This window comes from Electrona antarctica, assembly GCF_951216825.1.
Source record: "Electrona antarctica genome assembly, chromosome: 9".
Classification (NCBI taxonomy): domain Eukaryota; kingdom Metazoa; phylum Chordata; class Actinopteri; order Myctophiformes; family Myctophidae; genus Electrona; species Electrona antarctica.
In genome coordinates, this window is record NC_136790.1 from 52,776,718 (window position 1) to 52,848,806 (window position 72,089).

General features: G+C 43.6%; 1 protein-coding gene across 2 annotated transcripts; it reads left to right on the plus strand.

Moving 5' to 3' along the window:
- The first annotated feature begins 5,570 nt into the window (after window positions 1-5,570).
- LOC306930334 (natural resistance-associated macrophage protein 2-like) lies at window positions 5,571-55,776 on the plus strand. Of its 2 annotated transcripts, none has more exons than XM_079511254.1 (17): window positions 5,571-5,769; window positions 13,911-14,039; window positions 17,524-17,663; window positions 18,703-18,822; window positions 20,062-20,181; window positions 22,066-22,172; window positions 23,030-23,100; window positions 24,885-24,952; window positions 27,846-28,001; window positions 28,917-29,075; window positions 30,209-30,295; window positions 30,930-31,049; window positions 34,194-34,343; window positions 41,822-41,895; window positions 44,339-44,492; window positions 45,355-45,408; window positions 53,835-55,776. In XM_079511254.1, the coding sequence occupies exons 2-17, from the start codon at window positions 14,003-14,005 to the stop codon at window positions 53,910-53,912; spliced, it is 1,695 nt and encodes a 564-aa protein (XP_079367380.1). In that variant the 5' UTR covers window positions 5,571-5,769; window positions 13,911-14,002; the 3' UTR covers window positions 53,913-55,776. The 2 variants fall into 2 exon arrangements, with proteins under 2 accessions (XP_079367380.1, XP_079367381.1); XM_079511255.1 differs by having other exon boundaries at window positions 13,915-14,039.
- The last annotated feature ends 16,313 nt before the right edge of the window (window positions 55,777-72,089 follow it).

Consider the following 72,089-nt stretch of genomic DNA (forward strand, 5'->3'; position numbering starts at 1 on the left):
TTTATTTTTTTTATTTAACATATATTTAAAACAATCCCTTAGTACATGATTGATTGATTACAGTACATTTTAAGCACGTAACTCAATGCAAAAACTGTTAGGCCTAACTGAGTGGACGACCCAATAAAGCATTACGCATTACACATGTCAAAGTAATATTAATAATGACAATAATAAACAAAATCAACATAATATTACATATGTAACAAAACAAAAACAGACAAACAGAGCACTGCCATATTGTGCACTTCTTTCACCTTATATATTCATATGTTTGACCTTTGTTTTCACCTATCCTTTTAGGTAGTCTGTGAAGGGAGTCCATATTTGTATGAATGTTGTGGAATCTGGAAATCATAATTCTATCCATAATGTGTGCTACTGTGCTCATAGCATATGGTGATCTGTTTAGTTGGTCAGACTAGCTGGCTGGCTTAATTGGGGTCTGTCTTTGATATTCAAGGACCACCTGGGGACAGGGGTTGTTTTTACTGTGCCTTTTGTTTGAGTCCTGAGATCCTGATTCACACCTAGGGCAACCAAATGCTAAACATGGGTTCAAAATGGCCACTCAACAAATGGCTGATCAATGCGTAAGCTGGGGTTGACTTCAGGGGAACAGTGAACACGCCTCTATTCTCACCTCTTGTAAACTGTACTTAATGTCATGCAATTGAATGTAACCAGTTCAGTCAGTTGGCCAGTCACTACCTGGTGGCTGGTCAAGGCCAGCCAGGCCTATGCTATGCTATGCTGTGTTGTCGAAATAAACATCAAGGAACATCTCAATCTGTCTGCCGTGTCTCACACAATTATCTCAATGCTCTCCCAGTGTTTTGGTTAAGTTTGTATGGTCTCGTGTCATAAGATACGACAGATGGTGCGCGATCCCGACCTTCATGGTGTTTACACCAGTTAGGAGAAGAATCGGCGGCTTTTTTATTCAGTCTAATCAGCGAGTTTTTGTGAGAGACGGCGACGACGGGTTCCAGCGGTACGAGGAGGAGGATGACGACGGACCACCGCGATGAGGAGTGTTGCGCAGCGGCGGCGTGCGTCACTGTCCAGCCAGTGCACGGGGTGGACAGAGGAGCGTTCGACGAAGCGGACAGCCTCACGGGGGCCTTCGATCATCAACTCTACGCAGGGGACGGCGAGCAGGGGAGCGATGCAGCGAAGCACGGCACGGGGACACCAGCGGAGGTCCACGACGGGGGGAGGCGACCACTCGACGCGGCGGTTTCCACTTTCGGGAATTCGTTTCGGGATGGACAGGAGGACAGTGTCAAACAGCGGCCGTGTAGTATGCGGTGTGCTGATCACACATTGCACGCACGACACGTGCCGAAGAAGGACACATCTCCGTGGCGGCGGTGGCTTGGCTTTCCGTGGCCGACTGACGACGCAAGCTGAGGGCCTTCACGGGCCTACGGGGTCTGTGATGAAGATGTTGCTTTTTCTCTTCGTTTTCCCATCTCTGTTGTTTCAGAGCTGGGAGGGGGGGAGAGATGATGAGATGATGAGATGATTATGAGAGCTTTCAGCGAAAACAGCGGTGAACATTTTCTCAACTTGATCTGCAGCTGAAGCGAACTTTGAGGTAACGGAATGCAGCAAACAGAAGATTTTCCTTTGTTCATCATATCAGAGGGGAGACGGACATTCCTTCTCTCTGGTTTCAAAATTGTGCGTCGTGTTTGTTTCAACATGAAAAAATAGGCCTCATGTTGGTATGTTTTGTCGTATAATTAGGTAAGTTGGTTCATAAGTAGCCTAATTGTGAATCAAATAGGTGTTTTCCTAGAGACGTGAAGAGAGTATTAATTAGTTAAATATTGCTTAAACTCTGGCCTGTTAATGTATTTGTTTATGGTCAGGATAGGTCTGGAGACTTATTTTGATTTTGGTCCTGTGAAACTCCAAAGAGAGAGTTTCATGTGATTTGGTGTGTATGTTCTATATACCTTAGTGGAGCAGAGTTTTATTTAAAGCATTATAGACGTATAGATATGTTATGGCACGTCCTAAATTTCCTGAAAGCGGCAATGTCTTGTTTAAACGTCAGCTAATTGTAACTTACTAATCATTTTCCATTATTCATTGTTTAAGATTACTTGTCAGGATAGTGATTAAATTGGCAGCCGAATACAGTGTTTAGGTGAGTTTCATGTGATCTGGTATTTGTAACACTGTAATGGAAATCATTTATGTCGAGTTGTGTAATCTTGAATGTCTGTGTTTGAAAACCATGTTGGGGGAAATTCTGTACTGTAATGCCGTTATTCTGATGTCTTGAATGTATTGTTAAGCTGAGGGTCAAGGGGGGTGGTAACTGGTAAGAATTATGGTTCCATATTTTTTTATATGACATATATGTCATAAGGGGGGTTATGTGGAATCTGGAAATCATAATTCTATCCATAATGTGTGCTACTGTGCTCATAGCATATGGTGATCTGTTTAGTTGGTCAGACTAGCTGGCTGGCTTAATTGGGGTCTGTCTTTGATATTCAAGGACCACCTGGGGACAGGGGTTGTTTTTACTGTGCCTTTTGTTTGAGTCCTGAGATCCTGATTCACACCTAGGGCAACCAAATGCTAAACATGGGTTCAAAATGGCCACTCAACAAATGGCTGATCAATGCGTAAGCTGGGGTTGACTTCAGGGGAACAGTGAACACGCCTCTATTCTCACCTCTTGTAAACTGTACTTAATGTCATGCAATTGAATGTAACCAGTTCAGTCAGTTGGCCAGTCACTACCTGGTGGCTGGTCAAGGCCAGCCAGGCCTATGCTATGCTATGCTGTGTTGTCGAAATAAACATCAAGGAACATCTCAATCTGTCTGCCGTGTCTCACACAATTATCTCAATGCTCTCCCAGTGTTTTGGTTAAGTTTGTATGGTCTCGTGTCATAAGATACGACAATGTCTTGTTGTGGGATCTGATTCTCTCCATCTGCATGGTTACAGTCATTAAGCCACTTCATGAAGCGTAGTCTAATCTTGAAGAATTAAAAAAGAATGAAGATGAACCCAAATCTGGCACAAACGTGTCTCTCTCTCTCTCTCTCTCTCTCTGTGTGTGTGTGTGTGTGTGTGTGTGTGTGTGTGTGTGTGTGTGTGTGTGTGCGCGTGTGTGCGTGCGCGTGTTAATTTGCGGACTGAGTAGTATTTAGGTCATTATAACCTTTGAAATCACATTAGACTGTCTGTGAGTCTTGGATAGGGTCCCGTTAGGAGACCATCGACCAATGAGGCCGCTGGAGCGAGAGCACATGGTACAGTGTGTGGACAGGGTTGCCATGCCCGCTTATTATAAGCGACTTTGGGCTTTGTTTTTCCTGGGTCTGCATCAAGGATCAGCACTTGAGACCCTTCTTGTTCGCCATGGTGATGGACAGGCTGACAGATGAGGTTAGACATGAATCCCCATGGCCATGGACCATGATGTTTGCAGATGACATTGTGACCTGTAGTGAGAGCAGTGAGCAGGTAGAGGAAAATATAGAGAGGTGGAGAAGATATGCCCTGGAAAGGAGAGGAATGAAGGTTAGCCGCGGCAAGACAGATATTCTAGTGTGTGAACAAGAGGAACCCAAGTGGAACAGTGAGGTTACAGGGAGTAGACGTGAAGCAGGTGGAGGACTTTAAGTATACTTAGGGTCAACATTTCAGAGCAATGGAGAGTGCGGAAAAGAGGTGAAGAAACGAGTGCAAGCAGGTTGGAATGGGTGGAGAAATGTGTCAGGTGTGATGTCACTGTGTGATAGGAACCTATCAGCCAGAATGAAAGGGAAGGTGTACAAGACGGTGGTGAGACCAGCTATGTTGTATGTATTGTAGGTTTTAGTCAGACTTTCGAGACAGTCGCACTGAGGAAAATAAAATTAGGAAGCAGCTGAGCTGGAGGTAGCAGAGACTAAAATGTTGAGGTTTCTCTGGGAGTGACACGGATGGATATGAGGTACATCAGAGGCCAGTGGCGTGCACAGACATTTAGAGGGGCAGGTGCTCAAGTTAAAAAAGGGCACCTTGTGCAGCGCGTGGAACCGGCCGGTTGCCTTAATCTATTTTGGGCGGGAACCACTTTTGGTGTTAGCATTATGTTATGCTTTAGCTATTGAAAAATAGCAGATCTACAAGCTCATAGCGCGCCACCGAGTGGCGCGCTACAAGCTTGTAGGTCTGCTATTTTTGAAAAATCCCCCAAAAAAAAGAAAAAAACGTTTTCTTTTTTGTTTTTTTTTCCAAAAGGGCACATTGCCAAAAGGGCAGGGGGTGCTCTAGCACCCCCTAGTGTCTATCTGTGCACGCCACTGTCAGAGGCCCAAGGACAGTGCATGTCAGATGTTTTGGAGATAAAGGTAGAGAGGCCAGACTGAGATGGTTTGGACACGTACAGTACAGACTGTACTGTACGTGTCCAAACCATCTCAGAGGAGGGATAGTGAGTATTATCGGTAGAAGGGTGTCGAGGTTGGAACTGAGGAGGACCAAAGAGAGGATTTATGGATGTAGTGAAAGAGGACATGAAGTTAGTTGGTGTGAGAGAAGAGGAGGCAGAGGACAGGGCGAGAGGACAGGTGAGCCGAATTAAAGGAAATTAATGTAGATATAGATATACATATAGATATGCTGAAAAAATAAAATAATACTTATAATGTATATATCTCTGCCTAGGTGACAGCAGACTACTGGGCAACCGGCCGACTGACAGGAGATGCAGGTTTGCATCTGCGACATTCAATGTTTGTGTTGCCACACATTTACGTCATATTTGAAGGACATAATTATGACCTAATTTCTCCTTTCATTGTCAATGGCAAATATGAGACGTGTGAGGACAAAAGCTGTATATACGCCCCTCAAAAAAAAATCACCCCCGTGAGAAGTGAGGGGCGCTAATATATTAAAGTCTAACTCATGTTGATTAGGTGATGTAATGGTGATGTAAAACAAACGGTGCCAAGACAAACATTATAAATTCTCTGTAGTGTTACAAATGGTTTAATGTTTGTGTGTTTAGGGACAAGATGACGTACATTTTCCCTTTCATTGTCAATGGCGTTATTAAAACAAACATTGAACTAAAAACAAACATTAAACCTGTAAAATGTGGAACACCCTACCAACAGTCATTAAGACATGCAAATCCCTTGACTCCTTCAAAACCGCTCTCAAAGGGCACCTACGGACGGCTGCGGCCTCCGTAAAATCTGAATCCCCCCCCACTGCCCACCCCTTTTTCCCCTCACTGTATATGTTTCTTTTCCCTTTTTACCTCCCTTATGATGAATTCCTGTTCTGTTCTTTGACTATATAGAAGTGTCTATTTGTACGTGCGTCTCTAAATGTTTTGATGAATTGAACATGGTGGACCCTCTTGTAAACAAGTGTAATGCTTAATTGGGTCGTCCACTCACAGTTAACAGCCTTTGTATTGAGTTTGTGCTTGAAATGTACTGTAATTCTGAAAACTGTTATATATTAATATAATATTTCAATCAATCAATCAAAATGGGCTTGTTTTCCAAACCTGGCAACACTGTGTGTGGTGTACTGTGGGTGCTGTGCTGCCGACCTGCAGATGACATGGACCAGAGTCACTTTGCCAGCAGTGTGCTGCCTGGCTGGGAGGACAGCTTGTTAACTTCACACACATAGCCGACCCACTGACTGGACCACAGACATCTCAACAACAAGTGGATCTAGGATCTATCCCTCTCGTTTCACTGTCCCACCTCCTCCTCAACTTCACCCAAAAAGGTAACGACCATGTTCATCAACATTCATTTTTTTCCTTGAGTTGAGAAATGAACTAGATTAGCATCCGCGGCTAACTGGCTAACACCAAACTCTCATTAGCAACCATGGAAACTGTTCAAGCCTTTTTGCCCGATTAGACAGACAGACATAACATTGTGGCTGACGCTGGGTTTCAATTGGGATCACACAAGGAGAGAGTCCTGTCCTGGCTGTCAGGGTCAGGTGTGTTGATCAAAGATTATCTGGGACACTGTCTGGACACACAACAACACTCCATACAACTATAGCTAATGTCTGTAGCCACCAGCAGCAGACCAGCTAGCTGCCTGGATGGATGTACAGATTCTACAGCTGATAATAAAGATTAAAGATGTCAGTCTTCAATGGAAGTGGGAATTATTATATGGTCACACAACAGCTATAGTGGGAATGTTGTGTGTGAATTTGACTGTCTTTATGAAGCGATATTTATTGTTGTTATTGGTCGAGACTAGATCATGTCATGCAATATTACAATACATATGATATAGCCTACTTACATTCCATGATGTCGAATTCAACCCATTATTATTGTTTGAGAGTTAGCTGTGCAGTTATATTTAGCTGGTGATTGAACTGTCAAACATTGTTTGTATGTTAAATACTACTTCATAGTTTGACAGCTGTTACTCTGTTTCAGTAGTATCATAGTATGTGGTGACCGGTGGTCTTGGTTTGAAATGAATGGAACCCACATTTCAGTGGTGTAAAGTAATTAAGTACATTTACTCAAGTACTGTACTTTATTACTTAAATGTACAAGTTTGAGGGCTTCTTTTTCCAGTTTTCAGTACTTTTACTTCTACTCCACTACATCTCAGAAGCAAATGGTACTTTTTTGCTCGTAGGTCTGCTTTTTTCCCCAAAAAGATTTGTATACATTTGAAAACTTGTGAAACGGGACATAAAGAGTACTTTCTACTTTTGGTACTTTAAGTTCATTTTCATACCAACACTTTTACTCAAGTACTCATTTACTTGTAACTCAGTATTTCTATGTTAAAATGTAATACTTTTCCCGACCCTACCCACATGTCATCCCAGGTGAAGGGTTTATTGTTGATAATTATGGGGTGGGGCTATTATATCAGTATTAAAACAATATTGTGATATGACATATGCAACTTGATATTGTCTGGCATTTGGGATATTGTAATACTGTGAGATGACATTACACAAGACGACAATTTTCCTGTTTTTTAAGCTGCATTACAGTAAAGAGGTGGTGCACTTTTCTGATTGTTTTAGGTGTTTTGCTAACTTGGTTATTATATAGGCATTATTGATATATATTTTTTACTTTTTAATCTCATTGTGTAAAAATGTGTTAAAAGTATTAATATTCATCGCCACAACATGGTAAAATATTGATCATATCTTGATATTGACATGGTGACAAATATTATATATTTTGATTGATGTTTTATTTCGTGATGATCTCTGGCATTACAGGGCTGCTATAATGCCGATCCCTCCCCCTCTTTCAGTCCACATCCTGATGGAAGGGATGTGTCTTTGTTGACATTGTTAAACGTAGAAACTAAACATTAGAAACATTGATTTGCTGCTGTTGTTGACTTATTCGAGGGATGACTTCCGCACACCCGGTTCAGTTTTATAGCAGGTGCGTATAGGTCCTGGCAGAACAACAAACGTTTTAAGGAAGGAGGAGAGACCCGCACACCGCCACTTGCTGGTTCAAGAAGTTTATTTTAAGAGTCGTAGCAACGTTTCGGCCTTTCGAAAGGCCTGAAGAAGGTCGAAAGGCCGAAACGTTGCTACGACTCTTAAAATAAACTTCTTGAACCAGCAAGTGGCTGGTGTGCGGGTCTCTCCTCCTTCCTTAAAACGTCTGCTGTTGTTGACATCATGTGCTCATGGGTGTTTCTGTTGACTGTAATTATAATACTGTTGTCTATATATTCTATTCAGGCGCAACACGAATCACACCAGCCTGCTGAGCCTGGTGTTTTGTAGGAAATCAAATGTGTGTGAATGTGTTTGGAAGTTGGAACTGAATTCCTTCGCTCTTTGTCGTCTTCTTTACCTAGACATTCAGACTCGGGTCTTGTTTTTTTGGTAAGATGGCCAAAATGCTAGTACATTAGTACACTCACTGGTTACTTATTAGCCCATTTTCTGTTCTGAAAATGAAAGGTGGCCTGGTGAAAATAACGACGGTAACCAATAACAACATCAAAGGAATCTTAATGCGTCTGGCTGGCATTCAGCACCTGGCTGAACTGATCTGCTTGGTGCTATAAATGCCATAGAAACCAACATGGAAACTAAAGATGGAAACATTGATTTGCTGTTGTTGAGATATGTGCTCGTGGGTGTTTCAGACTGTGGTTTTTAGGAATCAAATGTGAATAGCTTTGGAGCTGAATTCCTTTACCCAGACAGTTTATCTCAGACAGTTAGTGGTTTTGTAAGATGCTAAAAGACAAATGCTAGTACATGTTGAGTTGACGGTGCTGGCCTGTATTAAACTCCAACAGTACCTACTGTTTTGGTATTTAAACCTGCCAAAACACCATGCCCTCATAATAATGAATAGCTGATTGATGTATCACATAGTTCTAATATGCTCTATATAGTTCTGTATTCCTTTCTGATAGTTGTTTTTCTCTGAATGTAAAACTGTACATCTACCAATACCAAGTCAAACTCATTCTTTGTGAGAATGCACAACAAACTGATTCTTTTTCTAATGAATTCTGGAGACCAGCAACTGTCTCACAGTAACTTTTTGCATTGTTTGCTGGTAGTTTGTTCACAGCAGTGGTTCCCAACCTTTTCAGGCCCCCAAATTATCACAATGTTTATGAACTGGGTGGGGGGCCCCTCAACATAATCATAATGCTTATGAACTGGGTGGGGGACCCCTCAACATAATCATAATGCTTATGAACTGGGTGGGGGACCCCTCAACATAATCATAATGCTTATGAACTGGGTGGGGGGCCCCTCAACATAATCATAATGCTTATGAACTGGGTGGGGGACCCCTCAACATAATCATAATACTTATGAACTGGGTGGGGGACCCCTCAACATAATCATAATGCTTATGAACTGGGTGGGGGTGACCCCTCAACATAATCATAATGCTTATGAACTGGGTGGGAGACCCCTCAAATAATCACAATGCTTATGAACTTGGTGGGAGACACCTCAAAATAATCACAATGCTTATGAACTTGGTGGGAGACCCCTCAAATAATCACAATGCTTATGAACTTGGTGGGAGACACCTCAAAATAATCACAATGCTTATGAACTTGGTGGGAGACCCCTCAAATACTCACAATGCTTATGAACTGGGTGGGGGACCCCTCAACATAATCACAATGCTTATGAACTGGGTGGGGGTGACCCCTCAACATAATCACATCTGAACCGGATGACGACCCTCAAAATAATCATATCTGAACCGGGTGACCACCCCAAAATAATCATATTTTGAACTGGGGGGACTTGAGTTGAGGCATTATTTAGTCAGACGTGCGGCTTCCACAGATAAAATAGCCGATGTACAAGTAGATCTGCTAGTATTTTCACAATTTTTGACTATTTCTTATTGACAATTATTGTTTGACAAGTATAGTTTGTTGATCACTTTAAATGCAGTAATCTGGTATTAAAAAAAAAATTATATATTTTTTCTCTCCCTTTCTTAATTTATTTTTGGTATTGGGAAGTCCTTAAAAAGTCACTTCACACCCAGGCATCGGGGGACCCTAGCAGGCCTAGTAGGACTTTGTGTCCACCACGGATGGGTGAGGCATTCGTGACTCGTCGTCAGTTAGGGAGGTGACGTAGATAGAGGGGTGATTGTGTAAACTGTTCTATGCAGATTATGTCTGCTCTCAGTGCTCTGTGTTCTGAGAGGCCAAGGTTTGTCTCCATTATTACATGATCATCGCCTAATCGCAAGTATATTTGAGATAAGATCATCGCAATTACTTTCGCGTGACTGTCATAAATTCGGTATGAATTCATCGGTTGAGAAATGTTCATACATTTTCAAGCTTGAAATTTGAAAAAAGTACAACTTTGAAATATGGCCATAGTACATTGTTAATTTTGATTAGATTCCGGTTATATTTTGTTTTGTTTACAAAATAAATACATTTTGTTTTTTCTGTTCCAATGCCATTAAATTGTTAATCTCAATAATTGAATCATTTCATGGTCGTGACAGCCTGCCCTATTGAGGCCAAGGTTTTAGGGAAAGTTGGCCTTGGATGACTAGCGTATTGTACAGTATTACACTATGGCCATGATCAGCTGTGCCCATTCCTCCCACACACATCAGTAAACATTATTTAGCCTGATTATTATGAATCTAATGTTTTCACAAGGTAAATCTGACGCGCTACAAGCTTGTAGATCTGCTATTTTTTTTAAATCGTGAAAATGTGGTGCAAATCTTTGAATATATAAATTTCTTTCACAGCAAACGTTTTTAGCTTGAATCTTTGCTCCTGGGGGGGGGGGGTCCCCTGGAAGAACATATTTTCAGATGGGGGTCGGCGGACAATTACATATATGTTTGGGGGTCCAGTGGGTCCAGTTTTTCAGAAAACTGTCAGGATTTAGAAGGCAGTTGTAGAATCTACCTCAGGTCTAAATGGGTAAATTTCTTCTCTGTTAAAGACAGTGTTTAGTTATGGAATTAATCCACAGTATGGCCCCTGCCCTGGTGGCTCTATAGAATATAGAATATGAATTAATCCACAGTATGGCCCCTGCCCTGGTGGCTCTATAGAATATAGAATATGAATTAATCCACAGTATGGCCCCTGCCCTGGTGGCTCTATAGAATATGAATTAATCCACAGTATGGCCCCTGCCCTGGTGGCTCTATAGAATATGAATTAATCCACAGTATGGCCCCTGCCCTGGTGCCTCTATAGAATATGAATTAATCCACAGTATGGCCCCTGCCCTGGTGGCTCTATAGAATATAGAATATGAATTAATCCACAGTATGGCCCCTGCCCTGGTGGCTCTATAGAATATGAGCCACCCAGTGTGAGCTTTGCTCAGCCCTTTACATTTAACCTCAATAAACCTCTGCCTCGTGTGCTGAAAGGAAATCAGACCCACCGCTTAGCCTTTATATAGTCTACCCAACAGCCCATGTTTTTATGGGATTAGATTAGGAGTCAAGACCTTGTTTTTCACTGATAATAATGGTATCATTACTTTCATTTGTTTTAATTGGTAATGAGTAATGAGTAGTAGTAATCCAGGGGTCCTTGAGGGAGTTCCAGGGGGTCCCCAGTTTATATGATAGTTTGAACCCTTATGGGTGTGTATTTGTGTAACTCTGAGAGTGTACAAAATTGGAACCAAACGGACCCGTTAGGTCCGTTTGTACTCTCTCAGAGTTAAATTAACATTGATTTTACAATATAAATTGGGGTCCCAGAGATAGAAATGCCATTAAATGGGGCTCTGTAGACTAATATGCATGTCAAACTGGGGGTCCTAATTTCGCACCACTACTACTCATTACTGAGAGAAATAAATAGCGATTGTAAAGACTAAGACTCACTTACTCCTATTTTAAACCCCAACCCCCTTTTCTTACACAATGCACATTCAGCCATGACTCAGCTCAGGGGAAAGAGCAGTCATGTGGTTTCTCTCACACTCGCATGCTCTACTCAAGAGACCCTAGAGCTTATGTTCCATCTAGACGCACTGCTTCTCAACCTGTGGGCCGGGACCCTTCCCCACATCACTGCTTCTCAACCTGTGGGCCGGGACCCTTCCCCACATCACTGCTTCTCAACCTGTGGGCCGGGACCCTTCCCCACATCACTGCTTCTCAACCTGTGGGCCGGGACCCTTCCCCACATCACTGCTTCTCAACCTGTGGGCCGGGACCCTTCCCCCACATCACTGCTTCTCAACCTGTGGGCCGGGACCCTTCCCCCACATCACTGCTTCTCAACCTGTGGGCCGGGACCCTTCCCCACATCACTGCTTCTCAACCTGTGGGCCGGGACCCTTCCCCCACATCACTGCTTCTCAACCTGTGGGCCGGGACCCTTCCCCACATCACTGCTTCTCAACCTGTGGGCCGGGACCCTTCCCCACATCACTGCTTCTCAACCTGTGGGCCGGGACCCTTCCCCACATCACTGCTTCTCAACCTGTGGGCCGGGACCCTTCCCCCACATCACTGCTTCTCAACCTGTGGGCCGGGACCCTTCCCCACATCACTGCTTCTCAACCTGTGGGCCGGGACCCTTCCCCACATCACTGCTTCTCAACCTGTGGGCCGGGACCCTTCCCCCACATCACTGCTTCTCAACCTGTGGGCCGGGACCCTTCCCCCAAATCACTGCTTCTCAACCTGTGGGCCGGGACCCTTCCCCACATCACTGCTTCTCAACCTGTGGGCCGGGACCCTTCCCCACATCACTGCTTCTCAACCTGTGGGCCGGGTTGAGTCTGTCTGTGTGGGTTTTGAGGGGCAGGTTTGTGTCCTAAATCATGACTGAAAAACCCATGTTTCTATGTCAGTGGTTCTCAAACTATTTCATGTCAAGGACCCCCAAAATAATATTTTGGGGGTCCTTGACATGTATTTGGCCGCCGACCCCCATCTGAAAATATGTTGTTCCAGGGACCCCCCCATTGAGTTAAAAACATTCTCTCTGAAACAATATATATTCAAAGATTTGCACCACATTTTAACGATTTTTCAATAGCTAAAGTGTATATAAAACACCAAAAGGGGTTCCCGCTCAGAATGGGTTAATGTTTGTTTTGTCTCAATGTTTGTTTTACATCATTGTTGTAAGACGATAAGAACGCCCCTCACTTCACACGGGTGTAATTTTTAAGTGGTGCGGCTGGGTGGGTGGGTGGGTCTGAGCACGAAAACAGCATGGTTGTTTTTCACCACCTGTGTGCGCAACCTAACACAAACACACGCACATATTAACTGTATATATGGTGATTTCGGGTGTGCCAGTACAGTACAGTGACAGTACAGTACAGTAGAGGGACCCCCACACGGTAACTCTGTCATTTCTCAACCGTTTCGGACACTGGGCGGCTCGCCGGAATTGGGCCGGCACCCTGGGTGCGTTCATGTGGGTCTGGAACTCTCCCCCCCCCCCCCCCCGGGGACCCCCACACGGAGTTGCACCACTTACTTCACACGGGTGTGATTTTTTTTTAGCATATTTAATGAGAAATTGTTAACAAGATCTTGTGATGAAATAATAAATCCATTGGATCCATTTGAACACAGGTTATTTTTTTTCCATTTCCTGAAAATGTATGTATGGTTTTGAGCATAATGTTTGTACCACCTAACTGTACACCAGTGGTTCTCAAACGTCTACACGTCAAGGACCCCCAGATCGACATTTATTTGCCCGCGGACCCCCATGTGAAAGGCTATGCCAGGGACCCCCATGTGAAAAGCTATGCCAGGGACCCCCATGACAGAATACTTTTACGGCTCTAGGTAGCAGTGATTCTCAACCATTTTAATTTCAAGGACCCCCAGTTTGACATGCATTAGGCTCTACGGACCTATGGCATTTCTATCTCTGGGACCCCAATTTATATTGTAAAACCAGTGTTAATTCTCTTGAGAGTGCGCTCAGAGTTACAGACCCGTAAGGGTCCATTTGGTTCCTAACGATTTTAGCTAAGTAAGGACCTCCTGGAACTCCCTCAAGTACCCCTAGGGGTCCCCGGACCCCACTTTGAGAACCACTGACACGTGACACACTACAGCGCTGATGATGATGTGATGTGACATTTCAGAACCAACATTGTGCTAGGGACAGGGGACAGTTTAGTTCAAGGATTGTTGAACAGAAACCAGGGCCGTCATTGGTCAACTCGTGTTCTCTGAAGAGGTTTCACAATTTTGTGGACAGAACGAAGAATGTCTGGGAACAAGTCACGTGTTTTCTTTCCTTCAGCCGAGTCATTGTTTGAAAAGAAAAAGGAGACGGTTCTTCTTTTTGCCCTTAGTCATATGTTGGGCTGAAGTTGCTTCTAAATGCATCATCAATTAAAAAAAAAACAACAGTTTTATTTTCTTCTCCCTTTGTCGGCAGGCAGATATTCCTGCCCCTGTCCTGGAGTCAGGACCCTCTGTAGCCTGCGCTGCCCCCCCTCCCCTCACCAGGACCCTCTGTAGCCTGCGCTCATGATGGCTGGGCAGGATACTACAGACCTCCTGGAAGGTAAGTGCTTATGATAACAGAAATGTGAGCGGCTGCACCTCTCTGACACTCCCAGACGTCATGCGGTACTGTACTGTACTGTACTGTACTGTACTGTACTGTACTGTACTGTACTGTACTGTACTGCACTGTACTGTACTGTACTGTACTGTACTGTAGGAGACATTATGGCAGTGTGCTTTCTTTTACTAATTAGTTGAATCACTTAACGTTTGTTGAAAAAAATCATTCATTTTTTTATAATAGCAGATCTACAAGCTACGCTTGCTTAACTCATTCTGAGGCAGATTCTGAAAATCTCTGTCAACCAGTGTTGTTTTTGGCAGCACATTTCTATTTGAGTTTTAGTCTCTTGAATAGTTTTCACTTAGTTTTAGTCACATTTTAGTCACCTGGAATGGTCTAGTTTTAGTCGACTAAATGTCATGAGATTTTAGTCGACTAAATCTACAGGTGCGTCGACTAAATCAACGCATCGCGCTGCGACGCGTTGTGAGCTTGTAGATCGGCTATTTTCAGCATGCAAACCAAGTGTGAAATGACTTATACTGCATCTCTTGTCCACTAGTCCCTTCCTAACATTTTAGTCTAGTTTTTATTTGTTGACACAATTGTCAGTATATTTAGTCTTAGTTTTAGTCATCATGGCTTCATTTTCATTTAGTTTCCATTTAGTTTTCGTCAGTGAAAAAAGGTAGTCGACGAACATTTTTCGTCTTTGTTTTAGTCGACGAAAACAACACTGCCGTCAACTCGGGTCAAGCCGGGTGGATCAAATGACCAGAACTGTTACTTTTCAGGATCCAAATGAAGAAATAGCAGAAGTAGCAGATCCACAAGCTCAATACGTGTCGCCTCGCGCCGCTTTCCGAGCTTGTAGATCTGCTACTTTAGGTACTTTTGTGTGACACTAAGAGTGTGATCAAGTAGTAGTAGGGCACTGATTCACGAAAAAAAAAGTTAGAAAATGGAGATAAAGAGGTTTCTGCCCGTCAGCTTCCTTCTAAATCCTAACAAACTTATGTTGGGATATAGCTAAGATCTAAAATGACACTTTCCAGATTTGATGTGTTAAGCTAAGTATGTAGAAACAAGGAGCATCCCCTATGCTTGCAGGGTGCTTGTGCGCACGTTGGAACACAACTTATACGACTAGATGGACTCCATTTGTATTGTGGCTAAAAGATCCATTGTTCATTTCTAAATGGATTTCACTCAGAGATAGATAGGCACAATAGGTGCAGGTTATGTTATCCACGATTCTTTATCTGTATAAGACAGGGACATTATTATTGCGGCAATAGAGCGTCGCAGTCCCGCCCCCTACCATGGCCCAGGAAATTATTCTCCGTTCATTTTCCTCATAGACATTTCAGAAAGTATTTATTTAAAGACGTTTACACCGCGGACAAAGCCAACTCTTGTCGTGACAAATCATGACAACAAACACAATATTTTGGGCCGAACAAATAATTAGAAAGAAGAAAGAAACGGCAGGTTACAACACTTTTTTTGTTGTTTTTCTTCTTTGTAATTATTTATTTGGTCCAAAATATTGTGTTTGTTGTCATGATTTGTCACGACTCGAGTTGGCTTTGTACGACACTTAAAAGGTCTTTAAATAAATACGTTTTGAAATGTCTATGAGGAAAATGCATTGGGATTCATTTCCTGGTCCATGGTAGGGGGCGGGACTGCGACGCTCTATAATGGTATCAAGTTGTCTTTCTCTCAGTTCTCCTCAGCTTTTTTTAGAAATAGGAAGTTGAGTCATTGAGAAATATAAAGGAATTAAGGTCATTGTTAGAGATCAGTGGATTCTAGACCGCGAGAAGAGAAGTTGGCGAGATGAATGAACACTCCAGACTAAGTGAGTTTCCATTTGTAGCCAGATTAAATAATTCTTAATGTGTGTATATTGGAGGCTGATCCTTTTCTATCTTAATTTGTGTATGTAGCTCAAAACCGTGTTTTTGTTTCTGTCTTTGACAAGAGAAAAGTAGTCGTGCAGATCCACAAACCAACATGGGACAGTTACTGGGTTAAACGATCACAATGGTAGACAGAACAAAGAAGATATGTACAGTAACAGTGTACCAAATCTATTGTCCAAACACAACATTACTCGGACTCTGAAGAAGCACATTGGGTTCAACTTGAAACGTCAAATTTTTTTGTTTAGATTTGCCAATACATTTGCAAAGAGAAAATGTGGGTCATTTTATATCGTCTACTCCGGCTTTTGTGAACACCCCACAGTTTTTATGTTGCTCGATTCAGCGATTAAATATTTGACATTAAGTAGTATTATAAGTAGTAGTTTGATCTGACCTTTTGTGGAGTCATTTGTTTAGTTTATTTTAGTTTAAAGGTGTAGTGAAATGAAAAATACGTTTTTCACACTGTTAGACCATATCCGTGGTCATCATATGGGCATACCTAACAATGGATGCCAAAAAAATTGGCAAATTCTCATTTTTGTGTGTTTTTATATCAAAAGTCCATAAAAATATATTTTGTATTACTTCCTGAAAACGTGCTGCGTGATGACGTGTCGAGGCCCACATCGATAAAAGCCAATAAAAATGAAGCTCACCCGTTTAATTCCCCGTATCTCCGCATCCGTTCAGCACAGCTGCTACTGATTACAGAAATCCTCCGTTTTTATTCCCATTCAAGATAACATCCAGAGAGTGTATTACTCGGTTTCAACTTAATCATCACGCTAAAATATGTATCTGAAAACATTATAGGGTAGATATAAGCCACATAACAGTAAACTGGTACAGCTGGCCGACTATCTGACTTGTAAACAAACACACTCCATGTGCTGCGTAAATACGTTCTGATTGGCTCAGAAACTTCATAGGGGTGTTTCAACTTGAAACCGTCTGAAACTTCAAAATAAAATGTCCACCATTTCCGTTTCACTACGCCTTTAAAAGTCACATAAGAAATGTGTCCACTGATGAAGGCTGGATAGCCGAAACGTTTGTCCCCTGTTGACAAAAATAAAATGAAATAAATGTTTTGAACTGAAGTCTTGGTGTGTGCGACCCACTACCGTTATTTATTTTTGATATGTTTCGAACGGGTAACGCACCTAAAGTCAGAGCGCGGTGGTCACATGAAGGGTAGTTCACCGCCACCAGGGGGCGCCAAAAGTCCCAGACCGCCACCATTATATATATTTTTTTATTTTATTTTTTTTAAATCTAAAAAAAGAAATAATGTTAATGCGTTAAAGATGTCCTTGGCGCTCCAGGACATCAAGAAGTTAAATAAGTCCTTGGTAGCCATTGAGTTAAAAGTCACAACACAAGTTAAAACGACTTGAGGATATTACACAAAAGTCCAGGACGAATTTCCATTGTGGTCCTCGTCGTACACAACAAGTACACCTCATAAGTCATGTACAGTGTTCAGTTTACAGACCAGACCAATGACATTGAACTTCCCATGTCTCCCTTTCTGCCTCTGTCAGAGGAGCCTCCTCAGGACAAAGGGGCCATCCAGACCACCCAGTACAGCACCATCTCTCCCCCGGCATCGCCAGTCGTCGAGGAGGAACCCTTTGACACGTACTTTGAGGAGAAGGTACCCATTCCAGAAGATGCCAACCAGGTACTTATTATTTCCATAGTATTTATATAAACATAATGTGTCTTACATTAACGCATTTTGACCTGGGAACGATTCTACAAATGCCTTCTAAATCCTGACAGTTTTCTGAAAAACCCATGTTTCTATGTCAGTGGTTCTGACAAACGTTTTCATGTGAAGGACCACCAAAAATATATTTAATTGGCCGCCGACCCCCATCTGAAAATACGTTGTTCCAGGGACCCTCCCAGAAGCAATGATTTGAGTTAAAAAACGTTGGCTCTGAAAGAATATATATAAAGATTTGTGCCACATTTTCACGCTAAAGTACAACATAATGCTTAAAACACCAAAAAGGTGTTCCCGCCCAAAATGGGTTTAATCTACAACAGCGTATAACGCGGCAACATTTTTAATCCCCTCCCTAGCCAAGTGGATCAGATTTGGAGTTTGGGTAGTTCAAAACCCAACATTTTTAATCCCCTCCCTAGCCGAGTGGAGTCAGATTTGGAGTTTGGGTAGTTCAAAACCCAACATTTTTAATCCCCTCCCTAGCCGAGTGGATCAGATTTGGAGTTTGGGTAGTTTGTGTGTGTGTGTGTGTGTGTGTGTGTGTGTGTGTGTGTGTGTGTGTGTGTGTGTGTGTGTGTGTGTGTGTGTGTGTGTGTGTGTGTGTGTGTGTGTGTGTGTGTGTGTGTGTGTGTGTGTGTGTGTGTGTGTGTGTGTGTGTGTGTGTGTGTGTGTGTGTGTGTGTGTGTGTGTGTGTGTGTGTGTGTGTGTGTGTGTGTGTGTGTGTGTGTGTGTGTGTGTGTGTGTGTGTGTGTGTGTGTGTGTGTGTGTGTGTGTGTGTGTGTGTGTGTCGGAGCTGCCACTGCTTGTGCCCAAGGAGTGCTAAGTGACATGTGTGTTGTATCATGAGGACATATCCATGAGTTTGTGAATGTAACCTTTACTGCACCTAAAATATTTGTGTTCCTGTATGCTTTCCCTGTGTGTGGACATAAATAAATTGTTAAACTGTGTGTGTGTGTGTGTGTGTGTGTGTGTGTGTGTGGTCCAGATCTTTAGTTTCCGTAAGCTGTGGGCGTTCACTGGACCAGGGTTTCTCATGAGCATCGCCTACCTGGATCCAGGAAACATCGAGTCTGACCTGCAGTCTGGAGCTAAAGCAGGTTATAAGGTCAGTAGCCTGGAAACCCAGACAGGCTTTAAGGTCAGTCAGTGGTAGCCTGGAACCCAGACAGGCTTTAAGGTCAGTCAGTGGTAGCCTGGAAACCCAGACAGGCTTTAAGGTCAGTCAGTGGTAGCCTGGAAACCCAGACAGGCTTTAAGGTCAGTCAGTGGTAGCCTGGAACCCAGACAGGCTTTAAGGTCAGTCTGGAAACCCAGACAGGCTTTAATGTCAGTGGTAGCCTGGAAACCCAGACAGGCTTTAAGGTCAGTCTGGAAACCCAGACAGGCTTTAATGTCAGTGGTAGCCTGGAAACCCAGACAAGCTTTAAGGTCAGTCAGTGGTAGCCTGGAAACCCAGACAAGCTTTAAGGTCAGTCAGTGGTAGCCTGGGAAATCCCTGGGGAGCTATTGGTCTGGCACTCCTCAGTTTGAATTACGTTTCACTCACCCCAGAGTCGTGGGTGACCAATCAGAGCCCACTATTCAAAGTGATACCTTTTCGCTGTGACGTTGGAATTTGTTTGTAACCCCGCCCCCTTGGAAATAAGTCTTCCACACCGAAGTTCCTACGCAGTGATATTAGTGATATGGGGCTCCATTTTCGTCACCGCTAAAGCCCTTATCCCTAAACATCTTTGCCTTTTTTTTTACTATTTTGCAAAACATTTTTGAATAGTTCAAATGGCCAGTCTACAAGCTCACAACGTGAGCTTGTCTTTTTTTTAGCGGTGACGAAAATGGACTCCAAAATCGGGGCCAAAAATCAGGCATTGGTTGGTCTCTGTACAGCCTGTGTGTGAGTGTGACTGTTATTCTCTCTGTCTCTCTCTCTGTCTCTGTCTGTGTCTCTCTCTCTCTCTGTGTCTCTCTCTCTCTCTCTCTCTCTCTGTGTCTCTGTGTCTCTCTCTGTGTCTCTCTCTGTCTCTCTGTGTCTCTCTGTGTCTCTCCTTTCTCTCTGTCTCTCTCTGTCTCTCTGTGTCTCTCTCTCTCTCTCTCTGTCTCTCTCTCTGTCTCTCTCTCTCTGTCTCTCTCTCTGTGTCTCTCTGTCTCTCTCTGTGTCTCTCTCTGTCTCTCTCTGTCTCTGTCTCTGTCTCTGTCTCTCTCTCTGTCTCTGTCTCTGTCTCTCTCTGTCTCTGTCTCTCTCTGTCTCTGTGTCTCTCTGTCTCTCTCTGTCTCTGTCTCTGTCTCTCTCTGTCTCTGTCTCTGTCTCTGTCTCTCTCTCTGTCTCTCTGTGTCTCTCTCTCAGCTCCTATGGGTCCTGCTGGGGGCCACCATCATCGGGCTCCTCCTCCAGAGGCTGGCGGCCCGCCTGGGCGTGGTCACCGGCATGCACCTCGCCGAAGTTTGCAACCGGCAGTATCCCACCGTGAGATTCACCTTTCTTCTCCCTTTAAAAAGAAATGCATTCATACAGTAGGCCTAATAATAATAATAATGCATCCAATTTCAACACTGCTTTTGTCACTACTCAAAGTTGCGTTACATTAACGGAACAAAAAAAGAATAAAAAAACATTCAAATTTAAATTCAGAATGGGGGGGATTATAATTAGGCGGGGAATGCGAGTATGAAGAGGTGTGTTTTTGAACTGAGCAAAGGTGGGGGCGGCTTTAGTTTGATCTGGGATTGAGTTCCAAAGGGAGGGGTACCAACTGGGAAATCCCAGGCTGTCACCCCAGGTCCGTTAGCATCACCACCAGAGTTCATTCCACTTAACCCTCTCTGGCCAGTCACTAGAGTCGGCTGACATGGGAGCGACTTGTACACTTTTAAAAAGTGTTGCTCAGCGGTCCAGGCACCTTGGCTGGTAATCCAGTCTGGCAGTGTGCCGCTGGTTCCACTCCCGATCCTGACGGCCTTTACTGCATGTCACCCCCCCCCCCCATCTCTCTCCCCATTTCCTGTCAGCCTACTGTCTGTCCCTCCATAACAAATATAAAATAAAGGCGAAAGCCACAAATGAGCATTATGATCACAGTTGAGGAAAGCCATTCGTTCCCATTTGAAGTCTAATATTGGCAACACAGCTCGTCTCTGTGTGCTCAGTGCTTAGTCTGCACTTCCTGGAGATGGAGAACAATGCTGCACAGTGGAGGAAACTCTAGACATTGTGCCTTTTAACACCTACGGCCGCTTCCACGGTTCAGACCAGAATGTTGTGTCTTGTTTCACTAGTTTTTTTTATTTATTTATTTATTTTTATTTTATTAGCCCATTTTGACCTGAGATCAGATTCTAAAAATGTCTTCTACATCCTGACAGTTTTCTGAAAAAGCTATGTTTCTATGTCAGTGGTTCTTCGGATTTTTCAAAAATAGCAGACCTACAAGCTCGTAGCGCGCCACTTGGTGGCGCGCTATGAGCTTGTAGATCTGCTATTTTTCAATAGCTAAAGCATGACATAATGCTAACACCAAAAGGGGTTCCCGCCCAAAATGGGTTAATAACAAAATCAGTACAATTATGTAGATCTTGTTTCACTAGTTCAGTTCACTCTCACACAGGCCAGAATAAAGCAGCCTGGAATTCGTATCAAATAGCCTACTATCTGCCTCTATAGTCTTCTATGTCAGAAACCATAGAATCCCATTTGATTTTGTTCTGGAGCACATATCTGGGTCGTGTTCAATATTACATTCTGATTTAAATATGTTTAAGACCTCATTGTTTTTATGGACCAGATGTCTAGTATGCAGAAGAAACAAGTCTGTGTGGTTGTGCATGTAAAGCCTCCTATAGCCTCTCTTACCCTACACCTCCCCCTGGTGGAATTATAGGATGCCTACTTATGCAATTTTAAGACCACAGTCTAGACATTAATACAAAACAATATCTTGTGGCTTGACGGACGGGGCTACATTCGTATTTATTGGACGCTTTAATCGCTTTGTAATTATTTACAGTTGAATATTTAAAGCTGCTATAAGCAATAATATATCAAAATTTAAATTAGCTTTTTTTATATTCAGGCCATCAAACAGTAAAACGCTCCCCCCAAAAATGTCAGGAGGTAGACATGCAAATCAACCAATGACAAAACTTCTAGGAAAATCTTTGAATGCAGATTGCGGCCCCTAGATGTGTCACAGAGACTACATTTTGTTTGGGAGCGTTCTACCCATTGCTGGCTGTCTGAATACCAAAAAAAGGGTAATTAAAAAACGTTGACATATTATTGCTTATAGCAGCTTTATTGTGATTATTTGTCTCTCTCTCTCTCTCTCTCTCTCTCTCTCTCTCTCTCTCTCAGGTCCCACGCATTCTCCTTTGGCTCATGGTGGAACTGGCCATCATTGGCTCAGACATGCAGGAGGTCATTGGCTGTGCCATAGCCTTCAATCTGCTTTCAGTGGGCAGGTACTGTACTGTACTGTACTGTACTGTACTGTACTGTACTGTACATCTACCCTGCTGCTTGTCAGGGTATTGCACGAAAAATGCTTGTCTACTACCTTTTTTTCACTTTTTTTCACTGACAAACGAAATAAAACGTAATAAACAAAACTAAGCGATGATGACTAAAGACTATACATTTAACAATTTAATGACAATGATGACTAAAGACTATACATTTAACAATTTAATTACTCTAAAACAGCTATCTCTTAGAATGAAAACCTTCAATATTCAGACTGTATTAATATGGGATAAACAAACAAAGAATACACAAACTAAATCAAACGTATTTTCTCATTTTCTGCCGTTTTTACAATTGTGGGGCTTTATTTCCAGCAGCAGTCACATATATTGACAACTTCGTCAACACATAAAAACTATATTAAAATGTTAGGGAGGGAGAAGAGTGGAGAAGAGATCCAGTAGAACTAAAAGATAAGTCATTTTATGTTAGGATGTTGCGCTCTGAAAATAGCCGATCTACAAGGTCACAACGTTGTGAGCTTGTAGGCCGGCTATTTTCAGCATGCAACCAATATAAAATCGGGCCTTATGAGTGACACCTTCAAGGCCCGCCAAAATGCATTTTTGTTGACAAAATCAACTGTAGATTTAGTTGAGTTATATTTGGTCGATTAAAACTAGACTAAATCTGAAATATTTCGAATTATTGAAACGAAATGATATTTGACTCAAAACACTACGACTAAAACTAAATCAAAATGTGTTGTCAAAATGAACACTGTTGCAATGTCTGAAAATCTACATTAATTGAGTACAATCTGTGTGTTTTAATTTGAGTTTGTTTCTCTCCTCAGGATACCACTGTGGGCAGGTGTGCTCATCACCATCATCGACACGTTCGTGTTCCTCTTCCTGGACAAGTATGGTATGTGATTCCTCCGTGATTGCAGGGTCTGATCAAAGCATTTTAGGACTTTGCCTTTTTTCCTCCCCAAATAATTATACATATGTGACCCCTTCCAGTATTTTAACCCATAAGTCGGCTCTAATGAAACTCCACAATAGACCAAAATACCCTTTTTTTTGTGGTTTTCGTTTTACTCGCATTAACACAGTTGGAATGTTAAAGAATGTTTTTATTCCATCAGAAAGTCGTTTTAGTGTCATTAAGTCGTTGTAATTGGTAATTAAAGATTATTTGCGTATTTTGGGGGTGTGAACATTCCTGCACGTATTTACATAGAGTCGTTTTGATTGGTAGCTATCTTTGTTCTCCAGCTCAAGCCGCCCAGATTAGTTGCAGTGTTTCTGTGACAGGTCGTAATGAGCCGCCAGGTGATATGCAGTTGTCGCAACAATCCTACCACGTTTAGAAGCAATGTTGAAATTCTTCGTCTGTAAGTTGATAAGAACCCGACGGAAAAGCAGCCATTATTTGACTTTTTTGATCGGATCGGTATCGGCAATTTCAAGATGGCAAGTTTCGATTTGTCCAAACAGTGGCTTCTACATACATATGTGACCGCGTCTGGCAAATAGGGCCTCATCTTGACCAGATTAATTTTAATTTTAGATTATTAAAGTACAGAATGTAAGCTTTCATATGATGTATCATTCAATTAAATTGGAAAATATTTGAAGGAGATATGACCATTTTAAAATGATTGTGCCGTTTTACCCAAAGCTGAGAAAATCCCCTTTGAATGTTCACAACATTTCAACACCTAGAGCTGGCTAGCCTACTTTGACTTATAAATGTATACATTTAATTTGCCCAAATCAATAATCAATAATCTGTTGAAAAAAAACGAAAATCACAAAAAATTATCATCATTATAGGCGAGATGAGGACCATTTTGCTAGACCTGGTCACAAATGTAGGAAGAAAGAAAAAGTGCCCATTCTTGCCCTGATGAAGACCGGTTAGGTCGAAACATGTTGGCAGGTGCCTTTTTAATTTAACCCATTTAGGCCTGACGTCGAAATTTAAAAAATGTCTTCTAAAGTCTGACAGTTTTCTGAAATGCCTCATGTTTCTGTATCAGTGGTGCTCAATATTTCATGTCAAGGACCCCAAAAATGATATGTAATTGGCCACCGACCCCCATCTGAAAATATGGGGGTTGTTCCAGGAACCCCTCAGAAGCAAAGATTTGAGTTAAAACGTTCACTCTGAAAGAATATATATATTCAAAGATTTGTGCCACATTTTCACGATTTTTCAAAAATAGCAGACCTACAAGCTCATAGCGTGGCACTCGGTGCAGGTACACACCAAAGGAAGTGTCAGTAAAATCAAAACCTCTTTTCCATTTAGACCCGAGGACGATTCTACAAAATTCTGAAAAACCTATGTTTCTCTGTCAGTGGTTCTCAAACTATTTCATGTCAAGGACCCCCAGAATCATATGTATTTGGCCTCCGACCCCCATCTGAAAATATGTAGTTCCAGGGACTCGGTGCCACGCTATGAGCTTGTAGATCTGCTATTTTTCAATAGCTAAAGTATAACATAATGCTTAAAACACCAAAAGGGGTTCCCGCCCAAAATGGGTTAAAAGACCTAATGGGTGATTCGACCCCTAGGTAGTACGTCACGTCTTAGAATGTTTTGATCAGCCCTCATAATATACCAGCATTTAGCTTCAGTTTGTCTCGGCTTTAGAAATGTCTTCTCTAAAGTTTAGCGTGGTATTCATTTCATTGTAGGTCTAAGGAAACTTGAAGCTTTCTTTGGCTTCCTCATCACCATCATGGCGGTCAGTTTTGGTTATGAGGTAAGTGTTAACTTTACTTCCATTCAAAAGTTTAAACTGTGTGGTGTTTGAGAGTCTACTGTATATACATTTCCCTTAGGGCCCGTACACGTGGTAGGACTTGGTAGGAGAAGTTGTCGGGGAGTCAAGAAAGAGTCTCTTTTTAAATCGGCTGTCATAATATCTTTGTGGTTTTCACACGATACGATTGATTACCGACAAGGTGATCAGTCACACACTGCAAGATTTGACTAGGATGCGATACATACGTTTGTTGTTATTCCAATTCATTTTAACCGACGTCTAGGGAGTGCAAGGCTCCCGTGATATATGTGCGAGAGCGAGACGGGACGCTAACGATTTTTCATTCAATAATTATCTGCGTCTCTCCTGCATGTGACACACACACACACACACACTGGCTGTAACTCGGATCTTCTCTCGGTGCGGTCGCAACCCCGTTCATACTGTATGAATGATGTCCAGTCCAGTCAAGCTCCATCATTCATAGTTTTCAGGAGGAAAAAGGGGACGTGGAAAAGGAATGGGCCAAGAGAAATATCAAAGATATTAACATGTATACGTGCATGCATAAAACAAAAAGCATAGCTATGTACAAGAAAAGTAGGAGCACATCGGTAAGTTCTAAAGGGATCGTATGTCTATCTACGTATGTGTACTCCTGGCGGTGTGAATAAATAAAGACTAAAAACAATGTGGCGATATAGCGGAGCTCAGAAAGAAGACGTTTTTTTTGCTCCCAGTCTCTGCCCTTTCTGTGTCAGGATGTGATTCCCATGTCTTTCTCATGAGTGTGAATGACTGTCTCATCTTTTCCGTAGTATGTCTTGGTCGCCCCGGACCAGGGAGAGCTGCTGAAGGGCATGTTATGACTGTCTCATCTTTCCCTAGTATGTCTTGGTCGCCCCGGACCAGGGAGAGCTGCTGAAGGGCATGTTATGACTGTCTCATCTTTTCCGTAGTATGTCTTGGTCGCCCCGGACCAGGGAGAGCTGCTGAAGGGCATGTTATGACTGTCTCATCTTTCCCTAGTATGTCTTGGTCGCCCCGGACCAGGGAGAGCTGCTGAAGGGCATGTTATGACTGTCTCATCTTTCCCTAGTATGTCTTGGTCGCCCCGGACCAGGGAGAGCTGCTGAAGGGCATGTTATGACTGTCTCATCTTTCCCTAGTATGTCTTGGTCGCCCCGGACCAGGGAGAGCTGCTGAAGGGCATGTTATGACTGTCTCATCTTTCCCTAGTATGTCTTGGTCGCCCCGGACCAGGGAGAGCTGCTGAAGGGCATGTTATGACTGTCTCATCTTTCCCTAGTATGTCTTGGTCGCCCCGGACCAGGGAGAGCTGCTGAAGGGCATGTTATGACTGTCTCATCTTTCCCTAGTATGTCTTGGTCGCCCCGGACCAGGGAGAGCTGCTGAAGGGCATGTTATGACTGTCTCATCTTTCCCTAGTATGTCTTGGTCGCCCCGGACCAGGGAGAGCTGCTGAAGGGCATGTTATGACTGTCTCATCTTTTCCCTAGTATGTCTTGGTCGCCCCGGACCAGGGAGAGCTGCTGAAGGGCATGTTATGACTGTCTCATCTTTCCCTAGTATGTCTTGGTCGCCCCGGACCAGGGAGAGCTGCTGAAGGGCATGTTATGACTGTCTCATCTTTCCCTAGTATGTCTTGGTCGCCCCGGACCAGGGAGAGCTGCTGAAGGGCATGTTATGACTGTCTCATCTTTCCCTAGTATGTCTTGGTCGCCCCGGACCAGGGAGAGCATGTTTCTGGTATATCAGAGTGTGAATGACTGTCTCATCTTTCCCTAGTATGTCTTGGTCGCCCCGGACCAGGGAGAGCTGCTGAAGGGCATGTTATGACTGTCTCATCTTTTCCGTAGTATGTCTTGGTCGCCCCGGACCAGGGAGAGCATGTTTCTGGTATATCAGAGTGTGAATGACTGTCTCATCTTTCCCTAGTATGTCTTGGTCGCCCCGGACCAGGGAGAGCTGCTGAAGGGCATGTTATGACTGTCTCATCTTTCCCTAGTATGTCTTGGTCGCCCCGGACCAGGGAGAGCTGCTGAAGGGCATGTTATGACTGTCTCATCTTTCCCTAGTATGTCTTGGTCGCCCCGGACCAGGGAGAGCTGCTGAAGGGCATGTTATGACTGTCTCATCTTTCCCTAGTATGTCTTGGTCGCCCCGGACCAGGGAGAGCTGCTGAAGGGCATGTTATGACTGTCTCATCTTTCCCTAGTATGTCTTGGTCGCCCCGGACCAGGTAGAGCTGCTGAAGGGCATGTTATGACTGTCTCATCTTTCCCTAGTATGTCTTGGTCGCCCCGGACCAGGGAGAGCTGCTGAAGGGCATGTTATGACTGTCTCATCTTTCCCTAGTATGTCTTGGTCGCCCCGGACCAGGGAGAGCTGCTGAAGGGCATGTTATGACTGTCTCATCTTTCCCTAGTATGTCTTGGTCGCCCCGGACCAGGGAGAGCTGCTGAAGGGCATGTTATGACTGTCTCATCTTTCCCTAGTATGTCTTGGTCGCCCCGGACCAGGGAGAGCTGCTGAAGGGCATGTTATGACTGTCTCATCTTTCCCTAGTATGTCTTGGTCGCCCCGGACCAGGGAGAGCTGCTGAAGGGCATGTTATGACTGTCTCATCTTTCCCTAGTATGTCTTGGTCGCCCCGGACCAGGGAGAGCTGCTGAAGGGCATGTTATAACTGTCTCATCTTTCCCTAGTATGTCTTGGTCGCCCCGGACCAGGGAGAGCTGCTGAAGGGCATGTTATAACTGTCTCATCTTTTCCGTAGTATGTCTTGGTCGCCCCGGACCAGGGAGAGCTGCTGAAGGGCATGTTTCTGGTATATCAGAGTGTGAATGACTGTCTCATCTTTCCCTAGTATGTCTTGGTCGCCCCGGACCAGGGAGAGCTGCTGAAGGGCATGTTTCTTCCGTACTGCGAGGGCTGTAAATCTGCTCAGTTGGTGCAGGCGGTGGGCATCGTGGGAGCCGTCATCATGCCCCATAACATCTACCTGCACTCAGCACTGGTCAAGGTGAGGAAATAAAAGAATATAAATCATGATATCATGGCTTTTTTCCAGTTTTTCATGTGTCTATGAGGTGACAGTACTTCATTAGACACCCTGGAGTCGTTTTTATGTGCAATGGTGCATTAACGTTGTATTTAGGGTTTCTTCCTGGAGGCTGAACCCTTGATAGTCAAACGGGCCAATGAAATAAACAGTAAAATAGTGTCATCACACTATCAGCCCCTCCCATAACCCCTCCCCCTTTAACATACAACAACAGCTGTGGGTGCGGCTTCAGTTCAGGTGGATCACCACCCATCACCACCCACCAGGCAAACCAGGCATACTTAATTAACTGGTGGGCGTGTCCACATAAAAGCATGATTTTAACAAATACTGTACACTTTTTGGAAAAAGTTCTTCCACGAAAAAAATAGTGGCACTCCATCTTTAATTGCTTCAACTTAAAGATGGAGTGCCATGATTTTTTTCCACCCTAAAACATGATCATCAGGTAGTATTATAATATAAGGAGGAAGAACGTTTTTTCCAAAAAGTGTACAGTATTTGTTAAAATCATGCTTTTATGTGGACACGCCCACCAGTTCATTAAGTATGCCTGGTAGGTGGTGATCCACCTGAACTGAAGCCGCACCCACAGCTGTAGTTGTATGATAAAGGGGGAGGGGGTTAGGGGAGGGGCTGATAGTGTGATGTCACTATATTACTGTTTATTTCATTGGCCTGTTTGACTATGAAGGGTTCAGCCTCCAGGAAGAAACCCTAAATACAAAGTTAATGCACCATTGCACATAAAAACGACTCCAGGGTGTCTAATGAAGTACTGTCACCTCACACATGAAAAACTGGAAAAATACAACAATTGTGGCACTCCATCTTTAACTTAAGTGTGTTCATCTTTATCCTCTCGCCTTCTAGTCTCGGGCGATCGACCGAGGTAACAAGAAGGAAGTAACAGAGGCCAACAAGTACTACTTCATCGAGGCGACCATCGCTCTCTTCATCTCCTTCCTCATCAACGTGTTTGTTGTAGCTGTGTTCGCCTCAGCTTTCTACAATAAAACCAACATGGAAGTGGTGGGTGCATATTTAATATACTGTAACATTGGAATAATTGCTGTTTAGGCTTGGATTATCCATGCTTAACCCATTCTGGGCGGGAACCCCTTTTGGTGCATTATGTTGTACTTTAGCTGTTGAAAAATAGCAGATCTACAAGCACTCGGTGCCGCGCTACGAGATTGTAGGTCTGCTATTTTTGAAAAATCGTGAAAATGTGCCTGAAATCTTTGAATATATTACGTTACAGAGTGAGTTTTTAACTCAAATATTTGCTACTGGGAGGGTCCCTGGAACAACATATTTTCAGACGGGGGGTCGGCGGCCAATGTCATATATATATTTGGGGGTCCTTGACATGAATATGTTTGAGAACGACTGTCAGGATTTAGAAGACATATTTTAAATTTCGACATCAGGCCTAAATGGTTATGCCCTAATTTATAAGTTAACAGTACTATTGTACAATGGTGTCACATGCTGAATACAGCCCACTTACAAGCTCGGAGCGTGTTGAATCGCGGTGCGTTGTCAGTTTATAAATTGTACTTTACTTTATTTGTTTATTTCGATGGGACAATGCCTAGATACACCGGATATAGCAAAGATGCTAATTTTCAATTCGCAGTCCCCACACAAAATGGTGTACTACTAGACTACGTCTTCGGACATTTTGTCCAAAATAGGGATTCCCGAGTTGAAAGTGTTTAACCCATTCTGGGCGGGAACCCCTTTTGGTGTTTTAAACATTATGTTATAATTTAGCTATTGAAAAATAGCAGACCTACAAGCTCGTAGCGCGCCACTGAGTGGCGCGCTACGAGCTTGTAGGTCTGCTATTTTTGAAAAATCTTGAAAATGTGCCTCAAATTTGGAATATATTTTTTAACTCAAATCTTTGCTTCTGGAGGGTCCATGGAACAACATATTTTCAGATGGGGGGGGGGGGGGGGTCTCGGAGGCCAATTAATTACAGATCATTTTTGGGGTCCTTGCCATGAAATATTGAGTGATATAGGCCTAGAAACATAGGTATTTCAGAAAACTGTCAGGATTTAGAAGACCTTTTTTACAGGCCTAAATGGGTTAATGAAAGGTGTATCTGTATTGGGGTTTATCTGATGATAATTGTTTATTCCATGTTGGTTCAGAATGAAATGTGCAACCAAACGGGCAGCCCTCACACGGACCTGTTTCCTCTCAACAACAACACGCTAGAGGTGGACATCTACAAAGGGGTAAATATGCACCATAAATACCACTGTTGTTTTTGGCAGCAGATTTTAGTTTTAGTCATTATTCTCTTGAATAGTTTTCACTTAGTTTCAGTCACATTTTAGTCACCTGGAATGTTTTAGTGTTGGTCTAGTTTTAGTCGACTAAATATCATAAGATTCTAGTCGACTAAAATCTATTTTGGCGGTGCCTTGATGCCGTCGTAATGACAGTTTTTACACTTGCTGAAAATAGCCGATCTACAAGCCTTTTTATAAGCTTTATTTTTTATGAACCCTACAAATAAAAAAATCTTCCCCCCAAGGGGGTACCTAAGCCAAAAAAGTTTGGGAACCCGTGATGTAGATGATTAACAATAACCCTTATTAACTTTTGAGAGTTATTAACTCACACACACAGTCACTCACACTCCTCTCAGTCATGCAGCTATACAGACACATCCCAGGCACACTTTGGTAGGCCTATAGCCCTGTCCTGTTTGGATGACAATATTGCCTTTCCAACAGATTTTCATTAAAAAAAAAGAAAGAAAGAGCGATGATTTCGGGTCCTATTAACGATTAATTGGACCCATCCCTACCATCTATCAATCTCTGCCTTCTGATTTGTATGCTGTGTTCTCTGGGTGTTTTGCAGGGAGTGGTGCTGGGCTGTTTCTTCGGCCCTGCTGCGCTCTACATCTGGGCCATCGGCATCCTGGCTGCTGGGCAGAGCTCCACCATGACGGGCACTTACTCTGGGCAGTTTGTCATGGAGGTACAGTACTACACTACACTTACTCTGGGCAGTTTGTCATGGAGGTACAGTACTACACTACACTTACTCTGGGCAGTTTGTCATGGAGGTACAGTACTACACTACACTTACTCTGGGCAGTTTGTCATGGAGGTACAGTACTACACTACACTTACTCTGGGCAGTTTGTCATGGAGGTACAGTACTACACTACACTTACTCTGGGCAGTTTGTCATGGAGGTACAGTACTACACTACACTTACTCTGGGCAGTTTGTCATGGAGGTACAGTACTACACTACACTTACTCTGGGCAGTTTGTCATGGAGGTACAGTACTACACTACACTTACTCTGGGCAGTTTGTCATGGAGGTACAGTACTACACTACACTTACTCTGGGCAGTTTGTCATGGAGGTACAGTACTACACTACACTTACTCTGGGCAGTTTGTCATGGAGGTACAGTACTACACTACACTTACTCTGGGCAGTTTGTCATGGAGGTACAGTACTACACTACACTTACTCTGGGCAGTTTGTCATGGAGGTACAGTACTACACTACACTTACTCTGGGCAGTTTGTCATGGAGGTACAGTACTACACTACACTTACTCTGGGCAGTTTGTCATGGAGGTACAGTACTACACTACACTTACTCTGGGCAGTTTGTCATGGAGGTACAGTACTACACTACACTTACTCTGGGCAGTTTGTCATGGAGGTACAGTACTACACTACACTTACTCTGGGCAGTTTGTCATGGAGGTACAGTACTACACTACACTTACTCTGGGCAGTTTGTCATGGAGGTACAGTACTACACTACACTTACTCTGGGCAGTTTGTCATGGAGGTACAGTACTACACTACACTTACTCTGGGCAGTTTGTCATGGAGGTACAGTACTACACTACACTTACTCTGGGCAGTTTGTCATGGAGGTACAGTACTACACTACACTTACTCTGGGCAGTTTGTCATGGAGGTACAGTACTACACTACACTTACTCTGGGCAGTTTGTCATGGAGGTACAGTACTACACTACACTTACTCTGGGCAGTTTGTCATGGAGGTACAGTACTACACTACACTTACTCTGGGCAGTTTGTCATGGAGGTACAGTACTACACTACACTTACTCTGGGCAGTTTGTCATGGAGGTACAGTACTACACTACACTTACTCTGGGCAGTTTGTCATGGAGGTACAGTACTACACTACACTTACTCTGGGCAGTTTGTCATGGAGGTACAGTACTACACTACACTTACTCTGGGCAGTTTGTCATGGAGGTACAGTACTACACTACACTTACTCTGGGCAGTTTGTCATGGAGGTACAGTACTACACTACACTTACTCTGGGCAGTTTGTCATGGAGGTACAGTACTACACTACACTTACTCTGGGCAGTTTGTCATGGAGGTACAGTACTACACTACACTTACTCTGGGCAGTTTGTCATGGAGGTACAGTACTACACTACACTTACTCTGGGCAGTTTGTCATGGAGGTACAGTACTACACTACACTTACTCTGGGCAGTTTGTCATGGAGGTACAGTACTACACTACACTTACTCTGGGCAGTTTGTCATGGAGGTACAGTACTACACTACACTTACTCTGGGCAGTTTGTCATGGAGGTACAGTACTACACTACACTTACTCTGGGCAGTTTGTCATGGAGGTACAGTACTACACTACACTTACTCTGGGCAGTTTGTCATGGAGGTACAGTACTACACTACACTTACTCTGGGCAGTTTGTCATGGAGGTACAGTACTACACTACACTTACTCTGGGCAGTTTGTCATGGAGGTACAGTACTACACTACACTTACTCTGGGCAGTTTGTCATGGAGGTACAGTACTACACTACACTTACTCTGGGCAGTTTGTCATGGAGGTACAGTACTACACTACACTTACTCTGGGCAGTTTGTCATGGAGGTACAGTACTACACTACACTTACTCTGGGCAGTTTGTCATGGAGGTACAGTACTACACTACACTTACTCTGGGCAGTTTGTCATGGAGGTACAGTACTACACTACACTTACTCTGGGCAGTTTGTCATGGAGGTACAGTACTACACTACACTTACTCTGGGCAGTTTGTCATGGAGGTAATACACTACAGCAACGCCCCGTTTGTATAGTTGTCAGTGTGTCCGTACACAGACAAATATGTCCGTGGCAAAGTCTTTTAGATTTGCTTTTTTTACACACCATTATGATGTTCTTATTTTAGTGAATGTCAAGCTCTCTGTGAGCTTGTAGATCTGTTTTTTTGGCTATTTTGGGCCAAAAGTGCCCTCTTATGGGATTTCAGCCCCTGCCTCTCTAACACTCTCTGCACGTGCCTAGCTCATATGTAACTCCCTCAGGGCTTTCTGAACCTGCGTGGGTCCTGTTTCGCCCCTCAAATGTAACTTGTTTCCCTCAGGGCTTTCTGAACCTGCGTGGGTCCTGTTTCGCCCCTCAAATGTAACTTGTTTCCCTCAGGGCTTTCTGAACCTGCGTGGGTCCTGTTTCGCCCCTCAAATGTAACTTGTTTCCCTCAGGGCTTTCTGAACCTGCGTGGGTCCTGTTTCGCCCCTCAAATGTAACTTGTTTCCCTCAGGGCATTCTGAACCTGCATTGGTCCCGTTTCGCCCTGAAATGTAACTTGTTTCCCTCAGGGCTTTCTGAACCTGCATTGGTCCCGTTTCGCCCCTCAAATGTAACTTGTTTTCCCTCAGGGCTTTCTGAACCTGCATTGGTCACGTTTTGCCCCTCAAATGTAACTTGTTTTCCCTCAGGGCTTTCTGAACCTGCGTGGGTCCTGTTTCGCCCCTCAAATGTAACTTGTTTCCCTCAGGGCTTTCTGAACCTGCGTGGGTCCCGTTTCGCCCCTCAAATGTAACTTGTTTTCCCTCAGGGCTTTCTGAACCTGCATTGGTCACGTTTCGCCCCTCAAATGTAACTTGTTTCCCTCAGGGCTTTCTGAACCTGCGTGGGTCCTGTTTCGCCCCTCAAATGTAACTTGTTTCCCTCAGGGCTTTCTGAACCTGCGTGGGTCCCGTTTCGCCCCTCAAATGTAACTTGTTTTCCCTCAGGGCTTTCTGAACCTGCGTGGGTCCCGTTTCGCCCCTCAAATGTAACTCGTTTTCCCTCAGGGCTTTCTGAACCTGCGTTGGTCGCGTTTCGCCCGCGTGCTGCTGACCCGCTCCATCGCCATCACGCCGACCCTCCTGGTGGCCATCTTCCAGGATGTGCAACACCTGACCGGCATGAACGACTTCCTCAACGTGCTACAGAGCATGCAGGTGAGGATCGACAGATCGTGTAGATTTGCTTTTTTTTTTTTTTTTTAAGAAACCGTGAAAATGTGTGCAAATCTTTTAATTCCCGGTACATACGTTGTTTAAATCGAACATTCTTTTGCTCAAATCTTTGCTTCTGGGGGGGGGGGGTCGCTGGAACAAGTACAGTATATGACGTTATTGACGTAATTAATCGAAAAATCCCCCACTACCGTTACGTAATTGATGTAATTTTTTTTTTACACAAAAACATTTTTGGCATTCAAATATTCAAATATGTCGTCTAGAGCTGGCAGAAGGACCTGAAAAGCTGCTATAAGGGGGTTAAGAACTGAGGCAGATTCTACATTATGCCTTCAAAAACATTAAAAAATAGCAGATGTACAAGCTCACAGGGCGGCATTAAGTGACGCGCTTGTGAGCTTGTACATCTGCTGTTTTTGCATGGCCAACGCTAAAATCTAAAATGACACGGATGCTTTTCACATTTGGGGCTTCACCTTTTTTATTTTTGGTTACAGGAAATATAAATACTGTTATACTCTCTAAAGCCCTCTGTAATTCAGTACCCAAGTCCTCAATCGATGCCAAACCTTGCTTTCTATCGCTAAGCCTGTTCTTGGTTTTAGTTGTTTAACCCATTCTGGACGGGAACCCCTTTTGGTGTTTTAAGCATTATGTTATACTTTAGATATTTAAAAATAGCAGATCTACAAGCTCATAGCGCGGCACTCGGTGGTCTGCTATTTTTGAAAAATCGTGAAAATGTGCAGATGGGGGTCGGCGGCCAATTTCATAAATGTTTTGGGGTCCTTGACATGAAATATTGAGAACCACTGACATAGAAACATGAGCTTTTTCAGAAAATAATACGTTTTAAAAAGACGTCGGGCCTAAATGGGTTATGGCCTTGTGTCGGCACTTCATATTTTACTGGACGACTTCATTCAATTATTAAACGGCCCGTCCAGTAAGGGGACACGCGGTTTCCAAGCCTTTACAACAGACCCAACACACACAGTGTTCTAGAATGCCTTTACAACAGACCCAACACACACAGTGTTCTGGAATGCCTTTACAACAGACCCAACACACACAGTGTTCTGGAATGCCTTTACAACAGACCCAACACACACAGTGTTCTAGAATGCCTTTACAACAGACCCAACACACACAGTGTTCTGGAATGCCTTTACAACAGACCCAACACAGACGGGGTTCTGGAATGCCTTTACAACAGACCCAACACACACAGGGTTCTGGAATGCCTTTACAACAGACCCAACACACACAGGGTTCTGGAATGCCTTTACAACAGACCCAACACACACAGGGTTCTGGAATGCCTTTACAACAGACCCAACACAGACAGGGTTCTGGAATGCCTTTACAACAGACCCAACACACACAGGGTTCTGGAATGCCTTTACAACAGACCCAACACACACAGGGTTCTGGAATGCCTTTACAACAGACCCAACACAGACAGGGTTCTGGAATGCCTTTACAACAGACCCAACACAGACAGGGTTCTGGAATGCCTTTACAACAGACCCAACACACACAGGGTTCTGGAATGCCTTTACAACAGACCCAACACAGACAGGGTTCTGGAATGCCTTTACAACAGACCGAACACAGACAGGGTTCTGGAATGCCTTTACAACAGACCCAACACAGACAGGGTTCTGGAATGCCTTTACAACAGACCCAACACAGACAGGGTTCTGGAATGCCTTTACAACAGACCGAACACACACAGTGTTCTGGAATGCCTTTACAACAGACCCAACACACACAGTGTTCTGGAATGCCTTTACTACAGACCCAACACACACAGTGTTCTGGAATGCCTTTACAACAGACCCAACACAGACAGTGTTCTGGAATGCCTTTACAACAGACCGAACACAGACAGTGTTCTGGAATGCCTTTACAACAGACCCAACACAGACAGGGTTCTGGAATGCCTTTACAACAGACCCAACACAGACAGGGTTCTGGAATGCCTTTACAACAGACCCAACACACACAGGGTTCTGGAATGCCTTTACAACAGACCCAACACAGACAGGGTTCTGGAATGCCTTTACAACAGACCCAACACACACAGTGTTCTGGAATGCCTTTACAACAGACCCAACACACACAGTGTTCTGGAATGCCTTTACAACAGACCCAACACAGACAGTGTTCTGGAATGCCTTTACAACAGACCGAACACAGACAGTGTTCTGGAATGCCTTTACAACAGACCCAACACAGACAGGGTTCTGGAATGCCTTTACAACAGACCCAACACAGACAGGGTTCTGGAATGCCTTTACAACAGACCCAACACACACAGGGTTCTGGAATGCCTTTACAACAGACCCAACACAGACAGGGTTCTGGAATGCCTTTACAACAGACCGAACACACACAGTGTTCTGGAATGCCTTTACAACAGACCCAACACACACAGTGTTCTGGAATGCCTTTACAACAGACCCAACACACACAGTGTTCTGGAATGCCTTTACAACAGACCCAACACACACAGTGTTCTGGAATGCCTTTACAACAGACCCAACACAGACAGGGTTCTGGAATGCCTTTACAACAGACCGAACACACAGTGTTCTGGAATGCCTTTACAACAGACCCAACACAGACAGTGTCTGGAATGCCTTTACAACAGACCGAACACAGACAAGTGTTCTGGAATGCCTTTACAACAGACCGAACACACACAGTGTTCTGGAATGCCTTTACAACAGACCCAACACACACAGGGTTCTGGAATGCCTTTACAACAGACCCAACACAGACAGGGTTCTGGAATGCCTTTACAACAGACCGAACACAGACAGGGTTCTGGAATGCCTTTACAACAGACCCAACACAGACAGGGTTCTGGAATGCCTTTACAACAGACCCAACACAGACAGGGTTCTGGAATGCCTTTACAACTGACCGAACACAGACAGGGTTCTGGAATGCCTTTACAACAGACCGAACACAGACAGGGTTCTGGAATGCCTTTACAACAGACCGAACACAGACAGGGTTCTGGAATGCCTTTACAACAGACCCAACACAGACAGGGTTCTGGAATGCCTTTACAACAGACCCAACACAGACAGGGTTCTGGAATGCCTTTACAACAGACCCAACACAGACAGGGTTCTGGAATGCCTTTACAACAGACCCAACACAGACAGGGTTCTGGAATGCCTTTACAACTGACCGAACACAGACAGGGTTCTGGAATGCCTTTACAACAGACCGAACACAGACAGGGTTCTGGAATGCCTTTACAACAGACCGAACACAGACAGTGTTCTGGAATGCCTTTACAACAGACCCAACACAGACAGGGTTCTGGAATGCCTTTACAACAGACCCAACACAGACAGGGTTCTGGAATGCCTTTACAACAGACCCAACACACACAGGGTTCTGGAATGCCTTTACAACAGACCCAACACAGACAGGGTTCTGGAATGCCTTTACAACAGACCGAACACACACAGTGTTCTGGAATGCCTTTACAACAGACCCAACACACACAGTGTTCTGGAATGCCTTTACAACAGACCCAACACACACAGTGTTCTGGAATGCCTTTACAACAGACCCAACACAGACAGGGTTCTGGAATGCCTTTACAACAGACCCAACACAGACAGTGTTCTGGAATGCCTTTACAACAGACCCAACACAGACAGTGTTCTGGAATGCCTTTACAACAGACCGAACACACAGTGTTCTGGAATGCCTTTACAACAGACCGAACACACAGTGTTCTGGAATGCCTTTACAACAGACCGAACACAGACAAGTGTTCTGGAATGCCTTTACAACAGACCCAACACACACAGGGTTCTGGAATGCCTTTACAACAGACCCAACACAGACAGGGTTCTGGAATGCCTTTACAACAGACCAAACAAAGACAGGGTTCTGGAATGCCTTTACAACAGACCCAACACAGACAGGGTTCTGGAATGCCTTTACAACAGACCCAACACAGACAGGGTTCTGGAATGCCTTTACAACTGACCGAACACAGACAGGGTTCTGGAATGCCTTTACAACAGCCCGAACACAGACAGGGTTCTGGAATGCCTTTACAACAGACCGAACACAGACAGGGTTCTGGAATGCCTTTACAACAGACCCAACACAGACAGGGTTCTGGAATGCCTTTACAACAGACCGAACACAGACAGGGTTCTGGAATGCCTTTACAACAGACCCAACACAGACAGGGTTCTGGAATGCCTTTACAACAGACCCAACACAGACAGTGTTCTGGAATGCCTTTACAACAGACCCAACACACACAGGGTTCTGGAATGCCTTTACAACAGACCCAACACAGACAGGGTTCTGGAATGCCTTTACAACAGACCGAACACAGACAGGGTTCTGGAATGCCTTTACAACAGACCCAACACAGACAGGGTTCTGGAATGCCTTTACAACAGACCGAACACAGAGAGTGTTCTGGAATGCCTTTACAACAGACCCAACACAGACAGGGTTCTGGAATGCCTTTACAACAGACCGAACACAGACAGGGTTCTGGAATGCCTTTACAACAGACCCAACACAGACAGTGTTCTGGAATGCCTTTACAACAGACCGAACACAGACAGGGTTCTGGAATGCCTTTACAACAGACCCAACACAGACAGTGTTCTGGAATGCCTTTACAACAGACCGAACACAGACAGGGTTCTGGAATGCCTTTACAACAGACCCAACACACACAGGGTTCTGGAATGCCTTTACAACAGACCGAACACAGACAGGGTTCTGGAATGCCTTTACAACAGACCCAACACAGACAGGGTTCTGGAATGCCTTTACAACAGACCGAACACAGAGAGTGTTCTGGAATGCCTTTACAACAGACCCAACACAGACAGGGTTCTGGAATGCCTTTACAACAGACCGAACACAGACAGGGTTCTGGAATGCCTTTACAACAGACCCAACACAGACAGTGTTCTGGAATGCCTTTACAACAGACCGAACACAGACAGGGTTCTGGAATGCCTTTACAACAGACCCAACACAGACAGTGTTCTGGAATGCCTTTACAACAGACCGAACACAGACAGGGTTCTGGAATGCCTTTACAACAGACCCAACACACACAGGGTTCTGGAATGCCTTTACAACAGACCCAACACAGACAGGGTTCTGGAATGCCTTTACAACAGACCCAACACAGACAGGGTTCTGGAATGCCTTTACTTTTTTTTAAAGATATTTTTTGCGGCTTACGCCTTTTATTGGTTTTTGAAGGGACAGACAGTAGGCTGACAGGAAACGGGAGAGAGATGGGGGAAGACATGCAGTAAAGGCCGTGTCGGGCTCGGGAGTCGAACCCGCGGCACACTGCGACTGGATTACCAGTCGGGTGCCCAGACGGTTACGCCACCACCTGGGCCTGGAATGCCTTTACAACAGACCCAACACAGACAGGGTTCTGGAATGCCTTTACAACAGACCGAACACAGACAGGGTTCTGGATTGCCTTTACAACAGACCCAACACAGACAGGGTTCTGGAATGCCTTTACAACAGACCGAACACAGACAGGGTTCTGGAATGCCTTTACAACAGACCGAACACAGACAGGGTTCTGGAATGCCTTTACAACAGACCGAACACAGACAGGGTTCTGGAATGCCTTTACAACAGACCGAACACAGACAGGGTTCTGGAATGCCTTTACAACAGACCCAACACAGACAGGGTTCTGGAATGCCTTTACAACAGACCGAACACAGACAGGGTTCTGGAATGCCTTTACAACAGACCGAACACAGACAGGGTTCTGGAATGCCTTTACAACAGACCCAACACAGACAGGGTTCTGGAATGCCTTTACAACAGACCGAACACAGACAGGGTTCTGGAATGCCTTTACAACAGACCCAACACAGACAGGGTTCTGGAATGCCTTTACAACAGACCCAACACAGACAGGGTTCTGGAATGCCTTTACAACAGACCCAACACAGACAGTGTTCTGGAATGCCTTTACAACAGACCGAACACAGACAGGGTTCTGGAATGCCTTTACAACAGACCGAACACAGACAGGGTTCTGGAATGCCTTTACAACAGACCGAACACAGACAGGGTTCTGGAATGCCTTTACAACAGACCGAACACAGACAGGGTTCTGGAATGTGCTCCTTTTGCAATTTGTTTCCCCACTGGTGTAAAAATGTTTTAATTAGTCCCCCTTTCCTTTCCTTTCCTTTCCTTTCCTTTCCTTTCCTTTCCTTTCCTTTCCTTTCCTTTCCTACCCTGCTGCCTCCATGGTTCTGTATCGACTGATATTAGAGCTTCGCTCGCTCTCTTCTCTCACTCTCTGTTTTAGAACGACTGAATCTACAAATGTCTTCTAAATCGCAATATTTTCCAAAAAACTTATGTTGCTATGTCAGTGGTGCTCAATTATTTTCATATCAAGGACTCAAGGACACCCAGTTCCCTATAAGCAAAAAGTTTCGAGTTAACATTTCTTCGCTTACAAAAATGTATATATTCAAAGATTTGCACACACTTTCACGATTTTCTCAAAATAATAGCGGATCCACAAGCTCATATCATGGCACAAAGTGACACACTGTGAGCTTGTGTATCTGCTAAGTATAAAAATGACACCCGATGCTTTCCCCATTTTTTTTCTTTCCCGGTCTAATTGCACCAACGGAGAAGCAGAAATTAGTTCTTTGTTAGTTTGTAGTTGGCACTGACTGGATAAACACATTCACATCCACTGACTGGATAAACACATTCACATCCAAACGTAATTGCATTCATTTTGTAAACTAAACTTCCAGTCATGAGCTCTCCAGAACGGACACTAGATGATGACTAAGAGGATAATAAGTGTCCCTGGCTGCTCATTATCCCACTCACCTAAGTTTTATTTACTAATTTAGTGAGTGTTACTTTTTTGAGTGGTGCAACCACTCCTATAGACAGCTATGTGTGTGGCTGTGTCCCTGGCTTTGTCCGAGCACGAAAATAGCGTTTGTTCACCACCAAGTGTCACTCTTTCACAGCCTAACACACACACACAGGCCAGGGAGGAGGGATAGTACAGTACAGTACAGTACAGTACCGTACAGTACAGTACAGTACAGTACAGTACAGTACAGTACAGTACAGTACAGTACAGTACAGTACAGTACCACTCGCTTGTTTTAAGTGGTGCAACCACTTCCTGACTATGTGTGTGGGTGGGTGTGTCTGAGCACGAAAACAGTATAGTTGTTTTTCACCACCTGTGCGCAACCTAACACACACAAACACACGCACATATTAACTGTATATATGGTGATTTATACACCCCAGGGACCCCCACACGGAGTTGCACCACTTACTTCACATGGGTGTGATTTTTTTTTAGAAATATGTAATTTGTGTTGTCGTCAGCTATATTGATTATTTATTTTCTTATTCAACAGCTGCCGTTTGCTTTGATCCCCATCCTGACCTTCACCAGCCTAACGTCCATCATGAGCGACTTCGCAAATGGACTGTAAGTGTAATCTCAATGTTTCAAACGTTTTAAGTCGGCAGATTCATTCAGACCCCTTGTGTTTACCCGGAACCATCTACGGTTATCCAGGGTGTAGCATGCCATTTCTTTAAGTGAAATCTGAGAGTTTAAGGACAAACTGACAAAGTGTTTAAAAGGGGCATTCCACTCATTTTCAATTTTCAATTTTACTATGTCATTAATATACCTTAGAGCTGTTGTGTGGAAATAATAAAAAAGTCCCCCCATTCTGTGTTTCCTAGAACTAGAGGTCTGAAAAAAAATCATTAACATGGTGAAACACATCTTGATGACATCATCAAGATGTGTTTCACCATGTTAATGATTTTTTTCATAATTACAGTTCTGGGAAACACAGAATGGGGGGATTTTTTTATTTTTATATAACAGCTCTAAGGTATATTAATGACATAGTAAAATGTTGAAAATGAGTGGTTTTCTCCTTTAAGGTTGCTGTAGAAAATCTGTCACAGAATTGTCATAAAAACAACGTGTCCATATATGTGACCAGATTTGACAGAGCCTGCCATCGCGCAAATTCCAGCTTTTCACCAGAGGAGAAAAATAAATAAAAATCTTTATCCAAAATGAGTTAATAGCACAGGCAGACTCTTCACATACTACAACATGTAGCTAGGTGTAATGTTAGACCACAGAATACATGTAAATATGAAATAAATGCTTAAACATGTAGCTAGGTGTAATGTTAGAGTCCACAGAAGACATGTAAATATGAAATAAATGCTTAAACATGTAGCTAGGTGTAATGTTAGAGTCCACAGAAGACATGTAAATATGAAATAAATGCATAAACATGTAGCTAGGTGTAATGTTAGAGACCACAGAAGACATGTGAATATGAAATAAATGCTTAAACATGTAGCTAGGTGTAATGTTAGACCACAGAATACATGTAAATATGAAATAAATGCTTAAACATGTAGCTAGGTGTAATGTTAGAGTCCACAGAAGACATGTAAATATGAAATAAATGCTTAAACATGTAGCTAGGTGTAATGTTAGAGTCCACAGAAGACATGTAAATATGAAATAAATGCATAAACATGTAGCTAGGTGTAATGTTAGAGTCCACAGAAGACATGTAAATATGAAATAAATGCATAAACATGTAGCTAGGTGTAATGTTAGAGACCACAGAAGACATGTAAATATGAAATAAATGCATAAACATGTAGCTAGGTGTAATGTTAGAGACCACAGAATACATGTAAATATGAAATAAATGCTTAAACATGTAGCTAGGTGTAATGTTAGAGACCACAGAAGACATGTAAATATGAAATAAATGCTTAAACATGTAGCTAGGTGTAATGTTAGAGACCACAGAAGACATGTAAATATGAAATAAATGCATAAACATGTAGCTAGGTGTAATGTTAGAGACCACAGAAGACATGTAAATATGAAATAAATGCTTAAACATGTAGCTAGGTGTAATGTTAGAGACCACAGAAGACATGTAAATATGAAATAAATGCTTAAACATGTAGCTAGGTGTAATGTTAGAGACCACAGAAGACATGTAAATATGAAATAAATGCTTAAACATGTAGCTAGGTGTAATGTTAGAGACCACAGAAGTGAACCTTTCAAGCCTGTTTTCTCAACTCGCTGTTTCTCTGCAAGACATTACTCTATAAACCATATCTCCAAAACTGGTGGGTCAAACTGAACAACCAATATGTCAATTTGAAGCTATGATTCCCTGCTTTCATATGACATGAAAAAATTAAAATTAAAAAAACATTCAATGGCAGTCCCTCAGTCAAATTTGGCCACATACATTTTATTTTATGGCCCAATGTACAATAGGTAGTCATATGTGTATATCTGTGTTTGAGCTGTCTGTTTTGTTTTGTCTTCGTCATATAATGTAAAAGTCAATACAAAATATTATTGGAGAAAAGTAAAACAAACACTTTGTGTGTGCGTGTGGTCCTCCAGTCAGGGGATATTAATACAATCTGGGAATACATTTCTTACCAAGAATTTTCTTCACCAATGTGTTTGTAAAGGTGTCTACTAACATATCCCACATTGGTTTATATTCAACCACCCTAGGGGAAGTTTTGACAGCTGCTGAAAGTTGGGGTACCATACAACCATTATAAGGCAAAATTATGCTTTAAGTAGCACGTGATGTGTCAAACTAGGGGGTTTTCATGATTCTGAATCCATTCCAAGCATTAGTTTAGCACGAAAAACACTCCTTGGGCTAAAAACGGCCATAGCCGTCATCACAAATGTGATGAAGTCAGCACATTTGGGCATATTTGGGCAAGTGGCTATGGCCAAACTAGGGGGTTTTCATGAATTTTCTTCACATTGGTGAAGAAAATTCTTGGTAAGAAATGTATTCCCAGATTATACTGATAATATTCCCTGACTACTCCTCATGCAGGGCGTGGAAGATCTCCGGGGGCGTGGTCATCCTGTGTGTGTGTGCCATCAACATGTACTTTGTGGTGGACTACGTCCAGAACCTGAACACTGTGCCTCTCTACGTGGCGGCCTCCCTCCTGTCCATCGCCTACCTGTGCTTCGTGGGATACCTGGTGAGTGACGGGATCACATCTCAACACTTAAAAGTGCATGGTCTTTTAACCCATTTTGACCTGAGATCAGATTCTAAAAATGTCTTCTACATCCTGACAGTTTTCTGAAAATGCTATGTTTCTATGTCAGTCGTTCTTCGATTTTTCAAAAATAGCAGACCTACAAGCTCGTAGCGCGCCACTCGGTGGTGCGCTATGAGCTTGTAGATCTGCTATTTTTCAATAGCTAAAGCATAACATAATGCTAACACCAAAAGGGGTTCCCGCCTAAAATGGTTTAACCCATTCTGGACGGGAACCCCTTTTGGTGTTCTAAGCATTGTTATACTTTAGCTATTGAAAGTAGCGAGTGCCGCGCTACGAGCTTGTAGATCTGCTATTTTTGAAAATGTGGCGCAAATCTTTGAATATATATATTCTTTCAGGGGGAACGTTTTTAACTCAAATCCTTGCTTCTGGAAGGTCCCTGGAACTACATATTTTCAGATGGGGGGGTCCGCAGCCAAATACAGATAATTGACATGAAATAGTTTGAGAACCACTGACATAGAAACATAGTATTTTCAGAAAACCTTTAGGATTTAGAAGACTGCCTCAGGTCTAAATTGAGTAAAGGACCATGCCAGTGGTCTGGCATTACGTTTAAAGCTGCAAAGCTCCAAAATCATTTGTGTGTACGACATATGACTGAAGATGTAAATACACACATTTTATGACGCTGGTATGGTCCTTTTTAACTAAGCCATCCTTTTAAAGTTATTTTTACATGTGAGACTATGTACGTTAATTTTAGATGTTTGGATTGCATGTCGTGGGTGTTGCTGACCTCTTCCTTTCCTCTCCTCTCTCTCTCTCTCTCCAGTCGTGGCATTGTCTGGTTGCCTTGGGGGTCACCTGTCTGGACTGTGGCAGCAGGGTAAGCACTAGAGCTGCTGTGTTAGTCCAGGAACCCTATGAGTACGACTCCTAAAAAAAAAAAAAGACTGTAACCCTCTGCCAGCGTTCCTCCTCCTCTGTCGCCACGGAGAGACTGAGCCCTGCTTAGATATGAGACGGGGGGGGGGGGGGGGGGGGGGGGGGGTTGATACTGTGTGGAGGCCCGAGCAAGTTGGTTGTGTGTAAGGCCTCACTCACACTGTTGCAACATGCATACAACATTTGTCTTGTGCCATGTCCCATGTCCATGTTTAACCCATTTTGGGCGGAAACCCCTTTCGGTGTTAGCATTATGTTATGCTTTAGCTATTGAAAAATAGCAGACCTACAAGCTCATAGCGCGCCACCGAGTGGCGCGCTACGAGCTTGTAGGTCTGCTATTTTTGAAAAATCGAAGAACCACTGACACAGAAACTTAGCTTTTTCAGAAAAGTGTCAGGATGTAGAAGACATTTTTAGAATCTGATCTCGGGTCAAAATGGGTTAATGGCCGCCCCAATGCATTTCCAATGGAAGTCACATGGTTTTGTTTGATGCGTGGCAGGGGGGCACAACACAGCCACCAAACAAATGTTTTGTCAAACCATGTGACTTCCATTAGAAATGCATTGGGACAAGACACAAGACGAACACAGACAAGACACAAGACAAATGTTGTATGCATGGTGCAACAGTGTGAGTAAGGCCTAAGGCTGGGTATCTTTAGACGAGGGAGGGAAGTCTGCACACTGTGTTTTATAGCTCCCAGCAATCAGCCAACCCACTGGCAACAAATGTTTATTTTTTATTTGCTCTGTGGAGACCAGGGGCTCCATTTTCGTCACCGCTAAACCCCTTATCCCTAAACTTCTTTGCCTTTTTCTGTTTACTATTTTGCAAAGCATTTTTGAATAGTTAAAATGGCCAGTCTACAAGCTCACAACGTGTCAAATGTAGATTGGCTAGTTGAACTATAAAAAAAATCAAAATAGTAAAAAAAAGAAAGCCACAGACGTTTAGGGATAAGGGGTTTAGAGGTGACGAAAATGGAGCCCCAGATGTCGGCCAGTTCACTCTCCTTTCAGCCCTCCTCTTACGGTGGTGCGCCTCTGTTTTCATTCCGAATAACAACAACTCTACACGTTGTAATGGGAGAGTTGCAGTACAAAAATGTCTTGCAGTTCACAACGTTTCTACCCTTAGTGTTGAAACGTCGTGAACTTTATCCCATTTTGGGCGGGAACCCCTTTTGGTGTTTCAAGCATTCTGTTATATTTTAGCTATTGAAAAATAGCAGATCTACAAGCTCATAGCGCGCCACCGAGTGGCGCGCTACGAGCTTGTAGGTCTGCTATTTTTGAAAAATCGTGAAAATATTTATTTCAGAAAACTGGAGGATTTAGAACATTTTTTTTAAATTTTGAGGTCAGGCCTAAATGGGTTAAATGTTATAATAAATAATGTATGTTATGCAAAACAAAATATTGCTTTAACAGTGCGATGATTCATAATTTACAACTTGGGTGTTGTGAGCAAAATTATTCAGATGAATATTTTACTTACTGCGCTTTTACTGAGCTTTTATCTATTTTTGAAAAATCGAAGAACGACTGACATAGAAACATAGCTTTTTCAGAAAACTGTCAGGATGTAGAAGACATTTTTAGAATCTGATCTCAGGTCAAAATGGGATAATGTTTTTTCTAACCCGGGATCTAAGACACAGTGTGCGGACTTCCCCCTTCCTCTTCTGAAGTACGTATTTTAGTTCAGTGCAACCTGTACTATAATGTTTTGTTGGGATGTGCGTTGCTTTCCTGTGGACTCCTTGTTTTAATCACCGGGTATCAACATGTTCGTCGTACATTACAAGCACCAGCAACTAGACATGGTGACATTTGATGCCAACTTCTTATCGTTTTTGATTTACATTTAAATCAAGTCTTCACTTTTTTTATTTATTTTTTAGAGAAATTCACTATTGTTTCTCATCCTCCTGTCGGTGCCGATCAGTGTTATCACAGCTCTCTACCCTGTAATTGTATAGGTAGTAAAAAAAACTATTGTTACACTGTTTAACCCATTTCTCACTCGCGGTCGATGGGGTACGAACGGGGGAGTGAAGTCCAGCACTTTGGCTTCGACTTCCACTTTCCTTCATAGTGGTTTATCCCATTTTGGGCGGGAACCCCTTTTGGTGTTAGCATTATGTTATGCTTTAGCTATTGAAAAATAGCAGATCTACAAGCTCATAGCGCGAGTGGCGCGCTACGAGCTTGTAGGTCTGCTATTTTTGAAAAATCGAAGAACCAACTGACATAGAAACATAGCTTTTTCAGAAAACTGTCAGGATGTAGAAGACATTTTTTAGAATCTGTTCTCAGGTCAAAATGGGTTATTAGTGCTCAACGGTGAGTCCCCCGGAGTAAGAGTCCCATTGATAGTGTGAAATAGAGGGACGAAGTGTGTCGGATAAATGAACTGGAAGAGTCCGGTGTGCAGGAATCCTGCACACCGTCTTCACTTACAGAAAAAAATATATATAAAAAAATTGGATGGTCAGACCTTCATCGGGCATTGAAGGTCTGACCGACGGAAACATTGCTGCTTAAATAACATTCTGTAAGTGAAGACGAAGAGTGTGAGGGATTAAAAATCTATTCGAGTATAAGCGCTTACTGTTGAGCTCTAATACCTACACAGCACTGATGGATGAGATTGTGTTGATAGATTATCATACATTTAGTTTTGGAACAGAAATGCTAATTGCTGTATAACAAAATGTATTATTATTATTGTTCTTTTTCTTTTTTCACATTTTATTTGTGCATTTGCAGGAGCAAAGGGGGCTTTATGACAAAAGTGCTTAATACAATGCTTAATACAAATGTGTACAGGAAAGGGTACTTGGTATTTAACCCCATTTTGGGCGGGAACCCCTTTTTGGTGTTTTAACTAAGCATTATGTTATACTTTAGCTATTGAAAAATAGCAGATCTACAAGCTCATAGCGCGCCACGAGCTTGTAGGTCTGCTATTTTTGAAAAATCTGGGTTAAGGGACTAATACTATCGGTACGCATAATTTCCAGTTGTTTGTGTGAGAAGCCACCAGTGTCTGTGTTTAGTTTGTTGCTTTGAATTACTTTAAAAATATGTACTGTCTAGCTGTGTCAGATGCACAATTATCTGATATGTATAGATACTCATTTTAGTCATTCCATTGAATGAATAAGCAGTGAGTCAGGTAAGAATTGACATACCGGTATAGCAGAGTAAAATATTCAAGTAATTGCAAGTTGAAGCACATCCCTAGAGCCCCCAAATTGGTGCCATTTACCATGAGTGGTGCTGGTCAGGCAGACCAGCCCCAGACAGTGCGCCAACATCGAAATGGCAAAAATTAAGCGATGAATTTGTGGGCAGAAATCTAGCCTTTAATCGTAAGTCAGACCAATACGAGGCAGAGGTTTGCTTGTTGTTCCCCTCACAAATAACACCCTGGATGTAAATATTCAGTGATGATTAAAACGTGGATTTAGGTTGTCTTTTTCTCGACGGATGCTGCGAAAAAGATTTTTATTCAGCATCATGTCATGTCGTGTGTTATACAATATATATACTTGTTTTGTCTTTGAGAGTATTGAGCTTTTTCTTTTGTTATAAAACTATTGTAGTTTTGCCATCCACCTGAATCAAATCTGAAGGAATAGTATATAGTAGTATATTCTGTTGATCAAGAGTTTTTAAATATATTTTATACATCAATAAATGTTACAATTATACAGGGTTTCAGGTCAGGTTTTACACGTTCAGTTGGAACTGTTGAGCTGCCTCCAACCTAATTTAAAAAAACTACCTTTTTCTGTTTGTGAGTTTACTTGAGAAAATACTAATCCACACAGATCGACCCCATGACTATGAAGGGAATCTGAGGGAAGGGATTTATTTTTGTGTCTCTTAATATTGTTGGAAATTATGGTTGTGCTTTTTGACAGAAGCCCTACTGTTCCAGGAAATGCATATACAGGCTACTGTAGGTGGAAATATTGGCCTTTTCACTCACACTAGAGTGACTTTGGGTCATTTCCCTTCTCGCGCTCTCTCAAGAACAGTACTGTACTGTACTGTACTTTGAGAGAGTTCAACCATTGCAAAGGATCCAGAATCTTAATTGAGTCTGGAATCTGGACGTCGTTTGGCAATGTGCATGCCCTTCTGGATGGTGTGTTGCCATAGAGAAACACCACAAAAAATATTTTTAAAAACTAATTTTTAATTAGATGGCTGGTGGCTGTGAATATTTATTATTTAGGAAGCTACAGTACAGTAGTATATGACACCTGGCTTTTGCCTCTTCACATTTTAAAACGAAAATCAGGTTCAGTGATTATTAGTAATACAATGGACTAGATGGTGTTTAAAAACGCACCATTATTGCATTCTTTTCTGTTTAACGACCATGATTTTCTGTGTTCTCTGAGATAAAGCAGTGGTTCCCAAAGTGGGGTCAGGGGTACTTGAGGGAGTTCCAGGGGGGACCCAGCTACATGATAATTTGGAACCAAATGGACCCTTATGGGTCTGTAACTCAGAGAGCGTACAAATGGACCCTAACGGGTCCATTTGGTTCCATTTGTACGCTCTCAGAGTTAAATTAGCATTGATTTTACAATATAAAGAAATGCCATTAAATGGGGGTCCGTAGACTTAATGCATGTCTACGGACTGTCTAAATCACTGCTGGAGCCGTATAAATCTTCTCTTATGGGGGTCCCTGGCGTATATTTTCTAATGGGGGTCCTCGGGCTAATGAGTGTCAATTTAGGGGTCCTTGACATGAAACAGGTTGGGAACCACTGAGATAAAGGAGATGACAAATGTGAGTGTATTTAGTTTTTAGACTGTTGTGAGGCTTCATCGGTCCAGGATCTGTCTCTGCCTCCCTTTGTTCTGAAACAATAAGGACTTGGGTTAGACTGTTGTGAGGCTTCATCGGTCCAGGATCTGTCTCTGCCTCCCTTTGTTCTGAAACAATAAGGACTTGGGTTAGACTGTTGTGAGGCTTCATCGGTCCAGGATCTGTCTCTGCCTCCCTTTGTTCTGAAACAATAAGGACTTGGGTTAGACTGTTGTGAGGCTTCATCGGTCCAGGATCTGTCTCTGCCTCCCTTTGTTCTGAAACAATAAGGACTTGACACTGACAATTGCCCATTTGGACTGTTTGAGAGCAGAGATTCAATGTAGTTTACAACTGTAGATATAAGTTAAATACACACTGAATGAATGTTTGTCCTTTCTTTGCTACTAAAATGCAACACGCCATGTATCCAAAAATAAATGGAACAACATGGAAGAATGGACATTTGGTGGTGTCTTGTGTCTTAATGTGTGCAGAATTACTTATGTTTGACTATTTCATCCTCACACCTCACACCTCCCCCTGGTCAGCCGGGGCGCCTGATGGAGGGGGAAGGAACTGGTCGGCATAACGTGTTCCTTCCACGTGCTACAGTACGTCCGGCCGGGGAAACTCCCCCCCCCCCCCCCTGTCAGGTGAAAAGAAGCAGCTTGGACTCCTCATGCATAGAAGGAAGCATGAGGTCAGTCCGTTGCTCTCCGGCTTGGACTCCTCATGCATAGAAGGAAGCATGAGGTCAGTCCTTTGCTCTCCGGCTTGGACTCCTCATGCATAGAAGGAAGCATGAGGTCAGTCCGCTGCTCTCCCCCCCAGGTTGGCAGAGGAAGTGTAGCGCCCAGGATTACATTAGATAATTGACACTGGGTGAAAAAAATGGGTTGCAAAATATAAAAAGTATAGAACAAAATAAAAAATACTATTTCATCTTGGGGTTATTCAGTACAATCACCACTTTTGGATAACACAGAAAAAGTCCTTGCGGTCTTGTTTCCATTGAGGTTATAGTTGTATGTTGGGCACATTCAGGAATCATTTAAATATAGCATAACTTCAAATGTATAATTATAACGCCTTATTTATACTTATTGCAAGGCGGTGTCAAAAACAGCCAATCTACAAGCTCACAGTGTGTCGCACTGTGACATTATTGTGAGCTTGACGATCTGATATTTTCAATGTGCAACACGATGCGCAACCAGGTATGAATCGGGGCATATAAGAGCCTGATTTATTTAGAACTGCTCAGTATACTTAAAATTGACAATTCCCGTTTTTGTTTACTTACATTGCAAGCTGTCATTTTCTCTTGAAACGGATGTCCGAGCAGTAAGTAAAATATTCATCTGAATAATTTTGCTCACAACACCCAAGTTGTAAACTATATGAATCATCGCACTGTTAAAGCAATATTTTGTTTTGCATAACATACATTATTTATTATAACATTTAAATGCTAGTTTGCTGATGCTTCATTCTTTTTTTTTCTTTTTTTTTTTCTCCAATCACCAATCGTGGCTTTCTTTGTCATAAATTCTTTGCTCTCTAATGACGATGATGATTTTAAACATCCAAGGAATCCTTAATGTCCATCAAGAAGATAATATTTCCACTATCTTTAAATCTGTAAATCAGTTTGTAAAAGCTCAAACATTCCTTTTCCTGCCTACCGTACCTACAGTACAAACAATACATTGGCACCAAGTCACGTGATTAGCTCCAGGTTGCAATAATTGCAATGTCATCACAACATATTATGATCTTAGTAGTAGGTTACAGCCATACAATGTCTTCCAGAGGCCCCATGGCTGTACAATGCTTGATTTGACAAAAACATAGAATTAAAGGGGAGTTCTAAAATGAGTTGTTTTTCCACTGAGTCGGTTTAGACTTTAACCACATTAACCCAGATGTCCCTATTCTTGGCATGTCATTATAGTAGAGACTCGCGAGAGTTCTAAAAAAAGAACCTAGGTCTATATGCGTAATTTATGCTTTGTCACAGAGTGAAAATACATCTACAGCTTATAAGATATACCGTGTGACACCATCGTTGTTGAGTACACCAAGGTTTTATGTTAGAAATGTTGAGTATGGGTCCCCAGCATGTAGAAACTGCTGGATGCTAACTTGCATGTGTTATTGCAAATATTACAAATTTCATCATGCTTTATGTAGCATGACGCTGAATCCATTCCAAGCATTAGTTTTGCACTGTTTTTTAGCCCAATGAGTGTTTTTTTTTTGCTAAACTAATGCTTGGAATGGATTCAGCGTCCTGCTACATAAAGCATGATGACATTTTGAATATTTGCAATGGATTCAGCATCATGAAAACCCCCTAGTTTGACACGTCACATGCTACATAAAGCATGATGACATTTTTAATATGTTGCCTTCTATAGGTTGTTAATGGTATGGTCACATATTATGCCAATTATAAAAATTGCTCAAAATATGCAAGTTGGCATCTGGCAGTTTCTACATGCTGGGGACCCATACTCAACATTTCTAACATAAAACGTTGGTGTACTCAACATGTCTGGGTTCACACTCTGGCAAGTGGAATACTTCCCTGCACTGACAGGATGAAAAACAACCTAACCCAGGGTGAGCAGCTAGAATATGTTACCCTTTATAATTAACATGAATCAAATTTGTTAAAGTTTAAATAATGCTCTGGGAGTTCTACTTGACCCCAAGTGTTGTCTTATCCCACAACAGTGGTATTGTGCTTCAGGGGACATGGACAGTAATTATTACATAGTTGTTTTTTAATGAAACATTATTTATAACTTTGGTGTGATTTTCAAACTCCGTATAAGCTACTGTACTGTATGTGATGGTTTGAGGGCAATTGCAAACAACAGTCCTGTTCAGTCCAAACACACGGAATGTTTACGGCTTCTATAACACCACTTCAAAGATCCTAACTTCACCCTTTGTCAGCCTTCTGATTGGTCCCTGACTGACCAACCAGCAGGCTCTTTCTGCCTTGTTCCGCCCTGGTTCCGCCTTGTTTATGTTGAATTTGCTAAAAACATCTTTTTAAAAAACAAACATGATATGCCCTGCAGTCACCATGATGCACCTGTGATGTTCCTTTTTTACTGACGCCAAGTTTAAAATAAGAAATGAATGCCCAGAATATCAATACGAAGCAACTGATATTTCAATGGTAGTGGATGGAGAGAGATGATTTTTGTCCAACCACGAAACTGCAACCAATGGGTGCGAAGAGGGCCACAACCAGGGGCTGGACTTGACAAAGGGTGAATTAGCCCTCCACTAAATCCCACCCCAAAAAAGCGATTGTCCAATCATGCCAATCCAAATAGTTTAGCAACGGTTGCTATGCAGGTCAAGCTTTCGTCGCTGCTAACGTGCCTATTGGACAAGGATGGGTTGGGGGAGGGACTTAGTGAAGGGCTTAATTGATTTCAAGGTCTTTAATCACTTGTCACGTTACTGATAGCGTCTCCCTTGTCTCCCCTTTTCATTTTCTTTCAGATGCGCCTGGGACTGTCAGGTCACACTGACATTTACTTGTTGAACGACATGGACACTGACGCCATGGTTGAGAGATAGCGGCACGTTTTTTAAAAGGCATGAACTATATGGCATGATACACACACGCCTGCAGAAAGGACTCATGCAAGGCAAGCCTGTAGAGAACCTTGTTGGTTTTAGGGTGGGACCATCGTGGACACTATAGGCCAGTACAGTCCATCTTTACCCTGGTTTAGGGTGGGACCATCGTGGACACTATAGGCCAGTACAGTCCATCTTTACCCTGGTTTAGGGTGGGACCATCGTGGACACTATAGGCCAGTACAGTCCATCTTTACCCTGGTTTAGGGTGGGACCATCGTGGACACTATAGGCCAGTACAGTCCATCTTTACCCTGGTTTAGGGTGGGACCATCGTGGACACTATAGGCCAGTACAGTCCATCTTTACCCTGGTTTAGGGTGGGACCATCGTGGACACTAGGCCAGACTTTGTGCACCTTCTCTTGAGCCCTTTTATTTGTGTGCCTCTGGTTGTTCCAAGTGCCCTTAACAGATCTTACAGACTTCTAGTGCAGTGGTTCCCAAAGTGGGGTCCGGGGACCCCCAGGGGTCCTTGAGAGTTCCAGGGGGTCCCCAGCTAAATGATAATTAGGACCCTTATGGGTCTGTAACTCAGAGAGTGTACAAAAAACATTTGTACATCAACATTCATTTTACAATATGTATTGGGGGTCCCAGAGATGCCATTAAATAGAGGACCGTAGCCTAATTCAGGTCAAACCGGGGGGCCCTAGAGCCGTACAAATCTTCTCTTATGGGGGTCCTTGGCATGTATTTTCAAATGGGGGGTCTGCAGGATAATGAGTATCATTTTGGGGGTCCTTGACATGAAAAGGTTTGGGAACCACTGTTCTAGTGAGTGTTTATTTCTTTGTACATGTTTGTTTTTTTCCTTGCTTGCCTGGCGTGATGAAAATCCATGCAGACGTACCTAACTTTAACCACGTAAGCCCTATTACTACGTCCGGAAATGGGTAGATCTACAAGCTCACAACATGTTTCATTATGATGTGTTGTGAGCTTGTACATTTTGTTGTTTTTCAAAGATTTGGGAAAATATTGGGCAAAATAATGTTTCGGAGAGAAAAGTGACGAATGTTTTGTGACATGCCCAAAATAGGAACACTGAGGTTAAAGTGGTTCAAACCATATTTCAAGATAAAAAATACAAAATAATATTAATAAAAAGAAATCACGATTGGACTTCAAAATCAAAAAGGGGAAATGTATGGCACCCATTATGGTTTATTTGTCCTCGTCATTAAGTGCACAACTATAAACAAATGTCCGTAATGCTGCTAAAGCCAGCCCAGTGTGACAATCCAAAGATGTGTTCTACGCCTTTATAAGACATGTTATGCCTTTGCTATCGACCAAGTAGATCTGAACCAAACCAAGACGGTCAGATAACCTTCCATTCTAACCATAATTAGTGATATATAGAAAATCCAAATGAACCTTAACGAGATATTTGATGTATTATATGAGTATAATATTTTGTGCGATAACGATCACATCCCAGAAGGTGCTTAATGTACAGTATGTGGTTTGTCATACTTGTATTATATTTTGTAATTTTATATGCATCGTTGCATTACCAGGCGATCAATCGGCAATCGATGGAACCAATCGGCAAAAAAAGGGGGGAAAAAATCCTTTGAATTATGTCGGTCCGTTCACTCTCCTTCAGCCCCCCTCTTCCGGTGGTGCGTCTTTGTTTTCATTCCACGTTGTAACTGGAGTTGGTGGCAGATTAGTCTGTCTTGAGACTAGAGATTACCAAGGAAGTCCTTTATGGTAAACAATCTCTTTGCATACAATCATGCAAAAAATTGTCAGAATTTGGGAGCATACAAAAGGTCAAAACTGCTTCCATTTTGACCTGATGTAAAAAAAAAAAAGAATATATATTCAAAGATTTGTTGCCGCATTTTCATGATTTTCCAAAAATAGCAGACCTACAAGCTCATAGCGCGCCACTCGGTGGCGCGCTATGAGCTTGTAGATCTGCTATTTTTCAATAGCTAAAGCATAACATAATGCTAACACCAAAAGGGGTTCCCGCCCAAAATGGGTTTAATGTGTGTAGTTGAAGAGAAGACTAGGCTACTCACGGAAATATACGTGGTGATAGATTGTATACATTTGTCACTAACTGCATTTTCAATCGGATCCAATTATACATTTGGTTCAAGAGGAATTCGCCTGGTGCTTCTTCAGTACCAGGCTGCGGCTTCTGGTTTAGGCTACTATTCTTTGTTGTTCAACTTTAAAAAAAAAAAAAACAACAACGAAAAAGTAAAATAAGACAAAGATTAATGTTAATGCTTCTAAGCACTCCTGCATGTTTTAGAATGCATGGCAAGGTGAGGAGGAGAGGATATTTGAATCAGATTATGTTCAGACCAGAGTATGTACAAGAGGCAGCTACAGTACTAGTCAAATACTGCTCCTGGTGCACACTGCACAGTGCTATTTTCATATAACTTATATAAAATTAATTTATAAGAGTGGAAGACCCTGCAGGACGAACGTGAACTCTGGATTGTGGCAATCAGCCATACTGTATATGCCAGTCTGGAGAGCAGTGCGTACTAATTAAATAGTATGCATGTGTGAGACTCAGTCCTGACCACATTTAGTTCAGTTTCTCCCCCTTCCTTCCCCCAGTACAGAACTTTATGTTTGGGCCATTGTCCTTTTGTTATAGAAAGCTCTAGGATTTAGGTCACTAGGTCAGTGTGGTGAACATTCGTATAGTACGTATACTACAAACCAGCTCAGCCACAGACTGTCGTCTCTGTCGGGTGGGGAAGCCAAAACTGTCTTCTAAATTCTGACAGTTTTCTGAAATACCTATGTTTCTGTATCAGTGGTGCTCAATATTTATGTCAAGGACCCCAAAGATTATATGTAATTTGCCACCGACCCCCCCATCTGAAAATATGTTGTTCCAGGAACCCCTCAGAAGCATTTTCACGATTTTTCAAAAAATAGCAGACCTACAAGCTCGTAGCGCGGCACTCGGTGCCGCGCTACGAGCTTGTAGATCTGCTATTTTTCAATAGCTAAAGTATAACATAATGCTAGAAACCGGAATAATAATTAAAAACCGGAAAAGGTAGCAGATCGACAAGCTCAAAAAGGTTTCAAGCTGCTATACTTTTGATACTTTGTGTGACGCTGTAGGCAGTAGGATCAAGGAGGGCATTATTAATTTACAAAAACAAAACGCAAAAATGTTTTAGATGGGAGGTTTCTGCCCGACAGCATCGATACAAAGTACTGTAGGCTGAGGGTGGGGTGTGTGTTGCACTCAAAGTCAAAGTCATACGATTTGTCACACACGTTACCGCAGTGAAATTTGTTCTCCGCATTTGACCCATCTCTTGGAGCGGTGAGCCGCAGCCAAGGAGCGGTGGGTGAGCTGCAGCCGTGCCGCACTCGGGAATCATTTGATTAGTAGATTTGACCCCCCAATCCAACCCATTGATGCTGAGTGCCAAGCAGGGAGGCATTGGGTCCCATTTTTACAGTCTTTGGTATGACCCGGCCCGGGGATCGAATCCCCGACCTCCCAGTTTCAGGGCAGACACTCTGACCACAAGGCCACTGTCTGGTTAACTGACACTGCAGAACCATATGGGACTCCTTGTTTTGTTATGCCTAATTTATGCTTCGTCGCATGGCGGCATTTCGTGCTGAAAATAGCAGACCTACAAGCTCGCAGTGGGTGGCGGGCGCTACGCACTGTGAGCTTGTACGTCTGCTATTTTCGGCATGTGACACTGACTGTCATGCGATGAATTACGAATCTGGCTTAGCCACCCCCAAAACAGAATCTGGTTTAGCCACCCCCAAAACAGAATCTGGATTAGCCACCCCCAAAACAGAATCTGGGTTAGCCACCCCCAAAACAGAATCTGGTTTAGCCACCCCCAAAACAGAATCTGGCTTAGCCACCCCCAAAACAGAATCTGGCTTAGCCACCCCCAAAACAGAATCTGGCTTAGCCACCCCCAAAACAGAATCTGGCTTAGCCACCCCCAAAACATAAAGAAATGCTGGTAGTATAAATCCTGCTGTATACTTAGAATATATACACCCCATGGATACATGGTACATTAACATATTTACCACTGTTGTGGTAGAATAGAATATATATTTATTTTGCTATTTTATGTGATGTTATGTGAACATTGGATAAATTAAACTCCATGATTCTTACTCTGCCAATTTGTTTGCCTATACTAGGTTTGTGGTACAGATTTGTTTCAGGTTCAAGTGCAACAGAGTTAAAACGGCTTTGACTTGTACTGTATGTAATAATAATTCAAATTAGTTAAGGCCTGAAATGTCACATGTGTGGTGTCACCCCACCCTCCCATGCAAACCACAGAAATGTTGATAAATTATTTAGATATGGTTTTAAAGAGCATTCCAAAGAATCATTGAGTGATTATATTGAAAAATAACACAAAATGTTAGTGTAAATCTACTATCACTGTTTTTGGAGTTTCCAGACCAGGTTCCAAATAATTCCGGGAATTATTTTATGTTTTCATTCTACTGGGAAATGCATGCAGTACATGTAATATTTTCCTATACATGCACTTCAGCATCTAGTATTTATTTCATTTTTGTAGAAAAGATAAATAATAGCCTCATGAAAATGAAAGATTATTTTGTATATCTGCAATGACTGAACATGCCAAATAAAAAAGATGTTTTGCCAAAAGCCATCGTTTATTTTACTCACATATATAGCCTAACAATGTATTAACCATTACACACACACACACACACACACACACGCACACACACACACACACACTTGTTGAAATGTTTATTTATGTCCACATAATGAGAAATACAGGAATACCTTGTACAAAGGACATAAACACTGGCAGTGCAGTTTGACAGTGGGAGAGCAGCCAGTTACAACGTGCATGGACGGCAAAGCATCGTTACATACAGTACAGCTGACATGTCAGACACAGGGCAGCAGACATAAATCGTGGATAAAGGAAACAACGCCGCCTCCAAATTGAGCGGCTTCCTATAATGGCTGAAACTGAGCAGTACCTCGCTAACTGCTTGGCTCTCCTTTTGGAAAGGCCGGCCATTTGTAAGCCCCTCACAACCAACTTATGCACATGCCCTAGGCTGCCAAAGATAAAAACTAAAAGTTTACATCTGTAGCCTAGCTGTGAGATACTTCAGCACTTTGGTTAGAAAGGCTTCTCCCAGGCTATAGTCAAAGTCACACACACACACGCTGAGGCCATGGTTCTCAGCAGGAAACCGGTGGATTGTGCAGTCCGGGTAGGGAACGAGGCATTACCCCAGGTGAAGGAGTTCAAGTATCTCGGGGTCTTGTTCACGAGTGAGGGGAGGACGGAGAAGGAGATCAGCCGGAGAATCGGATTGGCAGGGGCGGTATTGCGGCAAAGCTCTCTGTCTACCGAGCAATCTTTGTTCGGGCGTCTCCATAGGGAGCTAGGTCCTCGAGGCACGTCCCACTGGGAGGAGACCCCGGGGCAGACCAAGGCACAGTTGGAGGAAACACATCAACTCACTGGCCTTGGAACGTCTCAGGATCCCCCAGGAGGAAGTCACTAATGTTGCTCTGGAGAGGGAAGTCTGGAGCACTCTGGTGGAGCTGTTGCCCCCGCGACCCGACTACGGATAAGTGGTTGAAGATGGATGGATGGGGACGGACACACACACACACACACACACACACACACACACACACACACACAACTGTAGTACGTCCTCGGGCGACCTTTCTAGTCGACATGGCACGGGCGAACGTCAAAAAACCTTTGCTCCTGTAGAACGCCACAACGGTAACGGTAGAGCCCCCCGAGACGCACGCGTGGAACTGTAGTACGTCCTCGGGCGACCTTCCTAGGAGGCGGGGTCTCGTTTCACTTTTTCAGTCAGGATGCTGTTAAAGTCTATGGGTCTGTGAGCTGTCCGATGCACAGAGCCAAAGTGAAGGACGTTTTGTACGACTGTCGGAGGCGTACATCCAAGACACCAAACCGTTCGTCTCGGCTAGCTCTCAGACATATCCGAACGTCGGACCGTAATGTTTTATCGTTGTCGCGTTGTCGCGCATCAAAGTCGGCAATTTGAAAAATAGCAGACCTACAAGTGCCTCGCTGAAAAATAGCAGACCTACAAGTGCCACGCTGAAAAATAGCAGACTTACAAGTTCACAGCGCGGCACTCGGTGCCACTTGTAGGTCTGCTATTTTTCAAAAATAGCAGACCTACAAGCTCGTAGCGCGGCACTCAGCCGCGCTATGAGCTTGTAGGTCTGCTATTTTTCAATAGCTAAAGTATAACATAATGCTTATAGTTATGTAGCCCTCCCATCAGCCTTACTCACATTCATTATCAGGTTAATGAAAAGCATGGGAGGAGCAATACCAACATTCTCGTTGTCTAGGTTCTCACTAGGGTGACCAAAAAGAGACCTCAGGTAGCCACAGAGACATAACATGTAGCTATACTGTAACTTGAACAACACTAACACTATAAGGTACTATTAGCTCTTGAGCCCCCACCCTGAACACAATCAGAGAATAAACCAAATTATAAATTCACAGACCACAGTAGTTCTTAAGTCTATGGTACCATCGTTGGCGCGCATGTTGGAGCTCTTATTATGGCACAGTCAGTGGTCAGTTAATTTCCTTACTTACAGTCTGTCTGTACTCTGTGATATGAACCAATGATTCCCGAATCCAACGTGTCCTCCTCCTCCTCAACTGGCACGTGCGTGCGTGTGCTGCGTGTGGTCTCCTGCACACTGTGAACCAGTTTGTAGTAGTCCCGAAATTGCGGTAAAACAAGCGTTCAGAAAGTGTCACTTAAACTCACTTAAAACAAAAATAAAACGTGTCCTCAGTTGCAAGTCATACAGCACTAAACTGTCTTCTTTCAAGTGTCAATATATTATATAGACAAGCTAGGCTAAACCGTAGCCAAACAATGACTCAAACTGGTGACTGGTTCACTGTTTTCTCCATCGATGTCCACGTTCTTCTGTTCCCCGTTGCTTCTTTTAACACGCATGTCACGTTTCTCTCATAAACACAAACAGTATTTCTTCTTCTTCTTCTTTTGATTTCCGGCAGGCTTGCAAACTAGTGCAATGCTGCCCTCCACAGTTCGGGAATATACTCGTTTATCTTAACGAAAACTAAAAGTAAAATAGTTCCACCCGGTGATCCCATCCCCTCTTGACCATTAAGACCGTTCAGGGTTTCAGACACTCAGGCTTTGGGCCTGAGTTGCCGAGAATTCCTCCCTCAGCGCGCTGTCCAGCTCTTCCCCCGTGACGTCCTCTATATTTAAGAATCTTTTTGCCGCATCAAGCACCATTTTGATTATCTCCGACTTCCTTTTTAATTCCACCGCGCAATTGATCACCATAGCTATAAAAGCTAGGAATCTCGTCTTGTCCATGTGTAGCTCATTTTTATGCCCGTTCCGCTTTTCCTCCTGTTCACTTCGTTCAGCCCCACACTGACTGTGCACCACCTCCTCATCCACTTTCCTTACAGCCTCTGCATATGACAGGCGCATTCCCCTCTCTGCTCTCACCCTGTGTACTTTCACCTCCTTGGATGTCCTGGGGCACTGAGCTGAGCCTGCATGGTGTTCTCCTCCACAGTGTATGCACTGCAAACAGCCGCTACGTGCCCGTACTGTTGACAGCGAAAGCATCTCAACGGGGCTCTCACATAAGGCCTGACTCTATAGCTCATATGTTCAACATAAAGCCGTTCTGGGATTTCCCCTTCAAATGTCAGGCACACTGACGTGCTGTCCTCCCGTTCCCCTTCCTTAAATCGTGTCAGCCTCCTTACTCCACAAACTCCTTCCGCTTCCGAAAATGACTCCAGACTCATTGACAGGGGCACGCCAGCAATCACTCCCCTCGCCCTCTGCTTCCCTCCCAGGAGAAAGACCCTCACTGGCCCCTTCCATTCCACTTTCAAGGCTTTCTCCGCCTGGCCTCTGTTCAAACACTCTATAACCACCATTCCACTCCTGGTAACTCGCACAGATTTTACCCTACCCAGACTTGCCTCTATGGCCTTTCCTACCTCTTGGGGGTTCTTAAACAGCCCATCGACTCTACTCGCCGCTGTCATCCCAACCACAAAACTCTCACTTCCTTCATCACTTTCTGATCCTGACACATCCCCTCCTCCTTTCTTTCGCTTCTTTCCGTTTCCATGCACTTTCCACTCCTCCACACCCCTTCTCTCCCTGTCCGACTCTTCCTCGGACTCCATTTCAAGCAATCCGCCGTCTGCGTTCCCATTCATCTTTCCCGTTTTATCTGCCTTGTCAGCCTCCTGTCTCAGCTCTTCCTCCTTCCTCCTTCGGTCCTGTTCGTCGACCTCAATCTCCCACGCCTCCCGTACACGACTCTTTTCTTCCTTCTTCCATTTCTCAGTCAACCTCTTTCCCTGCTCATCGGCTTCGATCTCCCATTGCTTCTTACTAGGCTTCGGCTTGGCTTTCTCTCGGCGGCCAGCCATCCCCGAAAAGTTTTTCGCACCTCGCGCCGCTACTCCCTGTCACATCCGGGTCCTCCGCCTCCTCCACAGAGCCTGCCCAGTCACAAACAGTATTTTTCTCTGTGCGTTCATCATGTAGCTCAAACTGAAGCTCCCTCCACATTTTTACATTACATTCTCCCGCTGTTTACCTTCTCTCTCGCTCTCTCTCTCCCACTTCCGTTTCCTCTCTTCTTAAAGGCACAGTACACACACATCTCCACATCATGGATAATAATAAATACCTCCCAGTTTCAAAGAAATAAGTTGACAAAGTTATAGAAAATAACAAACGTCAAAGACTAAAGGCTTTAAACAATGACATTAATTAATATAAATATTCAGGGGCACTACAGTTAAAACACCAAAAGGGGTTCACGCCAGAAGCGACAGAGTCAGCTATTCATTCACTGTTTCACAGACCTTGATGTGATTCTTAGCTGTGAATAAGTAAAGTAAACAGATGAACGAGACGACACGATACAACACAACGCATGCACGCACGCACGCACGCACGCACGCACGCACGCACGCACGCACACACACACACACACACACACACACACACACACACGAAGTCAGAGAAACGAGAGTCAAATAAAATACAGTCATCTGGCAGTGGATTTCAGAACAGCGCCACAGCCCATCCACACCCAGATATAGATATTACATGGCCAGTGGCCAGTGAGCGGAGAGGCCCTCCTCTCCTCTCCTCCACAAAAGTGAAAACAGACAAAACAAACCTTTAAAACATGTTCCCTAACCCTATTCTTCGCAAACAAGACATTTTATTGATATTTAGAGCGTGTAGAATCCAATGGCGTCAGTCTGGGCTCTCCACGCCGTTTGCAAAGGTCAATGGTCAGCAAAAAGCCTGCCTCTTCTCTCCCTCTTCTCCTCTCCTCTCCCCCTCTCTCCACAGAAGTGAAAACAGACAAAACACACCTTTAAAACATGTTCCCTAACCCTATTCTTCGCAAACAAGACATTTTATTCATATTTAGAGCGTCCCGAATTCAATGGGGCCGGTCTCGACTTTCCAGGACGTTTGCAAAGGTCAATGGTCAGCAAAAAGACTGCAACGGTGACCCTTTGGGCCAAATTCTTAAAAAAATGGGGTGATATATATTTTAAAAAATATGTAAGAACCTCCAATATCCATATTCAGGACATGTCGAATCCAATGGAACCGGTCTCGAATTTCCACGACGTTTGCAAAGGTCAAAGGTCAGCCAAAAGACTGCCACGGTGACCTTTGGGCCAAATGCCTTAAAGATTAAGTGATAGATATTTTTTTAAATATGTAACACCCCCGAATATCCATATTCAGGCCATGGCAAATAAAATGGCGTTGGTCTCGATTTTGTGGGACTCTTACAAGCGTCCGATAAAGGGAACTACACTGCAATGCTAGGCCTCGGGTCAGATTTGAGGTTCCCGAGGTCGCAGAAAAAAACTCAGACCATCACGAAGATCGGCTCGTCGCCGCGATCGCAGAGGTGTTCGGCCCATCCCGAACAGACTTACGATCGTCGGCGTAGGCGCGCGTGAACGTCAAACTTTGCTTCACTGGAACGCCACGACGGTGAGGCCTTCCGGGCTGATTTTCGGATATGTTATAGAGCTCCCGGAGACGCACGCATGGATCTATAGAACGTCCTCGGGCGACCTTTCTAGGAGGTGCGGTCTCGTTTCAATTTTTCAGCCAGGACGCTGTTAGAGTCTATGGGTCTATGACGTGTCTGCATGCACAGAGCCAAAGTGAAGGACGTTTTGTACGACTGTCGGAGGCGTACGTCCGAGACACCTAACCGTTCGTCTCGGCTGGCTCTCCGACATATCCGAACGTCGGACCGTGATGTTTTATCGTTGGCGCGTTGGCGCGCGTCAAAGTCGGCAATTTGTAGGCGTTCGTTCAAGGCTACCGCCGCGGCCGTATGTCCGTTTGGCCCGAAACCTATACGGCTGCGATCGGGGCCGCGACCCGGCCGCGGTGATGGTCTCGGATTTGTTCTGCGACTTTCGCGTCAAAGTCGCAAATTTCGAGGCTTTCGTGCAGGGCTACTGTCGCGACCGTATGTCCGTTTGGCCCAAACCCTATACGGCTGCGATCGGGGCCGCGACCCGGTTGCGGTGATGGTCTCGGATTTGTTCTGTCGAATTTCGCGACTATTCTCGCTAACTTAGGCCTTACTTTGTGGGAGCAGTTTATGCTAATGAAGGGCATGGTTCCGGCTACTTTGTGGGATCGGCTTATGCAAATGAAGGGGCGTAGTATGCAAATGAAGGGGAGTGGCATGCAAATGAAGGGGCATGGTTCCGGCTACTTTGTGGGATTAGTGTATGCAAATGAAGGTGCGTGGTATGCAAATGAAGGGGAGTGGTATGCAAATGAAGGTGCGTGGTATGCAAATGAAGGGGCATGGTATGCAAATGAAGGGGAGTGGTATGCAAATGAAGGGGATATGCAAATGAAGGAGTGTGGTATGCAAATGAAGGGGAGTAGTATGCAAATGAAGGGCGTGTTTCGGCTACTCTGTGGGATTAGTTTATGCAAATGAAAGGGCGTGGTATGCAAATGAAGGGGATATGCAAATGAAGGGTCTTGGTATGCAAATGAAGGGGATATGCAAATGAAGGGGTGTGGTATGCAAATGAAGGGGAGTAGTATGCAAATGAAGGGCGTGTTTCGGCTACTTTGTGGGATTAGCTTATGCAAATGAAAGGGCGTGGTATGCAAATGAAGGGGATATGCAAATGAAGGTGTGTGGTATGCAAATGAAGGGGAGTGGTATGCAAATGAAGGTGCGTGGTATGCAAATTAAGGGGATATGCAAATGAAGGTGTGTGGTATGCAAATTAAGGGGAGTAGTATGCAAATGAAGGGCGTGTTTCGGCTACTTTGTGGGATTAGTTTATGCAAATGAAAGGGCGTGGTATGCAAATGAAGGGGATATGCAAATGAAGGGTCTTAGTATGCAAATGAAGGGGATATGCAAGGTGTAGTATGCAAATGAAGGGGAGTAGTATGCAAATGAAGGGCGTATTTCGGCTACTTTGTGGGATTGGCTTATGCAAATGAAAGGGCGTGGTATGCAAATTAAGGGGATATGCAAATGAAGGGTATTGGTATGCAAATGAAGGGGATATGCAAATGAAGGGGTGTGGTATGCAAATGAAGGGGAGGAGTATGCAAATGAAGGGCGTGTTTCGGCTACTCTGTGGGATTAGTTTATGCAAATGAAAGGGCGTGGTATGCAAATGAAGGGGATATGCAAATGAAGGTGTGTGGTATGCAAATTAAGGGGAGTACTATGCAAATGAAGGGCGTGTTTCGGCTACTTTGTGGGATTAGTTTATGCAAATGAAAGGGCGTGGTATGCAAATGAAGGGGATATGCAAATGAAGGGTCTTAGTATGCAAATGAAGGGGATATGCAAATGAAGGGGTGTAGTATGCAAATGAAGGGGAGTAGTATGCAAATGAAGGGCGTGTTTCGGCTACTTTGTGGGATTGGCTTATGCAAACGAAAGGGCGTGGTATGCAAATGAAGGGGATACGCAAATGAAGGGTATTGGTATGCAAATGAAGGGGATATGCAAATGAAAGGGTGTGGTATGCAAATGAAGGGGAGGAGTATGCAAATGAAGGGCGTGTTTCGGCTACTTTGTGGGATTAGTTTATGCAAATGAAAGGGCGTGGTATGCAAATGAAGGGGATATGCAAATGAAGGGTCTTGGTATGCAAATGAAGGGGATATGCAAGGTGTAGTATGCAAATGAAGGGGAGTAGTATGCAAATGAAGGGCGTGTTTCGGCTACTCTGTGGGATTAGTTTATGCAAATGAAGGGGATATGCAAATGAAGGGTCTTAGTATGCAAATGAAGGGGATATGCAAGGTGTAGTATGCAAATGAAGGGGAGTAGTATGCAAATGAAGGGCGTATTTCGGCTACTTTGTGGGATTGGCTTATGCAAATGAAAGGGCGTGGTATGCAAATTAAGGGGATATGCAAATGAAGGGTATTGGTATGCAAATGAAGGGGATATGCAAATGAAGAGGTGTGGTATGCAAATGAAGGGGAGGAGTATGCAAATGAAGGGCGTGTTTCGGCTACTCTGTGGGATTAGTTTATGCAAATGAAAGGGCGTGGTATGCAAATGAAGGGGATATGCAAATGAAGGGTCTTGGTATGCAAATGAAGGGGATATGCAAATGAAGGGGTGTGGTATGCAACTGAAGGGGAGTAGTATGCAAATGAAGGGCGTGTTTCGGCTACTTTGTGGGATTAGCTTATGCAAATGAAAGGGCGTGGTATGCAAATGAAGGGGATATGCAAATGAAGGTGTGTGGTATGCAAATGAAGGGGAGTGGTATGCAAATGAAGGTGCGTGGTATGCAAATTAAGGGGATATGCAAATGAATGTGTGTGGTATGCAAATTAAGGGGAGTAGTATGCAAATGAAGGGCGTGTTTCGGCTACTTTGTGGGATTAGTTTATGCAAATGAAAGGGCGTGGTATGCAAATGAAGGGGATATGCAAATGAAGGGTCTTAGTATGCAAATGAAGGGGATATGCAAGGTGTAGTATGCAAATGAAGGGGAGTAGTATGCAAATGAAGGGCGTATTTCGGCTACTTTGTGGGATTGGCTTATGCAAATGAAAGGGCGTGGTATGCAAATTAAGGGGATATGCAAATGAAGGGTATTGGTATGCAAATGAAGGGGATATGCAAATGAAGGGGTGTGGTATGCAAATGAAGGGGAGGAGTATGCAAATGAAGGGCGTGTTTCGGCTACTCTGTGGGATTAGTTTATGCAAATGAAAGGGCGTGGTATGCAAATGAAGGGGATATGCAAATGAAGGGTCTTGGTATGCAAATGAAGGGGATATGCAAATGAAGGGGTGTGGTATGCAACTGAAGGGGAGTAGTATGCAAATGAAGGGCGTGTTTCGGCTACTTTGTGGGATTAGCTTATGCAAATGAAAGGGTGTGGTATGCAAATGAAGGGGATATGCAAATGAAGGTGTGTGGTATGCAAATTAAGGGGAGTAGTATGCAAATGAAGGGCGTGTTTCGGCTACTTTGTGGGATTAGTTTATGCAAATGAAAGGGCGTGGTATGCAAATGAAGGGGATATGCAAATGAAGGGTCTTAGTATGCAAATGAAGGGGATATGCAAATGAAGGGGTGTAGTATGCAAATGAAAGGGAGTAGTATGCAAATGAAGGGCGTGTTTCGGCTACTTTGTGGGATTGGCTTATGCAAACGAAAGGGCGTGGTATGCAAATGAAGGGGATATGCAAATGAAGGGTATTGGTATGCAAATGAAGGGGATATGCAAATGAAAGGGTGTGGTATGCAAATGAAGGGGAGGAGTATGCAAATGAAGGGCGTGTTTCGGCTACTTTGTGGGATTAGTTTACGCAAATGAAAGGGCGTGGTATGCAAATGAAGGGGATATGCAAATGAAGGGTCTTGGTATGCAAATGAAGGGGATATGCAAGGTGTAGTATGCAAATGAAGGGGAGTAGTATGCAAATGAAGGGCGTATTTCGGCTACTTTGTGGGATTGGCTTATGCAAATGAAAGGGCGTGGTATGCAAATTAAGGGGATATGCAAATGAAGGGTATTGGTATGCAAATGAAGGGGATATGCAAATGAAGGGGTGTGGTTTGCAAATGAAGGGGAGGAGTATGCAAATGAAGGGCGTGTTTCGGCTACTCTGTGGGATTAGTTTATGCAAATGAAAGGGCGTGGTATGCAAATGAAGGGGATATGCAAATGAAGGGTCTTGGTATGCAAATGAAGGGGATATGCAAATGAAGGGGTGTGGTATGCAAATGAAGGGCGTGTTTCGGCTACTTTGTGGGATTAGCTTATGCAAATGAAAGGGTGTGGTATGCAAATGAAGGGGATATGCAAATGAAGGGTCTTGGTATGCAAATTAAGGGGATATGCAAATGAAGGGGTGTGGTATGCAAATGAAGGGGAGTAGTATGCAAATGAAGGGCGTGTTTCGGCTACTTTGTGGGATTAATTTATGCAAATGAAAGGGCGTGGTATGCAAATGAAGGGGATATGCAAATGAAGGTGTGTGGTATGCAAATTAAGGGGAGTAGTATGCAAATGAAGGGCGTGTTTCGGCTACTTTGTGGGATTTGCTTATGCAAATGAAGGGGTATGGTATGCAAATGAAGGGGAGTGGTATGCAAATGAAGGGGCATGGTTCCAACTACTTTGTGGGATTAGTTTATGCAAATGAAGGTGCGTGGTATGCAAATGAAGGGGAGTGGTATGCAAATGAAGGGCGTGGCGACACCCACTAATTTGCATAAGCGACCCCTACTAATTTGCATAGCCCACACCCACAAAGTAGCCGAAACCATGCCCCTTCATTTGCATGCCACACCCCTTCATTTGCATACCACGCACCTTCATTTGCATACCACTCCCCTTCATTTGCATACCACGCCCTTCATCTGCATACCAGTCCCCTTCATTTGCATACCACTCCCCTTCATTTGCATACCATGCTCCTTCATTTGCATACCATGCCCCTTCATTTACATACCACGCACCTTCATTTGCATAAACTAATCCCACAAAGTAGCCGGAACCATGCCCCTTCATTTGCATACCACACCCCTTCATTTGCATACCACGCACCTTCATTTGCATACCACTCCCCTTCATTTGCATACCATGCCCCTTCATTTGCATACCACGCCCCTTAATTTGCATACCACGCCCCTTCATTTGCATAAACTAATCCCACAAAGTAGCCGGAACCATGCCCCTTCATTTGCATACCACTCCCCTTCATTTGCATACCACGCACCTTCTTTTGCATAAGCCAATCCCACAAGGTAGCAGAAACATGCCCTTCATTTGCATACCACTCCCCTTCATTTGCATACCATGCCCCTTCATTTGCATACCACTCCCCTTCATTTGCATACTACGCCCCTTCATTTGCATAAGCCGATCCCACGAAGTAGCCGAAACACGCCCTTCATTTGCATACCACTCCCCTTCATTTGCATACCAAGACCCTTCATTTGCATATCCCCTTCATTTGCATACCACGCCCTTTCATTTGCATGAGCTAATCCCACAGAGTAGCCGAAACACGCCCTTCATTTGCATACCACTCCTCTTCATTTGCATACCATACCCCTTCATTTGCATAAGCCGATCCCACAAAGTAGCCGAAGCACGCCCTTCATTTGCATACCACTCCCCTTCATTTGCATACCATGCCCCTTCATTTGCATACCACGCACCTTCATTTGCATACCACTCCCCTTCATTTGCATACCATGCTCCTTCATTTGCATACCATGCCCCTTCATTTGCATACCACGCACCTTCATTTGCATAAACTAATCCCACAAAGTAGCCGGAACCATGCCCCTTCATTTGCATACCACACCCCTTCATTTGCATACCACGCACCTTCATTTGCATACCACTCCCCTTCATTTGCATACCATGCCCCTTCATTTGCATACCACGCCCCTTAATTTGCATACCACGCCCCTTCATTTGCATAAACTAATCCCACAAAGTAGCCGGAACCATGCCCCTTCATTTGCATACCACTCCCCTTCATTTGCATACCACGCACCTTCATTTGCATAAGCCAATCCCACAAGGTAGCAGAAACATGCCCTTCATTTGCATACCACTCCCCTTCATTTGCATACCATGCCCCTTCATTTGCATACCACTCCCCTTCATTTGCATACTACGCCCCTTCATTTGCATAAGCCGATCCCACGAAGTAGCCGAAACACGCCCTTCATTTGCATACCACTCCCCTTCATTTGCATACCACGCACCTTCATTTGCATAAACTAATCCCACTAAGTAGCCGGAACCATGCCCCTTCATTTGCATACCACTCCCCTTCATTTGCATACCACGCACCTTCATTTGCATAAGCCAATCCCACAAGGTAGCAGAAACATGCCCTTCATTTGCATACCACTCCCCTTCATTTGCATACCATGCCCCTTCATTTGCATACCACTCCCCTTCATTTGCATACCATGCCCCTTCATTTGCATACCATGCCCCTTCATTTGCATACCACTCCCCTTCATTTGCATACTACGCCCCTTCATTTGCATAAGCCGATCCCACGAAGTAGCCGAAACACGCCCTTCATTTGCATACCACTCCCCTTCATTTGCATACCACGCCCCTTCATTTGCATAAACTAATCCCACAGAGTAGCCGGAACCATGCCCCTTCATTTGCATACCACTCCCCTTCATTTGCATACCACGCACCTTCATTTGCATAAACTAATTCCACAAAGTAGCCGGAACCATGCCCCTTCATTTGCATACCACTCCCCTTCATTTGCATACCACACACCTTCATTTGCATAAACTAATCCCACAGAGTAGCCGGAACCATGCCCCTTCATTTGCATACCACTCCCCTTCATTTGCATACCACGCACCTTCATTTGCATAAACTAATTCCACAAAGTAGCCGGAACCATGCCCCTTCATTTGCATACCACTCCCCTTCATTTGCATACCACTCCCCTTCATTTGCATACCACGCACCTTCATTTGCATAAACTAATTCCACAAAGTAGCCGGAACCATGCCCCTTCATTTGCATACCACTCCCCTTCATTTGCATACCACACACCTTCATTTGCATAAACTAATCCCACAGAGTAGCCGGAACCATGCCCCTTCATTTGCATACCACTCCCCTTCATTTGCATACCACGCACCTTCATTTGCATAAACTAATTCCACAAAGTAGCCGGAACCATGCCCCTTCATTTGCATACCACTCCCCTTCATTTGCATACCACACACCTTCATTTGCATAAACTAATTCCACAAAGTAGCCGGAACCATGCCCCTTCATTTGCATACCACTCCCCTTCATTTGCATACCACTCCCCTTCATTTGCATACCACGCACCTTCATTTGCATACCACGCCCCTTCACGCATAAGCCAAACCCACAAAGTAGCCGGAACCACACCCCTTCATTTGCATAAGCCACTCCCACAAAGTAGTCGAAACCACACCCACAAAGCAGGTGGGACGCAGCCCACTAATTTGCATAAGCAAAATGTGAGGTGTGTGAAATGCCCCCGGAAATATGATCCATCCATCCATCATCCATCCATCCATTTATTTATTTATTTATTTATTTATTTATTTATTTATTTATTTATTTATTTATTTATTTATTTATTCATTCATTCATTCATTCATTCATTCATTCATTCATTCATTCATTCATTCATTCATTCATTCATTCATTCATTCATTCCCCCCGGAAATAAATAAATAAACAAGGATAATCATCCATCCATGTGTGACGATTGTTTGACACACATCATGTCAAGTCATGTCTGTCTATAGCAAGAGGTGGGGGGGGGGCGCCAAAGCATATTTTAGACTGATTCAGTATTGACCATATTAAGCCAGGTATCACGGCAGACAGCACTAATATAATAAACAAACGTGAACGGAGCACTGCTGCCAACATAGTACACGCATATAGTGGCCATACTGGCATACTCACCATAGCCTGGTCAAGGTTTCCCCTTGGTGGACGTGACA

Coding starts and splice junctions, on each gene's coding strand:
- LOC306930334 (XM_079511254.1), top strand. CDS start 14,003: ATGATGGCTGGGCAGGATACTACAGACCTCCTGGAAG. Junction 44,493..45,354: donor TGTGCTTCGTGGGATACCTG/GTGAGTGACGGG, acceptor CTCTCTCTCCAG/TCGTGGCATTGTCTGGTTGC. Junction 45,409..53,834: donor GTCTGGACTGTGGCAGCAGG/GTAAGCACTAGA, acceptor ATTTTCTTTCAG/ATGCGCCTGGGACTGTCAGG.